The following is a 72,089-nucleotide window of genomic DNA, read 5'->3' as shown; positions in this document are numbered from 1 at the left end:
GCACATAGCCATCTATACACAGCGGGAGGTCACACGTAGCCATCTATACACAGCAGGAGACCGCACGGTGCCATCAATACACAGCAGGAGGCCACACGTAGTCTTATATACACAGCAGGAGGCCGAATGTAGCCATCTATAAACAGCGGGAGGCCGCACGTAGCCTTCTATACACAGCAGGAGGCCGTATGGTGCCATCTATACACAGCAGGAGGCCGCACATAGCCATCTATACACAGAGGGAGGCCGCACATAGCCATCTATACACAGCAGGAGGCCGCACGTAGCCATCTATACACAGCAGGAGGCCGCACGTAGCCATCTATACACAGCAGGAGGCCGCACGTAGCCATCTTTACACAGCAGGAGGCCGCTCGTAGCCATCTATACACAGCAGGAGGCCGCACGTAGCCATCTATAAACAGCAGGAGGCCGCACGGCACCATCTATACACAGCAGGAAGCAGCACGTAGCCATCTATACACAGCAGGAGGCCGCACATACCAATCTATACACAGCGGGAGGCCGCACATAGCCATCTATGCACAGCAGGAGGCCGCACGTAGCCATCTATACACAGCAGGAGGCCGCACGGCGCCATCTATACACAGCAGGAGGCCGCACGTAGCCATCTTTACACAGCAGGAGGCCGCACGTAGCCATCTATAAACAGCAGGAGGCCGTACGTAGCCATCTATACACAGCAGGAGGCCGCACGGCACCATCTATACACAGCAGGAATCAGCACGTAGCCATCTATACACAGCAGGAGGCCGAACATAGCCATCTATACACAGCGGGAGGCCGCACATAGCCATCTATACACAGCAGGAGGCCGCACGTAGCCATCTATACACAGTGGGAAGCCGCACATAGCCATCTATACACAGCGGGAGGTCACACGTAGCCATCTATACACAGCAGGAGACCGCACGGTGCCATCAATACACAGCAGGAGGCCACACGTAGTCTTACATACACAGCAGGAGGCCGCATGTAGCCATCTATAAACAGCGGGAGGCCGCACGTAGCCTTCTATACAAAGCGGGAGGCCGCATGGTGCCATCTATACACAGCAGGAGGCCGCACATAGCCATCTATACACAGAGGGAGGCCGCACATAGCCATCTATACACAGCAGGAGGCCGCACGTAGCCATCTATACACAGCAGGAGGCCGCACGTAGCCATCTATACACAGCAGGAGGCCGCACGCAGCAATCTTTACACAGCAGTAGGCCGCACGTAGCCATCTATACACAGCAGGAGGCCGCACGTAGCCATCTATACACAGCAGGAGGCCGCACGGCACCATCTATACACAGCAGGAAGCAGCACGTAGCCATCTATACACAGCAGGAGGCCGCACATAGCTATCTATACACAGCGGGAGGCCGCACATAGCCATCTATGCACAGCAGGAGGCCGCACGTAGCCATCTATACACAGCAGGAGGCCGCACGTAGCTATCTATACACAGCAGGAGGCCGCACGTAGCCATCTTTACACAGCAGGAGGCCGCACGTAGCCATCTATACACAGCAGGAGGCCATACGTAGCCATCAATACACAGCAGGAGGCCGCACGGCACCATCTATACACAGCAGGAAGCAGCACGTAGCCATCTATACACAGCAGGAGGCCGCACATAGCCATCTATACACAGCGGGAGGCCGCAGATAGCCATCTATACACAGCAGGAGGCCGCACGTAGCCATCTATACACAGCGGGAGGCCGCACGTAGCCATCTATACACAGCAGGAGGCCGCACGGCACCATCTATACACAGCAGGAAGCCGCACGTAGCCATCTTTAAACAGCAGGAGGCCGCACGTAGCCATCTATACACAGCAGGGGGCCATACATAGGCATCTATACACAGCAGGAGGCCGCACGTAGCCATCTATACACAGCAGGAGGCCGCACGGCACCATCTATACACAGCAGGAAGCCGCACGCAGCCATCTATACACAGCAGGAGGCCGCACATAGCCATCTATACACAGCGGGAGGCCGCACATAGCCATCTATACACAGCAGTAGGCCGCACGTAGCCATCTATACACAACAGGAGGCCGCACGGCACCATCTATACACAGCAGGAAGCAGCACGTAGCCATCTATACACAGCAGGAGGCCGCACATAGCCATCTATACACAGCGGGAGGCCGCACATAGCCATCTATACACAGCAGGAGGCCACACGTAACCATCTATAACCATCTATACACAGTAGGAGGCCGCACGTAACTATCTATACACAGTAGGAGGCCACACGTAGCCATCTTTACACAGCAGGAGGCCGCACGTAGCCATCTATGCACAACAGGAGGCCGCACGTAGCCATCAATGCACAGCAGGTGGCCGCACGGCACCATCTATACACAGCAGGAAGCAGCACGTAGCCATCTTTACACTGCAGGAGGCCGCACGTAGCCATCTATACACAGCAGGAGGCCGCACGTAGCCATCTATACACAGCGGGAGGCCGCACATAGCCATCTATATACAGCAGGAGGCCGCACGTAGCCATCTATACACAGCAGGAAGCCGCACGGCACAATCTATACACAGCAGGAAGCCGCACGTAGCCATCTATAAACAGCAGGAGGCCGCACGTAGCCATCTATACACAGCAGGGGGCCGCACGGCACCATCTATACACAGCAGGAGGCCGCACGTAGCGATCTATACACAGCAGGAGGCTGCACGGCGCCATCTATAAACAGCAGGAGGCCGCACGGCACCATCTATACACAGCAGGAAGTCGCACGTAGCCATCTATACACAGCAGGAGGCCGCACATAGCCATCTATACACAGCGGGAGGCCGCACGTAGCCATCTATACACAGCAGGAGGCCACACGTAGCCATCTATACACAGCAGGAGGCCGCACGGCACCATCTATACACAGCAGGAAGCCGCACGTAGCCATCTATAAACAGCAGGAGGCCGCATGTAGCCATCTATACACAGCAGGGGGCCGCACATAGCCATCTATACACAGCAGGGGGCCGCACATAGCCATCTATACACAGCAGGAGGCCGCACGTAGCCATCTATACACAGCAGGCGGCCGCACGTAGCCATCTATACACAGCAGGAGGCTGCACGTAGCCATCTATACACAGCAGGAGGCCGCACGTAGCCATCTTTACACAGCAGGAGGCCGCACGTAGCCATCTATACACAGCAGGAGGCTGCACGTAGCCATCTATACACAGCAGGAGGCCGCATGGCACCATCTATACACAGCAGGAAGCAGCACGTAGCCATCTATACACAGCAGGAGGACGCACATAGCCATCTATACACAGCGGGAGGCCGCACGTAGCCATCTATACACAGCAGGAGGCCGCACGTAGCCATCTATACACAGCAGGAGGCCGCACGTAGCTATCTATACACAGCAGGAGGCCGCACGTAGCCATGTTTACACAGCAGGAGGCCGCACATAGCCATCTATACACAGCAGGAGGCCGCACGTAGCCATCTATACACAGCAGGAGGCCGCACGGCACCATCTATACATAGCAGGAAGCAGCACGTAGCCATCTATAAACAGCAGGAGGCCACACATAGCCTTCTATACACAGCGGGAGGCCCCACATAGCCATCTATACACAGCAGGAGGCCGCACGTAGCCATCTATACACAGCAGGAGGCCGCACGGCACCATCTATACACAGCAGGAAGCTGCACGTAGCCATCTATAAACAGCAGGAGGCCGCACGTAGCCATCTATACACAGCAGGGGGCCACACATAGGCATCTATACACAGCAGGAGGCCTCACGTAGCCATCTATACACAGCAGGAGGCTGCACGGCGCCATCTATACACAGCAGGAGGCCACACGGCACCATCTATACACAGCAGGAAGCCACACGTAGCCATCTATACACAGCAGGAGGCCACACATAGCCATCTATACACAGCGGGAGGCCGCCCATAGCCATCTATACACAGCAGAAGGCCACACATAGCCATCTATACACAGCAGGAGGCCGCATGGCACCATCTATACACAGCAGGAAGCCGCACGTAGCCATCTATAAACAGCAGGAGGCCGCACATAGCCATCTATTCACAGCAGGGGGCGGCACATAGCCATCTATACACAGCAGGAGGCCGCAAGTAGCCATCTATACACAGCAGGTGGCCGCACGTAGCCATCTATACACAGCAGGAGGCTGCACGGCGCCATCTATACACAGCAGGAGGCTGCACGGCGCCATCTATACACAGCGTGAGGCCGCACGCAGTCACGCACACATACAAACATATACAGACATATACATACATGCATAAACACATTTGAAACACAAAAATACATATTAACAGACATCACACAATGATATCTGCCTGCACACACACTCTCACTCAATTACTCACTCACACACACACTCTCACACACTCTCTTACACACACACACTCACACACACACACACACTCACCATCCCCCGGCTCGGCTCCAGTCCTCCAGCTCCTCTTAGGTTCAGCAGTGCAGCACGTGCACAGGGCCGGGTCTCCTAGCTGTGATGTGGCCGGGCCAGCACACAGGGAAGTTAGCAGGTGCAGTGCTGGCCCGAAGAAGATGTCGCGGCCGTGCGCCGCTGCTGGGGGAGCGGTCCGGGGGCCCCCCGCCTCTGACTGCCAGTATGTGCCGCAGTGCCACACATATTATAATGAGGGCAATCTGGCCATGGACCCCCCAGAGCCCCGGGCCCCCTGGAGCCCCGGGACCCCGGGCGGTAGCCCAGATTGCCCTCATTATAATCCACCTATGTGTACAGTATATATGTATTTGCATGCTAGCCATGCGTGCAGATACATATATATCTATATATTGGCCCCACTTCTCCAAATGTGTTTAGGCCCAATCCCCATCCCCACTGATATAATTCACAGTGTGTTTACTGCTGTTGGAGGAGGATTAAATAGAATGTCCAGCCATGTGCTAAAACAGGTTTTGCTAGTATGGTTGGACATGATCAAAGACCTTAGCCAGTGGGTGGGGGAAGATACATCATTTCCTGTCACATGAAGCTGGACACTTGCTGGACTTAAAACCCCAGAGCCCTAGCTCTCTTTTCTCTTTGACTCTTGGAGACGATGGACACAACAACACATGGCTGAGTATCTCTCTTCCCCTGTAACTTCTTTACTTACTAGGCCCTGCATACCCTGTACTAACCCCGCTAGAGATTGATATCCTTCTATCTGTATATATAGGGAAAGTTAGTGATAGGTAGGTGGACAGATATTGCATGAGTGATTAGGAATCTTGGGTGGAATATTATTAAGTAATTGTGGGTTGAATGGGTGGTATTGTTGTGATTTTACTGGATTAGTGTTGTAGCATCAATATATGTGTATATATATATTTATAGTCGCCAGCTTGGGTATAAATATATATGTATGTAATAGACTGTAGACTTATGTGCGTGTAATAAACATTCTTTACTGATACATGGTTTTGTCTCCATCAGTGTATAGTATAAGGCACAGATAATCTTAAGACAAAGCTTAGTGGATATTAATTATTGATAGTCAAGTTTGATGTTAATAGCTAATATCGGACCTCAATAGAGGTGTAGAAGAGTTCCCCCATTAATGACTGATATTTTTGGAGGGAACTTGTACTTTTACACTATATCATCCACCACCTCGTCTTCCGCTTCCGCACCCTGTTCCTCCTCCTGATTTTCTGGCAATTGTGTCTCATCATCATCATCATCATCCACCTCTTGCGACAGTAATTACACTTTCCCACCGTCGCCTTCGTGTGACCGTGGCTGCTCCAATATTTGGGCATTGCTACATGCATTCTCCTCTTGACTCACTTGAAGCTGGCCGGGTGAGAGGCTTGAATCTACAAATGGAAAAGTGAACAGCTCTTCTGAGTGTCTAAGTGTGGGATCAGTTGTCTCCGGGCACTCGGCCTTTTGGGAGGAAGGAGGATCAAGGTGAGGAATATGCTATCCACACTCACGGCTACTGAGACTTGACCATGTGGAAGACAGGGAGGTGGTGGTGGCAAAATGACTGGAAGCATTTTCTGCTATCCAACCAACAACCTTTTGACACTGCTCTGTGTTCAATAGTGGTGTTCTGTGGTCCCCTAGTAATTGGGAGAGGAAGGTCAAGTGACAAGATGTGGGTGTTTGTTTTGGCCCAATTTAAGCTTGCCAACGGCCACATCCTCAGCCTCGGCCACTGCATGCACCATCACCATCACGTCCACTTTACCCGTCCCTTGCCATGCACCTTGCCCATTTTTAATGGAGGACAATACTTTCCACGTTCTTGAGAAATGGCTGATTTTGGAACGCAGTTATATGTGATATGTCTGACAGAGAACCACAATTTTAAAGAGCAGGCCTGCGATTTGTTAATACTATTCTTCACAGACACCTAGTGTGAATAGCTTGACCGACACACTGTAAATGAAAATGGAAGAAATGTCTGATTTTGTAACACTCTTATAGGTGATATGTCTGAAAGAGAACCACAGTTTTAAATAGTAGGCCTGTAATTTACTAATATTATTCTACACAAAGACCTAGTGTGAATAGCTTCACCGACACACTGCAAACGGAATGAAAATAGAAGAAATGCATGATTTTTAAACAGTCTTATAGGTGATATGTCTGACAGAGAACCACAGGTTTAAATAGTAGGCCTGTAATTTACTAATATTATTCTACACAGAAAACTAGTGTGAATAGCTTCACAGGCACACTGCAACGGAATGAAAATGGAAGAAATGTATGATTTTTGAACAGTCTTATAGGTGATATGTCTGACAGAGAACCATGGTTTAAATAGTAGGCCTGTAATTTACTATTATAATTCTACACGGAGACCTAGTGTGAATAGCTTCGCCTACACACTGCAACGAAATGAAAATGGAAGAAATGTATGATTTTTGAACAGTCTTATAGATCAGAGGTCCCCAACCGCCGGTCCGCGGACCAGGACCGGGCCGTTGGGGTTTTTAAGCCGGTCCGCGGGGAGAGGGGGCCCCTCCAGCCTCCAGCAGGGCCGCCATCAGGGCATGACTGCCCTGACTCCAGTATGGGGCCCGGCCGGTAGGAGCCCCCTCGGAGCCCCCTCTTGTGCGTCTCTCTCCTCATGGGGCCCCCGGCCGCATGCTAAGTGCCGGGTCCGGGACATCTTAGCGCTGCGCTGCTGCGGCAGCACCTTCATGATTCCCCTGACTTCCGGTCATGTGACGGCGCCGTCACATGGCCGGAAGTCAGGAGAACCTGGTGTCAGCGATTTGGACGAGCGCCAGGATTCTGCAGGGATCGCATGGGGGTAAGTATAACAAGTTTTATTTTTTTTCAAATACAATTAACTAGGAGTGGGGGGAATGGGAGATGCACATGGGGGGAGGGGAGAGATGAGAGATGCACATGGGGGAGGGGAGAAATGAGAGATCCACATGGGGGGGAGGGGAGAGATGAGAGATGCACATGGGGGAGGGGAGAGATGAGAGATCCACATGGGGGGAGGGGAGAGATGAGAGATGCACATGGGGGAGGGGAGAGATGAGAGATCCACATGGGGGGGAGGGGAGAGATGAGAGATGCACATGGGGGAGGGGAGAGATGAGAGATCCACAATGGGGGGGAGGGGAGAGATGAGAGATGCACATGGGAGGGAGGGGAGAGATGAGAGATGCACATGGGAGGGAGGGGAGAGATGAGAGATGCACGGGGGGGTGAGAGATGCACGGGGGGGTGAGAGATGCACGGGGGGATGAGAGATGCACGGGGGGTGGATGAGAGATGCAGGGGGGGGTGAGAGATGCACGGGGGGGATGAGAGATGCACGGGGGTGGATGAGAGATGCACGGGGGGGTGAGAGATGCACGGGGGAGTGAGAGATGCACGGGGGGGATGAGAGATGCACGGAGGGGATGAGAGATGCACGGAGGGGATGAGAGATGCACGGGGGGTGGATGAGAGATGCACGGAGGGGGGTGAGAGATGCACGGAGGGGGATGAGAGATGCACGGAGGGGGATGAGAGATGCACGGGGGTGAGCTGCACATGGGGGGGTGAGAGATGCACATGGGGGGGTTATGTTTACATAACTTTGTTGCCTTATGAAGGGCGGGGGGGCCCCCAAAAATTTCTTGCACAGGGGCCCACTACAGTCTGTGTCCGCCCCTGGGATGAAGTAAATGCAGCTGAACAGCAGCTGTCAGGACAGCTGCCCTGTCCTGCTGCAGGGCGTGATGGGGCCTCAGTGATGCGGCTCCTGGCACAGCACATTATGTGGGGCTCCTGGCATAGCTCCTGGCGGGGACCTGGTCTACACTATATGATAAGTATGCACTAAACTCCAAATCCCTCCATTACCCCGCCCCCATATGACCAAAGCCCCACCCACCCCACCCCCTCCTTGCTGGGTCATGGAAAAATGATCTTGCTTCAAGCCGGTCCCTGGTGCAAAAAAGGTTGGGGACCACTGTTATAGATAAAATGCCTGACAGAAAACCACGGTTTTAAATAGTAGGCCTGTAATTTACTAATAGAATTCTACACAGAGACCTAGTGTGAATAGCTTCACCGACACACTCCAACAGAATGGAAAAGGAGGCCAATATTTTCCACGTTCAGTTCAAATTTCTGGATTTTTATCGCTGAAATATGGAACAGATCTGACTTTATTCTGCAGTGAGAACAAGCAAATGGAGCAGAAAAATGGTGTACTCTGGATTGCTTTTTAAGCAAATAACCAGGATTAAGATAAAAAAACAATTGCCCTGGCCCCGGATATCTGGGGCTACATCTACAAATATCTGTAATTATTACAGCAGCAGCAGACAGGACGTTCAGTGGACCCTCTTGTGCTGTATCATACACTGCAGTCTGACACATACACTGTCTGCCTGCCAAGTACTGATTATATGCAGCTGGATTAGTCCTCAGAAGGACTGTTAGTTTAAATGGATATATATATATGTTGTGGAATACCTATACTAACAGGATATCCAATGGACCCTCTTGTGCTGTATCATGCACTGCAGTCTGCCACATACACTGCCTGCCTAACTCCTGCTATCACCACTGAATATATGCAGCTGGATTAGTCCTCAGAAGGACTGTTAGTTCAGATGGATATATATATGTTGTGGAAGACCTAAACTAATTATAAACAAGCAAATCTCTCCCTGACGCAGCAGCAGCTCTCCCTACTCTGCCTCATTCCGGGGTAGACTGTGACGAGCATGGCGGCGCCAGGTCTTATATAGATCTGATGATGCTGTGCGGCCAGCCAATCGCTGTAATGACCACAACCAATATGGCTACGGCATTACAGAGTATGGCAGACAATCCCTACATGTTCATTGGCTCTCTAAAGAGCGCCAAACATGCAGGGAGGGGACCCGAGTTCCCGCCCAAGCAGCAAGGATATACTTGCCAGGCTTGTCGAGCACAGTGATACTTGGGCGAGCACCGAGCAGTGGCGAGCACGTTCGATCATCACTAGTGCCAAAACATCCCCATCTTTATCCAGTCTGGGCACTTCATTTTGAAAAGAGGAATAATGATATTCTACATTCAATCCATTTTCCAGTTGTGTGCTCTAGTATGGCAGATACATTGACTTGCTAATTATTTGTCAGGAAGATGTTTCTGCTATACTAGAGTTTTTCCACTATCTGAATGTCAATAATAATAATAATAATATCTCAAATTTATGTGAAAAACGGTCCATGTCTTTCTCAGTGTGCTGCGACCATTTTTGCGCTATGTGTCAGTTTTAACAATACTTGCTGCATCTGTTTTTCTTGCATGAAAAAAAACAACTTCTTAGCTTCTGCTACTCATTAAACAATAAAATATGGACAGCACATGGATGAAATCCATGTGCTATACATGTTTTTGATAGTCTGCAAGATGGCAGCCAGACAGGTCCTCGAGGGGAGATATGTGTCATTGAGGTGGTTAGCCACAGTGATGTAAGCCCAGAAAAGCAGACTCCATCTTGTATGATGCGGCGAGAGTTAAAAAGGCATAACAAGGGCCAGGTTGTGGCCTATATAAGGAAGTTCATGATTGATTGTCTGTGTGTGCAAGGTGAAAAGACCTTGTTTGTGTGGCTCAGTTTCAGCTAGATTCTGAGTGAAGAAATGACATCTAAATGGGTAAGCCAATGCTACATATGTCCTGCTTATTTTCTCGTTTGCGTCTGTTATACCTTTTGTGCCCAAAAGAGGCTGTTTTTTTAATCTGGATGGTATATGGATATTTAATAAACCGCACATTTGTTTTGAACCAAAGAACCGGATCCTTGTGTGAGCACCAGAGTGTACCAGAGAGCTGATCTCCTATAGGCCATTAACTTGCATTGCTGAGATTGATCCACAGTACAGATTAAAGTAGAACACATCTTTATTTTTATTTATTTATTTCCAGTTAGTCTGCAAAGAAAAGACACATATGTAATGCACATTCGTTGTAATGGTTCTGTGACATATCCACAAAAATAAAGGACAGCTCACGTACCAAAAAAAACAAACGTGTGAAAGAGTCCTAAGGAGGGTGTAGACCGTGTACCAGGGAGGTCTCTCTCAGGATACAGCGGGCCAAGGACAAAGGATACTAGCAGACAATTTGTTAGGGAACTCCTTTTTACTAAGAACAGAAACTGGGTTGCCCCGGCAATGCAAGAAAGGAATACAAATAAACTTCACACACACCTAGCTCAGAACGGCTAGGACCCCTGCACTGTATAACTGACAGGACCAGGATATACTAACAGATGAACTATAATTTACCTAACCAAGGGTTCCACCTAATGCGGTAACCGAGTGTTACCCAGGGCAATGATGTAATCAGATGGGTGCACGAGGCGGCCCCTGCAGTGGTTGCAGCGCAAAAGTTCACAAACTTAACAACACTCTACGTTTACAATACTGTTATTCTATCTGTACACAAGCTCATCACAGGGGGAAGTCTCTAGCGAAGGTTCACCCAGAACTGCAAGAAAACAATGTCACTAAATGAGGACCTGTGTTTGGCACCAAACTCTTCCTGCTATTTGCATGCATGTGTGTCACCCTGGCCTGGATGCCACAAATATAATAAAGCTGTGTCTGAGAGCAAGGGGGAGGTTCTCTAGTCAGGGGAACATTAGCATGCAATACCTCCTGTCTCAGGCCAGTAGGGGGAGCAGGCTGCCCCTATAAAAGCTGGAACTGGGGGCAGGGTTAGGAGAGAACTGGACGACCTGTCTCAGGACTGAGAGGTGTCCCAGAGCAGAGAGGGACAGTTGTATGCACCCTAAGAGGACGTGTGGCAGTAGGAGAGCCACAAGCCTGGGACAAGAGGTGAAGTACGCCTGTCCTGGCAGACAAAGAGACTACTCTACCAGTCTTTGGTGTCTGAGGCTGTGAGGATTCCAAGTTCTACAGCAGATAACCAGTCCACAGGGGACTGTATGTTCCTTGGCCTAAGAAGTCCGGAGGTTCCGCCACACCAGAAGGGACCAGCAGAGCCGTACCTGGCCGGGAGTAGAAAGGAACCCACGTTGCAAACCATACGGGCGAGAAGACATGGCGAGCTCGGGACCGTGGGCTGTTACCCTACCAGGAGGAGATAGCCAGAAGGAGCGCAGAGAGCACGCTAGGCCTACACCCTCACCCTGACCTGGGCCAATTTCCCAATTGCTCTCAGACATCCAGGTCCCCTCCTAGCCGGGACTGTTTGTGGGTCAGTTCACCTGTTCTAGTAAAGACCCTGGACTGCAACCTGTTGTCTGTGTGCTCCCTGCTCCTCCAGCACTAACGGTACTGGGACGCCCTACACCATCACCCCCATCTTCTATTATACTGCCCTGGGGCCGCACTCTTCCCGTGGGGAGTCACACTATCCCAGCTGCATACATCATCAGCCCCAGCGGTCTACCTGGCAGCGGCGGTCCGCACTGACCACAATCCACGGGTGGTGTAGTCGGACACACCAACAGCGCGTCGCAGACTACCACTAGTCTGACCACCCTGAGCCACGGAACCGGATAGCCACTACTACCCCCATCGTTCCCCTATTGCCCGGATCAGAGTGCCCCACGGCCCAGGGGGCGAGTCACATGCATGCATCGGGATCCCTGGGGTGCGGCCTGAGCTCAGGACATACCGGCCGTTAACTGTTCTCTGAAGAAGCTCTCTGATCATCCGATCAGGCACTTAGCTGGGAGACCAAAGAGAGGATCTGGAGTTGTCACAGAAGTGCAGTTTCAGGCTGGCAGATGGGCCTTCATGTCACATAGATACCTTGGGGGGAATCCAACTCTGCATCCAAACGTAGTCATCCCCCGAAAGTGATTCATTCTTTCTGGCAGGAGTCACAGGCAAAGCTTCACCTTTGCTCAAAGTTCTGTTCCGCTCCAAGCACACTGCACACACAGAGCTTTATGGAGGCAGCACCAGAATCTGCAGCCACTCCTCACTACTCGCTTTCACTGAGTAAAACACCATCAAGTTCACCAGAGTCACTATCAGAGGCAACAGAGACCTCTTGTGGCTGGAGGTTGATACCGCAGCAGTGTCCACACATCTCCCTCTCACAAAGGGATTGTTTGACAAAATCTAGACCCGGTGGCTTAAGTTGAAAGACATTGCTATGTAATTTGTGTGTAATTGAGATCATTATCAACTTTGTTATCAACAGTATCCTTGTGAATTGTGGCTAACTGCAATTCCCACCATTTCCTGAGAATGAAGGTCTCAAGTTCTCTATCTGAATGAAGTGGTGGCTAAGTATGCACACCACCGGGAAGTAGTAGTGTGGACAATGAAGGGAGTGTATATTCCAAGCTGACAATGAATTAAGGCTTGCAAGAGATGTCAAAAGCAATAAAAAAGGATTTTGGGGGTATGTCAAAAGTAAAAGAAAAGTCAAAGATGCTATAGGATTTTTACAGGATGAAAATGGAGAAATGGTAAGAGAGGATGTTGAGAAGGCCGAACTTTTTAATTCCTATTTTGCATCTGTTTTCTCTCAGAAAGAAAATGTAACATCAACTGATCTTCACTGTCCTTTTAAAGGAATAGAGGAATCCAAGTTATCTGTAAACAGAAAGATTGTGAGCGAATATTTAGCTAACATAAATGAGTTCAAGTCTCCAGGTCCAGATGAATTACACCCCAGAGTACTGAAGGAGATCGTAGAAGAAATTTTAGAACCACTCTCCATAATCTTTGAAAATTCTTGGAGAACAGGAGAAGTCCCAGAAGACTGGAGAAGAGCAAATGTTGTTCCTATCTTCAAAAAGGGGAAGAAGGTGGACCCAGGGAACTATAGGCCGGTGAGTCTGACTTCTATACCAGGAAAGATCTTTGAACAAATGATTAAACAACATGTATGTAAGTACATGGATAAGAATGAAGTGATTAACCAGAGTCAGCATGGGTTTGTAACTAACAAGTCATGTCAGACTAACTTAATTTCCTTCTATGACAGAATCACTGACTGGGTGGATCAGGGAAATGCTGTAGATATAGTATATCTTGACTTCAGAAAAGCATTTGACAAAGTATCTCACACCATCCTTATTGAAAAAATGACCAAGTATGCAATGGACCAGGCAACTGTTAGATGGATTCATAACTGGCTTAGTGATCGGACTCAAAGGGTGGTTGTAAATGGCTTCACATCCAGATGGATGAATGTCTCAAGTGGGGTACCACAGGGCTCCGTCCTGGGACCTGTATTGTTCAACATCTTTATCAATGATTTAGATGAAGGAATTGAGGGTAAACTGATTAAATTTGCTGATGACACAAAGCTAGGAGGGATAGCTAATACTAGAGAAGAGAGAGAGAGGATTCAAAAAGACCTAAATAAACTGGAGCAGTGGGCAGCAACCAACAGAATGGTTTTTAACAGGGAAAAATGCAAAGTACTACATCTGGGCAATAAAAATGAAAAAAGCATATACAGAATGGGAGGAATAGAGCTAAGCAACAGTACATGTGAAAAAGACTTAGGTATACTAATAGATCATAGACTGAACATGAGTCAACAGTGTGATGCAGCAGCAAAAAAGGCAAATACAATTCTGGGATGTATTAACAGAAGCATACAGTCTAGATCACGTGAAGTCATTATCGGTCTTTACTCCTCTTTGGTCAGACCTCATCTGGAATACTGTGTACAGTTTTGGGCACCACATTTTAAAAAAGACTTAGACAAACTGGAGCAAGTTCAGAGAAGAGCGACCAGAATGGTGACTGGTCTGCAAACCATGTCCTATGAGGAACGGTTGCAAGATTTGGGAATGTTTAGCTTGCAAAAAAGAAGACTGAGAGGAGACTTAATAGCTGTCTACAAATATGTCAAGGGCTGTCACATTGTAGAAGGATCATCTTTATTCTCATTTGCACAAGGAAAGACTAGAAGCAATGGGATGAAACTAAATGGGAGGAGACACAGATTAGATATTAGAAAAAACTTTTTGACAGTTAGGGTGATTAATGAGTGGAACAGGCTGCCACGAGAGGTGGTGAGTTCCCCTTCAATGGACGTCTTCAAACAGAGGCTGGACAGACATCTGTCTGAGATGATCTAGTGAATCCTGCTTTGAGCAGGGGGTTGGACCAGATGACCCAGGAGGTCCCTTCCAACTCTACCATTCTATGATTCTATGATTCTATGAGGGATACAAGATCCTCTCTTTGGTATGGTAGAAGGTGCCATAGCTTCCAGCAATTCAGTGTTTATCAACAGATAGGTGTCAAATGTTGTGGCCAACCTTATTTTGGTCTGTACTTTTATTGGAATTGTGCACAAAGTCATAATCACCACTGTAGCCTGGCACACTGGTAATGCACAGTAACACAATACATTCCTTACTCTTTTGTGCACTCATTCTTCATTATTTTTATTTATTTACTTATTTACTGACAACATATTCCACAGCGCTTTCCTGACATCAGTCTGACGCGGATGGTATAACTTATTTTCCTAAGTCACAAAATGGGAAGTTTATTTTTGGGCTCTTTAGCAATCCAATTTCTTTCTTCCATTCCAAATAGTGTATAAATTATCATCAGGAAGTGAAGGCACAGTTTAATTGTGCATGACTGGCTTATTCCCATAGTTTATTACAAAAAGGCTTTCTTGTTTGAATTGCAGATAAAGGAGGTAATAAATATTTCAGGATAAACAAGTGGCACAAACCAGATCTAAAATTTATGAACATCCACTTGGGATAGTTGCAAGTTTTTAAACTTGAAGATAAAAATATCAGCCTTTGTATTTAAAGTAACATGGAAATACCACCCAGATATTTTCATGTTGATGTTCATTAAAATCCCAGTTCATCGTTGGTATTGCAGCCTGGGGAAAAACAGCCATCTGGGTTAGAAAAAAATTTGCATAGTTTTGTGAGCCTTAAAAAGCTGTTTTTCGCAGACTGGAGATAAATATTGCAGGAGAGATTTCGTTGACTGCAATAACATGACATAGATTTAGTATACCTTATTAATGACTATTTACGCTATAGGTTCCAGATAATCTTTTGTAATAATTTTAGTCCAGTTGGCATTCTTTTCCACAGAGCTAAACAAAGTAATTTAGTTATTCACAATGAAAAAAGTCATTTATTCATGTAGTAACAATTCACTGATCTTCTCATTGTATATTACATTCATAAGCACAACTTTAATAGTATGTTATATTCTTATATTCTGAAAGGTATTACTAATAAAAGGTGTCTCAACTCTCATTTAGTATTAGAAATAAAATGATGTTTTCTTATTTGCAAGAAATAGCTTAGCCCAATGTGGATCACCATTCTAGCTCAAACATAAGAGTTCCAAGTGGGGATATTCCTCTTTGATTTCATTGTGCCCTAATAAACATATAAACAAGAAATATCTTTATGACAAACCCTTTAAAATTGCTTTAAGCAAATACAATTTTCACCAGATTCTGATCTTTCCTTAGCTTTAACACTGCAAAAACTCTTACTGTTGCTTTGATTTATTCTCGTCTGTACTACTGCAACTGTTTGCAAATCGGTTTCCCTCTTACAAAAAAATCTATCCAATCTATTCTGAATGCATCAGCCAGGATCATATTTCTGTACTACACTGCTACACTGATTCCTCAACTCTGTGCCAGTTATTGCACTGGTTACCGATCTGCTACAGAATACAAGATAAACTTATTACTCTCATTCACTAAGTGCTTCACAGTAGTGTTGAGCCACCCCCGTAGTGTTCGAGTTCGGTTCGGTTCGTCGAACACCCGTGTGTTTGCCGAACTGTTCGTCGAACTGTTCGTCGAACACCTTCGAACACCGTTAAAATCAATGGCAGGCAAACAAAAACACATAGAAACACATAGAAAACACCTTCAAAGGTGTCCAAAAGCTGACAAACTGCTCAGAAGACACAACTAACACATGGAAAAGTGACAAGTACATATAGTCATGCGAAAAGAAAAGAGGTGGAGGAGTAAAAGGAGGGGGAGACACAGATATAGGCATGTCATGCCCTTCTAAAATCCAAAAAGTGAGAAGCCGACACGTTCAGTCCGCTCCTGCCCGTGCCACCTCCGTGTCGCCGGGTTTGTGCCAGAGCCGCGGTGAACCCTGACGGCCAGCCCCCCTCTCCCAATACTGGTGCCTGTCCGCTGGTGGGTCGAGCGAGCCCCCCTGTGGTGGAGGCAGCTCTAAGCTTTTTAATTTAAATTGTCTCTCTAATTTGAATAAATACAATTTAAATCCATTTACAAGGATCTATTGGAGGGCAAGTCTCATGCCAGCAGCCGCGTAATTCCAGCTCCAGTAGCGTCCACTAAAGCTGCTGCAGTTGAAAAGCTTTTATAAGGATCGAGCTCGGCTGTCCACCGCAAGGCATCCTACTGCCAGTCCGAGCCCCTATGACTTGGGGTGCCTCCTGATGCTCTTCACTGAGTATCCCGTGGTCCCGAAGCATTTCCTTTGAAAAAATGAAGTGTCCAAACTACAGGTGGTGTAGCTTGCTTAACAGCCGGGATAATCCGCTGACTAGCAGACACTGCTACTAGGCACAAAGTATTTCCTGGGCTAGATGCAGTTAAAAATTTGTAATTAGATACTCTCGTTGGATGCTGAGAAAGCATTCCATAGAGTCTCCTGGCACGCCATATATGATTCTCTTAAAAAGCTTGGGGTAGGGGTCTAGGGGACCCTTTTATAGCCAAAATCACGGCCCTGTATCGCAATACGTCACCTAGGCTGAAGATAAATGGAACTGTAGCACCCTGAGGGCTCGGTTGCTACAGAGGTATTGCACCTCACCCAGAGGTGTGATATCTCACTCTCAGGTAAGGATGTAGTGTGGATCAGGACCCGACACCTGCATGCATTACACCACATTGCCGTGGGGCAGGGCGACCAATATGCCCCTGAGATGGGCACGACAGTCCCTGTCCCTGGCTGGAGTGGGGGGAGGGAACACTGAGGAAGGGGAACCCTGTAGTGCAGGAGCAGGGAGGAAGCAGTTCCTGGGTGCATTGAGAAGGGAGTATAAAAGGTGGGCACCATCTTAGTTCAGTACAGAGAAGTCTGAGCAGAAGTGGCAGGGAGCAGGGGCTCTGCATGAGCTCTGCTCCGGAGGCGGGCCTAGTAACAGAGGCCCAGGCCTGGAAGAGGGAGAAGGAAGGAAGAGGAGCGGAGAAGGCTCCAGGAACGAGGAACGAAGGGATCTCAGGGGTGCGGACGGGCGAGTCGCCACCGCACGCCCGAATCCACCTGCGTGGAGGGGTCAGGCCAAAGGGGGAGACCGGTCCCCGAAACTAGTGGAGGCAGGAAACGACCCTCAGCTAGAAACAGGAGGCTGTGACATTTTATGTGGCGCAGCCCCTCGCTACACCCGCTAGGAAGGCACCACATAGGGTCAGGGAAACTGGCGCCAAGTTTACCAAGAGGAGGCCCGAGGCAGCCGGACAGAAGGGTTGGTAAGAAAGGCCAGACAAAGGACACACAAAGGGGGTCCTGTGAAGCACTCCAAAGTTATCTGGGAGTTGTCTGAGCCCCTCACCTGGTGAGCACAGTACGACGTGGGCAGCCGTTACCTGCAGACGTGGTCTGGATAATAAGAACTGTGAGTAAAGGCCCTGGACTGCATCACTGACTCCATGTCATTACTGCTGCTGCCCTGCACCATCACCCCCATCCTCCGCATACACTGCCCTGAGGCTATACTCCTCTGCTGCACCCACAACACCAGCCTCAGCGGTCTGCCCTGGAGCGGCGGTTCACTCTGACCGCAATCCACGGGTGGCGTAGTCGGACATTTAAACATCAAAACCACATAAATAGTTCCGCCACTGGTTTGACCGCCCTGAGCCACGGAACCGGGTTGCCGCCACGGAGACTACAACCACCAGCATCCACCAAAAAGGGTCCGGCTCCGGGTGTCCCAAGGCCCAGGGGGCGCGTCAGAACATTTTCATCACCTTTCACAATCACCAATGGGACAAGGCAGGGATGTTCTCTGTCCCCTCTCTTATACATCCTAGTGACGGAGCACCTGCTCTCATCAATTCGCCATAACCCCAATATTAGGTGGATTGAGGTGGGAGGCACCGAGTACAAGTGCTCTCTATTTGCTGATGATGTCCTAGTATATATCACTCAATCACATATATCCATCCATGCTGTTATGGCTGAAATAGATCACTTTGTTACATGGTCAAATTTTAAAATCAATGCAGCGAAGTCTGAGGCCCTCGATGTCTCCCTCCCCAAATCCATATAGGATTCCATCCAGTCCAACTTTCCCTTTGCCTGGCCCTCACAGGGTATGAAATACTTAGGAATTCCTATTCATAGAGACCTCTCCCATCTATGTTATCTTAATTTTGGGCCCTTTATTGAACAACTCCATACAGACCACGGTTGGCAAGTTAGAACTGTAAGATTCACTACGTGAACCACTGGTGTTTTGTGGAAAAGCACATGTACACTGTGTTCCAAATTATTATGCAAAAAGTGTTTAGGAGTGATAAGGGAAGAATTTGTTTGTTTGTCAGTTAAACTCATTGATGGTGATGTGTGTCAGGGCTCTTTATATCACTGTAAGCAATTGCAGACACCTGTGCTAATTAGTTTGGCAGGTGTGTCCAATGAAAGGCAAGACTACTTAAGAAGGCTGTCTCACATTATTAAGCAGCCTACATTTTCTGCCAAAATGGGAAAGAAAAAGGATGTGTCGGCTGCTGAGAAGCAACAAATTGTGGAGTGTTTAGGTCAAGGCATGACTACAATCAACATTGTGCGATGATCAGGATGAAGTGTCTTGGCAATCAAGAAGTATGTAGCTGATTCACAGTACACACGTGTGCGTGCTGATAAGGGCAAATTGAGGACTCTTTCCTATAGGCAATTACGTCAGGTTGAAAGAGCAGCGGCAAAAAAGCCTTGTCATAGCAGCAGACAAGTTTTTGAAGCTGCTTGTGCCTCCAACGTCCCCCGAACAACAAGATGCAGGGTCCTTCAGAGGTTTGCAGCTGTGCATACGCCATCCTGTCGACCTCCTCTATCCACTTCACACAAGCAGAAACGGCTCCAGTGGGCCAAACATTACATGAAGACTGATTTCAAAACTGTTTTGTTCACGGATGAGTGCCGTGCAGCGCTCGATGGTCCAGATGGATGGAGTGGAGGATGGCTGGTTGATGGACACCCCACGCAAACACGGCTACAGCGCCAACAAGGAGGAGGTGGAGTAATGTTTTGGGCTGGAATCATGGGGAGAGAGATTGTCGGCCCCTTTAGGATCCCTGAAGGCGCTAAAGATGAACTCCATAATGTATGTGGATTTTCTCAAACAGCACTTCCTGCCATGGTTCAAGAAGAAGAACCGTGTATTTCACAGCAAGATAATTTTTCTGCATGATAATGCACCATCTCATGCTGCACATAAAACATCTGCATCTCTGGCTGATATGGGCATAAAAGGGGACAAACTTATGGTGTGACCCCCATGCTCCCCTGACCTCTACCCCATTCAGAACCTTTGGAGCATCATTAAAAGGAGTGTCTATGATGGCGGGAGGCAGTTCACATCTAAGCAACAGCTCTGGGAGGGTATTCTGTCCTCATGCAAAACAATTGAAGCAGAAACCATCCAAAACCTAACAAATTCAATGGACGAGAGAGTTCAGAAGCTCCTTTCGAACAAGGGGTCCTATGTGAAAATGTAACATCACCTAGAATAAAGTTTTGAGTTGAAAACTGTTTGATTTCAGTTTCTAACAACCTGCTAATGCTTATAATTTCAAAAATGACCATTTTTTTGGTCCTTATTAAAATGAAAAGGTTGATCGAAAAGTTTGGGAGATCTAAGAGTGTGGCAACCCAGTAGTCATGATTACTTCGAATTCTGACAATATGAGGGTCATGCTGCAGGTAGTGCAGCAAGAAGGCACTTATGTGTCTTGCGCATCTCGGAGCCCCAAAATTATTTTCCGGGCTAGATGCAGCTAAAAATTATTATTAATTTTAAATCTGGTGAAGCTTTATTATAGATGGCCTAATAGGATCAGTGCTGCACACTGCTACAAAGCCCAAATTATTTTCCAGTCAAGATACAGATAAACATGATTAGTAATTTTAAATCTGGTGGAGCTTATTATAGATGGCCTAATAGAATCAGTGCTGCACACTGCTACAAAGCCCAAATTATTTTCCAGCCAAGATACAGATAAACATGATTAGTAATTTGAAAGCTTAAAACGGTTGGTAGGGTGATTTTAACCAATCATCAAGCTTTTACTCTCCCCAGGATGACACAGGGGTAGAAAAGTCGTTTCGGATCCATGATTTGTTCATCTTTATGAACGTGAGTCTGTCTACATTATCAGTGGAGAGCTGCGTGCGCATATCTGTCAGCACACCACCAGCAGCGCTGAACACACGTTCAGACAGAACGCTGGCTGCGGGGCATGACAAGATCTCCAAGGCGTAAGTGGCTAGCTCCGGCCATTTATCCAGATTGGAAGCCCAAAAAGAGCAAGGGTCCAGTGACACAGTCGTGGCTTCAATGTTTACTTGGAGATACTCCTGTACCATCGTCTCTAGGCGTTGACTATGTGACAGACTTCTTGTCTCCTGTGGCCTTGCAAAGGATGGGCTAAAAAAGTGGTGAAATGATTCCGCAAAATTGATGTTACCAGCAGATACTGTGGTTCTGTTACGGTTTGAGTGCTGAACACTTGACGGTCCCACGGTTGGCAAGTTGGAACTGTGAGATTCACTACGTGCACCACTGGTATTTTGTGGAAAAGCACATGTAAGATTCTGCAACAGTCTCTGCTGATACTCCTGCATGCGTGCATCCCTTTCTATGGCAGTAATAATTTCTGCAAATTTACTTTTGTACCGGGGATCTAACAGTGTGGCAACCCAGTAGTCAGGATTATTTCTAATTCTCACAATTCGAGGGTCATGTTGCAGGTAGTGCAGCAAGAAGGCACTCATGTGTGTTGCGCATCCAGGAGCACCAAGTCCCTGTTGTGTTGGTGGCGAGGTAACAATCATGCTTCCTTCCTCTGTCCTCTCCCCCCAACCTCGCACAACAGAAATGTGATCAAGGTCTCCCTCATCTGATGAGTCTTCCATCAGTTCGTCCTCCACTTCTTCCTGGGCTCCTGCACCTTCCTCACTAGTTTGGCTGCTACCATGCGCCCTGGTAAAACCATCTCCTCCACCCTCACATGCCTGCCGCCTTGGTGCTGCCGACCTTCTGGACCTTGCAGATGTTAGCCCTTCCGCATACAACTCCTCCTCCTCTACTTCCTCCACCTCCTCTTGTGCCACCACCTGACTCCGAATTCTGTTTAACATGTGCTCCAGCATGTAAATCACCGGAATAGTCATGCTGATAATGTCATCGTCAGCACTAAACATCTTCGTCGCCATTTCAAAACTGTGCAGAAGGGTGCATAGGTCCCTGATCTGAGACCACTCCTCCAGCGTGATTTGCCCCACCTCTGGATCTCGCTGGCCCAGGCTATACGTCAGAACGTATTGCACCAGGGCTTGTCGGTGCTGCCACAGTCTCTGCAACATGTGCAGAGTTGAATTCCACCGGGTAGGCACATCGCATTTTAGCCGGTGAAGTGGCAGGCCCGACGACTTCTGTAGAGATGTAAGTCGCTGAGCTGCGGGATGCGAACGGCGAAAGTGAGCACACAGCGACCGTGCCCTCTGCAGAAGGCCATCTAGTCTGGGATAGTGGGCTAAAAATTGCTGGACAACCAGGTTCAACACGTGAGCCATACAAGGCACGTGTGTGACATTGCCCCGGCGAAGGGCCGCACCCAGGTTTGCAGCATTGTCGCACACGGCCTTCCCTGGTTTCAGGTCCAGTGGAGACAACCATTCATGAAATTGGTTCTCCAGAGCTGACCACAACTCCTCAGCTGTGTGACTCACATTTCCCAGACATTTCAATGTAAAAACCGCCTGATGACGTTGAGCCCTACTGCCAGCATAGTAAGGAGGTGTGCAGGATCCCTTCTGCGCATTTAGAAAGCTTGTGGCATGACCAGACAGGCTTTGGGTGCAGGTGGAAGACCGAGAGGAGGTTGAGGAGGCAGAAGCAGTGGAGGAACTTTGACATAAAGAGGATTGACGCACAACTCGTGGGGACGGCAAGACTTGGACAGCAGCCCCTTGTCCTGCTGTCACCATAGTTACCCAGTGCCCAGTCAGCGACATGTAACGCCCCTGTCCATGCCTACTCGTCCAAGTGTCTGTGGTGAAATGCACCCTGTCACACACAGAGTTTCTCAAAGAAGCGGTGATGTTGTGTGCGACATGCTGGTGGAGCGCAGGCACACCTTTCTTTGAGAAGTAGTGCCGACTGGGCATCTGGTACTGGGGCACTGCGACGGACATAAGGTCTCGAAAATCCTCTGTGTCCACCAGGCGGAAAGGCAGCATTTCTGTAGCCAAGAACTTGCAGATGGTGAAATTCAACCTCTTAGCTTTCTCATGGCTAGGAGGAAATGGTCTTTTACTTGTCCACATCTGAGGGACCGAGGGCTGGCTATTGTGCTTAGACGGGGTTGATAAGGGTGTCCCCGGCAAACTGCCAGTCTGTGAGGAAGATGCAGGCGGACATGTTAGGTTGCCTTGATCCAAAGGTGGTGCTATCGATGTCGGACAGCGCTCAACACCAGCTGGTGTTACCACCTCCAAAGAAAATGATGACCTGCCAATCACGCTGGCTGTTGCGGGTAAAGAGGTGGCAGGTCTGCGCCCCAAAACAGTCACAGAGGATGAAGAGGCCGCGGATGCACAAGATATGGCAGACGGTGGTTGGCCCGGCCGGCTAGGCCGCATTGTAGCACACTGAGCTTCCCACTGCAACTTATGCTTCATGTCCATGTGCCGGTTCAAGCATGAAGTACTCAAACTATGTATTTTTTGGCCTCTACTTAGCTTTTGCTGACAAATGTTACAGATAACACGAGTTGGGTCATCTTTATCGATCTGAAAAAATGCCCAGGCTATGCAAGGCTTAGCACCCATGCGACCTGAAGAGCCACCACGACTTGTGGTGAGAGGCAGAGTTGTGTTTGAGGATGCAGTTGTTGACGTGCTTCCAGTACTACGTCTCCGTCCAGGAAGGCGCAACCTGACCTCGTCATCACTAGCATCTTCCTCCACCTCCTCTGTTGACCTCATCTCTTGGCTGACTGTGGTTTGACAGTAAGTGGGATCTCCAACCTCATCATCATCACCCTGTGCGTTATCACACCCGTCGTCCTCAGAGCCAACCTGTTCCTGCCCTGACAAAAAACTAAAGTTGTCGCTCCAATCAGGTATTTGAGTCTTATCATCGTCTTCCTCATTGTCTCCACCAACAGGAGTTACAGTTTGGGAATGAGGGTCTACATTATGGTCAGAACCTTCTGCGTCTGGTCCTGGATCCGACTCATAAAGATTCTGGGCATCAGTGCAGATCATTTCCTCGTCTGGATTCACAGAAGCGCTGGAGTCGACCTCTGATTCCCAGGCTATAGTATGAGTAAACAGCTCTGCAGACTCAACCATCTGTTCTACCTCATACTCAGACGGGCAGCTGGAGATTTGGGAGCTGTGAGGAAGCAAGTGCGATTGGGGTGACACCTTTGAGGACTGGAGTATTTGTGATGTTGAAGTTGATGTGGAGGAGAGCCCACTTAAAGGAGCACTTGATATCCGTTGAAGCACCTGCTGTTTTTGTGCCTCATCTGGAATTTGTAGCGATTGGCGTGGCCGTAAGAAAGGGATCTTATCACATTGTCCGCTAAAAGAAGTAGACATTTTAGTTTGGCTGGAAGATGGTCTTTCTTCTGCAGATGTTACTGTTGCTTTAACACCTACCCCACGGACACAACCTTTTTTCCCCTTCCCAACACGCCTATTCCCCTTTCCACCAGCAGCAGGCCTTTTTCCACTCATTTTGGTGGTTAACTAATTAACAACTCTGGAGTTGTTTGCACAAAAAAACAATGGATGGGAACCGAGCAGAGCTGAGTGGCCAAACTGTGGTATTAGGCCAAAACTATTGGCTGGGTTAGATGCAGAAAAAAATTATATTCAATTTGCAACCTGATGGAGGTCAGTATAGATGGACTAATAGAGAAAGTCCCACACACTGCAAGAAGGCCAAATATTTTTTCAGAGCTAGATGCAGAAAAAAATATATTCAGTTTGCAACCTGATGGAGGTCTGTATAGATGGATTAATAGAACAAGTCCCACACACAGCTAGAAGCCCAATATTTTTTCAGAGCTAGATGCAGAAAAAAATATATTCAGTTTGCAACCTGATGGAGGTCTGTATAGATGGATTAATAGAACAAGTCCCACACACAGCTAGAAGCCCAATATTTTTTCAGAGGTAGATGCAGAAAAAAATATATTCAGTTTGCAACCTGATGGAGGTCAGTATAGATGGACTAATACAACAAGTCCCACACACAGCTAGAAGCCCAATATTTTTTCAGAGGTAGATGCAGAAAAAAATATATTCAGTTTGCAACCTGATGGAGGTCTGTATAGATGGATTAATAGAACAAGTCCCACACACAGCTAGAAGCCCAATATTTTTTCAGAGGTAGATGCAGAAAAAAATATATTCAGTTTGCAACCTGATGGAGGTCAGTATAGATGGACTAATACAACAAGTCCCACACACAGCTAGAAGCCCAATATTTTTTCAGAGGTAGATGCAGAAAAAAATATATTCAGTTTGCAACCTGATGGAGGTCTGTATAGATGGATTAATAGAACAAGTCCCACACACAGCTAGAAGCCCAATATTTTTTCAGAGGTAGATGCAGAAAAAAATATATTCAGTTTGCAACCTGATGGAGGTCAGTATAGATAGACTAATACAACAAGTCCCACACACAGCTAGAAGCCCAATATTTTTTCAGAGGTAGATGCAGAAAAAAATATATTCAGTTTGCAACCTGATGGAGGTCTGTATAGATGGATTAATAGAACAAGTCCCACACACAGCTAGAAGCCCAATATTTTTTCAGAGGTAGATGCAGAAAAAAATATATTCAGTTTGCAACCTGATGGAGGTCAGTATAGATGGACTAATACAACAAGTCCCACACACAGCTAGAAGCCCAATATTTTTTCAGAGGTAGATGCAGAAAAAAATATATTCAGTTTGCAACCTGATGGAGGTCTGTATAGATGGATTAATAGAACAAGTCCCACACACAGCTAGAAGCCCAATATTTTTTCAGAGGTAGATGCAGAAAAAATTATATTCAGTTTGCAACCTGATGGAGGTCAGTATAGATGGACTAATACAACAAGTCCCACACACAGCTAGAAGCCCAATATTTTTTCAGAGGTAGATGCAGAAAAAAATATATTCAGTTTGCAACCTGATGGAGGTCTGTATAGATGGATTAATAGAACAAGTCCCACACACAGCTAGAAGCCCAATATTTTTTCAGAGGTAGATGAAGAAAAAAATATATGCAGTTTGCAACCTGATGGAGGTCAGTATAGATGGACTAATACAACAAGTCCCACACACAGCTAGAAGCCCAATATTTTTTCAGAGCTAGATGCAGAAAAAAATTATATTCAATTTGCAACCTGATGGAGGTCAGTATAGATGGTCTAATAGAATGATGCTATGCCCAAAAGATTTTACTTCACTAGGTGCAGTAAAAAAATTGGTATTCTATACACAGGTGGTATATCTTGCAACACAGATAGGCTACTCCACTGACTAACACACTCTGCAATAGGCCAAAAAGGATTAGCTTTGCTAGATTCAGCCAAATGCTGTGAAAAAAACTTGCACAGCACTGGCACAGACCTGCCTGGCAAAAACTGATAGGAACTGATGTAACCTAGTCTTGAAAAGGACTCCAATTACAATTAGTCTTTACTCCCACAATCTATCTATTTAAGAGCACAGACCTGCCTGATAAAAGTCGTAGGAAATGCTGTAACCTAGTCCTTAAAAGGACTGCAATCACAACTATTCCCTACTCCCAAGCTATCTGTAGATTTGTGCGAAAATTGGCTTGAAATTAACAAGGTATAGTGCACACAGCAACAGCGGTGCCGTCTAACACGCAGCTGCAGCAGTGAGAAAATGGTGGCGACGGGGAAAATGGCTTGGTCTTATAGGGCAAGGACATGTGACATACACTGCCAATGACACATGCCCTTGCTTGTGTGAAAAAAAGCACTTCGCTCCGTGTGTGCGCTGCTGATAGGCTGACAGATTGCACCTCCCCACTGTAAATGCGGGAAAGAGAAAAAAAAAATGGAGATCTTCATTGTTCCTGCAGAGATCCATCCCCTGCCCCTCCCCCCACCCCGCTGTACACTCAAACTGCGTATTAACATTAATTTTCATCATTACTGAGAAAAAATCCAGTTATGATTTTGGTGCACGAACAGTTATCGAACATAACCTCGAACAGCCGAATTTTTCTCAAATTGTTCGTGTTCGCCGAACGGCTCGAACACCGTCCAAAACAGCTCGAATTTGAGATTGGCGAACAGTTCGAGTAGAACAACGCTCATCTCTACTCCACAGTTCTGCACAGTCCTACATCTGTTCCCTTATCTCTCTCTGTCTATCACCCTCCCTGTTCACTCTGTGCTATAAATAATCTAAGATTCAGGATGTACTGTAGAGGGAAAGAAAGTGCACATAATAAAGTAACCCTATTAGAGAAGAAAAAAATTTCAATTAATGGTATTGCTCACCTAGGAGGATATGGGGCACCTCCTTAAAAATAATAGTCGTTGCTGCCTTGGAGATCGCTCCCCGATAAAATTCACCAGTTGGGAAAAAATATATATAAAAATAGGCTGCACAGTGGGGTTAACAGTTTTTGCTATAGTAGTGAAAACGTTTTTTTTAACAACGCGTTTCAACACTGGACTGGCGTCTTTTTCAAGTTAAAAAAAAGTGACATTTGCTTTTTTCCTTCTGTTTCTCTTTCCTAAATTTTCTTCAGAAATTTGGTCCCTTGTATCACCTGTTCCCACATCCCCAATGCAAGTAATAACATTTTGTATTTGAACATATGCAGATATTTGCTGATGAACGGCTCATGCAGCTTTATTTGAATATCTCTAGTTATTATATTGATGGCTGGACCATACACTACTATTAAAGCTTTTTTTATGTTTTGTGTCACCCCTATTGCCTGATAGATTGTAAACTTGTGAACAGCGCCCTTACTCCTCCTGTAACTGATGAATGTGTTACTCGAATTGTGATGCCACAATAGATCATCTAATAGAAGCACAATTGTGATATCAGAGCAACCTTACCTATTGATAAACTTTTTTTCACAATTACTCATTTTGTTCTTTATTTGTAATGCACTAGAAAGCATCAGCAGCAAGCTACAGGAAAAAATTGCATTAGGGGAAACGTCTAATATCACTCTTGACTGAATGAGCTGGTGACGCGCCCCCTGGGCCATATTCTTTAGGGGAATACCCGGAGCCGGATCAGATGGGGGTTGTAGTCTTCCGAGTGGCTGTGACCCGGTCCGTGCCCAGGGTGTCAAGCTCAGAGTATGTGGCAGTCCTACAGATGTTATAAAGTTCTTAATGTCGACTACGCCACCCGTTGTATTGCGGTCACTACGGCCGCCGCTGCAGCAGGGTCCGCTGAGGCTGATGGTGTTGGTGCAGCTTTTGGTAGTATAACCCCCAACGGGTGGGGTATAGCCTCAGGGGGTCAGGTGCAGAGGATGGGGGTTGTGGTGGTGCAGCATAGATATTAAGTGAAGACAGAGTTGGGTTGTGCAGTTTAGGGTATTTACTCACTGCTGATGTTCCGGTCACTCCAGCTTCAAGTGACCACCCGAGCCGTGCTGCGTCCACCAGGTCCTGGATTCAGCAAACCCCCAAACAAGTCCGGAGCGTGACCCTGAGCTCTCCTTCTGTCCTTTCCTCTGGCCGTCCCCACTAGTGATCCACCTAGGTCCAGCTCCCTCGGGCCTTCTGTTGGGAGACCCTTGGCCTTGGGTTCCCTGACCCTCCACGTGGTTTGCCTTCGGGGTGGATGTGGTGGGTGGCCGTGGCAGATCCTGCCCACGGCCTCCGGTCTCTGGCTAGGGTGTGCTTTTGCCCCCACCAGTTTGGGATCCGGTACCCTATTGCCGACTCTTCACCCGGGGATTGAATTTGGGTTCTCAGAGTCCTTGCTTTTTCCCTCTCTGGGTCTTTCCTTCTCTTCTCCACTCTCTCTCTGCAGGCTCATCTGGACCTCTGCTTCTTACTGACTCTGACAGACTGACCCTGATCTAAGATGGTGCCCACCTTATATACTCCCTCTATGTGTGAGCTCAGGTGACCAGCACCCAATGAGCTCCTATCTTTACCCAGGCTGCTCCCCCTATCTGCCCCTACACTACTTGGGATGTACCACCCCCCTCCCACTCCAGCCAGGAACAGACTCGGTCGTACCTGCACATTTCTAAGTGGGAGTACCGTTGGTCTGTTCCTCGGAAATGGGATGTGTGTAGTGCATGTGTAGCACCCTGAGGATTCGGCTGCTACAGGGGTATTGCACCTCAACCCAGAGGTGTGATATTCCACTCCCGGGTAAGGAAGGAGTGTGGAAAGTGTGGAACTGAGCTCAGATAGACTGCATGCACTACATACATCCCATTCCAGAGGAGCAGGCCGACGGTACTCCCACTTAGAAATGTGCAGGTACAACCGAGCCTGTTCCTGGCTGGAGTGGGAGGGGGGTGGAACATCCCATGTAGTGTAGGGGCAGATAGGGGGAGCAGTCTGGGTAGTGATAGGAGCTCATTGGGTGCTGGTCACCTGAGCTCACACATAGAGGGATATATAAGGAGGGCACCAACTTAGATCAGGGTCAGACGCTGAGAACAAGTCAGTTGGAGAGGAGAGAGAAGGAAACAGCAGCCCTGGAGAGAGAGAGAGTGGAGCAGAGAAAGACCCAGAGGGGGAAGACTGAAGGGACCCAAGAACCCAAATTAGAGCACCGGGTGAGGAGTCAGCATCAGGGTACCGGAACCCAAGCTGGTGGGGGCAAAAACAATCCCCAGCCAGAGACCGGAGACCGTGGGCAGTGTCTGTCACGGTCACCCACCACATTCACCCCGAAGGCACACCACATGCAGGGTCAGGGAACCCAGGGCCAAGGGTGTCCCAAAAGAAGGCCCGAGGGAGCTGGACTTAGGTGAATCCCTGGTGGGGACGGCTGAAGAAAGGACAGAGGGAGAGCTCAGGGCCACGCTCCGGACTTGTTTGGGGGTTGGCTGGATCCAGGACCTGGTGGACGCAGCACGGCTCGGGTGGTCACTAGCAGCTGGAGTGACCGGAACATCAGCAGTAAGTAAACACCCTTAACTGCACAACCCGAGTCTGTCTTCATTGCCGGCTGCATCGCACCACCACAACCCCCATCCTCTGCGCCTGTCCCCTCTGAGGCTATACCCCTCCCGTTGGGGGTTATCCCACCAAGCTGCGCATCCACCATCAGCCTCAGCGGACCCTGCAGCAGCGGCGGCCACAGTGACCGCATCACAACGGGTGGCGTAGTCGACACAAAAGAACTTTAGTAACATCTGTAAAGCTGCCACATAACACTTAGCTTGACGCCCTGGGCACGGGACCGGGTCACAGCCGCTCGGAGACTACAACCCCCCATCTGATCCGGTGCCGGGTATTCCCCTCAAAAAGGAATATGTCCCAGGGGGCGCGTCAACTTTGGCGTAGTCGGCAGGATTACGTGCCCGCAACACCCGGGTACTGCGTGCCTGAAGAAAAGTGCAAGTTTACCTCAGAAAGAAGTCTCCCGCCGGTTCCGGAGGGTCCACGCCATCGGACTCCATCACCAGTCGTTTCCCGCCGATTGTCCGCCATTTCCAGCTTGTTCCCGCCATCTGCCGAGTTTCCCGCCACTGGGAAGCGATTCCCGCCAAAACCGCAGATTTCCCGCCTTGGAAGAGCAGCGGACGCCATTATGGGCGTGCCAAAGGAGGGCAGGAGGCCACCTCCCATCGTGGGCCAGGACAGAAAATGGCGCCAAAAGTGGAAACCGCCCCCACCAACAGAGACTGTGATGCTGGAGGTGTCTGTCAGCGTGAAAGAACTACCCCTGGAGCTGACAGTCACCGAGTTGCCCCGGGACCGCCCTCGAGGTGGGAGGAGACGAAAGAGAAGAGAAAAGATGGGTGTCGCTTGGAGCAGTGTGGAGCGAGCGCACCCGGAGGCAAGAGGTCTAACAAGGAGTAGCGGAGGAGCTCACCCGGAGATGGAAAGAAAGCAGAACAGCACCGGCCCGCTGGCCAGGAGTCTGCTAGAGACCGAGGAAGGAGGGCAGAGCAGCACCGGCCCGCTGGCCAGGAGCCTGCCGGAAGCCGAGCAGAGCAGCACCGACCCGATGGTCAGGAGCCTGCTAGAGTCCACAACCCCGCTAGGTCTAGCGGAGATCCTAGCGCAGCTCCCCCGAGACCGGGAGTGTGCACAAACTGCCCTGGAGGGCCTCGCAAGGAGGATGGCCCGGGTACAGCGCGAGATACTGGCGGAGTGGGGCCGGGAGATGACCCAGCAAGCAAAGACCAGTCAACGGAGCACGCTACCCTGGAAGAGGAAGCAGACCGCCTCTGAGGATGGCGCGGGAGGACCCAAGGCCGGAGACGGCGCCGAGGAGGGAGCCGAACGCATGGAGGCAGGTAAAGGGGACGCTTATACCCCAAGCCGAGAAACCGCCCACCTGCCCCAGCTCCCCGTCGCAGAGCCCGAAAGTCCCCCTGCTGTGCCCGTAGCCGCCAGGTCACCGCCATGGACTAGGCCCCGACCGGAAGCCGCCGCAGCGACCCCTGTGACGTCACGCGCCTCGACCCGGAGCGTGACAAAGCAGGAATTACCACCAGCCTGGTCGCAAGGCCTAGTACCCCCGGGCGCCGCACCACCAACAGCGCCCCCTACCTCCGCGGAGCCTCCGGCCTGGCCGCAAGGCCAGGTAGCCCAGGGCGCCGCCGTCCTAACGGTGCCCTTCACCTTCCAGGTGCCCCAGGCCTGGCCGCAAGGCCTGGGCAACCCGGGCGCCACCACCACCGCGCCCGCGCCCGCAATACCAAGGGTGCCACACCTGGGGGAGGACCTCTTCGGCCAGCTCACATGGCCGGACGGGCGGCCCTTCATCTGGCCCGAAGGATACCCTGAGCTGGAGCGGCAGCAAAGACTAGGGCCCTTGTGTGAGCCCCTAATCCCGGCTCCGAAGCCCGTGGCTCGGGTCTCGCCTCCTCTAGCAGAAGCCCAATTCGTGTGGGACCCCACGGGAGAAGATTTGATGGGGTTCACCGGAGAAACTCGGGCAGCCGCAGCTGAACGTACAGAGTGTTGCCGTCAACAGCTGGCAGAGTTTAAGAGAGAACGGGAGGAGAGGCGGGTCAGAGAACAACAGGCCCAAATCCAGAGCGCGGAGCAGAAGAGCCGGACTAGGAGGAACCCCCGTGCAGCGCATTGTCCCCGCACCATCGGGACAGTGATAAAGTTCAACCCGCAGCATGGGTGGGGCTTTATTCGGGACCGTAACAACCGCGGTGACGTTTTTGTGACCCGCAGAGACGTCGAGTCCCACCTGCCGGAAGGTCACAAAGGCCGTGACCTCTACGTCGGAGACGAGGTCACTTTCACCCGGCACAAGTGTGCCAAAGGACCTTACGCCCTCCACGTACACCGCTTGACGGAGGAGGAGTTGCGGTACGGAGAGGAGGAGCCAGAGGACCCGGACGGGTCTGAAGAAACACCATATCAAGAAAGAGCAGGAGGAAGACGCCGTTGAGTGCGGCCGAGAAGTGATGTAAATAGTTACCCAATCGGGGTATAAAGGAACTGAAACTGGAACTGTTGCTGCTGCTAAAATAGTCCCCGTTGGGACCAGTGAACTGTTTTACCCGTTAACCCCTTCATCCTACAGGCTGAGGACTGTGAGCAGCCATTCCCTTTCCTCTACCTGGCCGAGGACTGAGAGCGGCCAACTTCCAACTTCCCCTGTATATAGTTGCGCGTCCTAAAGCGCCCCCTACCGGTTTTATAGAAAACCAGTTTTTCTAAGAGACTGTCGCACTTTTCCCGGACACACGTTGCACAGTGTCCGGAGGAGGAACCAGAGACAAGAGAAGTCTACGAGAATGTTTATATAAAAAGTTTTATATATATATAATGTTTATATGTTTTATATGTTCATATAAAAATTTTGTATGTTTTGGTGTTTTATGTCTTACAGCCCGAGGACGTGCTGTGATTTACCAGGGGGGAATGTAGCACCCTGAGGATTCGGCTGCTACAGGGGTATTGCACCTCAACCCAGAGGTGTGATATTCCACTCCCGGGTAAGGAAGGAGTGTGGAACTGAGCTCAGATAGACTGCATGCACTACATACATCCCATTCCAGAGGAGCAGGCCGACGGTACTCCCACTTAGAAATGTGCAGGTACAACCGAGCCTGTTCCTGGCTGGAGTGGGAGGGGGGTGGAACATCCCATGTAGTGTAGGGGCAGATAGGGGGAGCAGTCTGGGTAGTGATAGGAGCTCATTGGGTGCTGGTCACCTGAGCTCACACATAGAGGGATATATAAGGAGGGCACCAACTTAGATCAGGGTCAGACGCTGAGAACAAGTCAGTTGGAGAGGAGAGAGAAGGAAACAGCAGCCCTGGAGAGAGAGAGAGTGGAGCAGAGAAAGACCCAGAGGGGGAAGACTGAAGGGACCCAAGAACCCAAATTAGAGCACCGGGTGAGGAGTCAGCATCAGGGTACCGGAACCCAAGCTGGTGGGGGCAAAAACAATCCCCAGCCAGAGACCGGAGACCGTGGGCAGTGTCTGTCACGGTCACCCACCACATTCACCCCGAAGGCACACCACATGCAGGGTCAGGGAACCCAGGGCCAAGGGTGTCCCAAAAGAAGGCCCGAGGGAGCTGGACTTAGGTGAATCCCTGGTGGGGACGGCTGAAGAAAGGACAGAGGGAGAGCTCAGGGCCACGCTCCGGACTTGTTTGGGGGTTGGCTGGATCCAGGACCTGGTGGACGCAGCACGGCTCGGGTGGTCACTAGCAGCTGGAGTGACCGGAACATCAGCAGTAAGTAAACACCCTTAACTGCACAACCCGAGTCTGTCTTCATTGCCGGCTGCATCGCACCACCACAACCCCCATCCTCTGCGCCTGTCCCCTCTGAGGCTATACCCCTCCCGTTGGGGGTTATCCCACCAAGCTGCGCATCCACCATCAGCCTCAGCGGACCCTGCAGCAGCGGCGGCCACAGTGACCGCATCACAACGGGTGGCGTAGTCGACACAAAAGAACTTTAGTAACATCTGTAAAGCTGCCACATAACACTTAGCTTGACGCCCTGGGCACGGGACCGGGTCACAGCCGCTCGGAGACTACAACCCCCCATCTGATCCGGTGCCGGGTATTCCCCTCAAAAAGGAATATGTCCCAGGGGGCGCGTCACATGCAGCTTTCTGAGCTCAGTTCCACACTCCATCCTTACCCGGGAGTGGAATATCACACCTCTGGTTTGAGGTGCAATACCCCTGTAGCAGCCGAATCCTCAGGGTGCTACATTCCCCCCTGGTAAATCACAGCACGTCCTCGGGCTGTAAGACATAAAAACACCAAAACATACAATTTTTTTTCATAAACAACATAATACAAACATATAAAACATCACATATATTATCAGCAATAAACTTTCCATATAAACATTCTTTCTTCTTTTTCTGGTTCCTCCTCTGGACACTGTGCAACGTGTGTCCGGGAAAAGTGCGACAGTCTCTTAGAAAAATGGTTTTCCTATAAAACCGGTAGGGGGCGCTTTTAGGAAGCGCAACTATTTACAAGGGAATATGGCCGCTCTCAGTCCTCGGCCAGGTAATGGGAATAGGGATGACCGCTCTCAGTCCTCGGTCAGAGGGATTAAGGGAAATACGGGTAACAGTTCAATTCTCTGGTCCCAACGGGGACTATATTAGCAACAGTTCACTGTGCCCCGACGGGCAACTATATACAGCTTGTACTCTGCTGTACTTAACGACGACGTCCTCCTGCTCTTTCTTTGTGGTTAACTTTAGTTTCAGACCCGTCCGGGTCCTCTTGTTCTTCCTCCTCACACCGCAGCTCTTCCTCCGTCAGGCGATGCACATGGAGGGCGTAGGGCCCTTTGGCACACTTGTGCCGGGTAAAGGTGACCTCGTCCCCGATGTAAAGGTCACGACCTCTGTGTCCCTCCGGTAGGTGGGACTCAACGTCTCTCCTGGTCACGAAGACGTCACCTGGGGTGCGGTGATCTCGGATGAAGCCCCACCCATGCTGCATGTTAAACTTGATCACAGTCCCGGTGGTGCGGGGACTATGCGCTGCACGGGGGTCTCTCCTGGCCCGGCTCTTCTGCTCCGCGCTCCTTATTTGAGCTTGCTGTTCCCGGACCCGCCTCTCTCTCCGCTCCCTCTCAAAGACCTCGAGTTGTTGGCGGCAGCACTCAGCACGCTCCGCTGCAGCTGCCCGAGTCTCCTGAGTGAACCCCATGAGGTCTTCTCCGGTGGGGTCCCACTCAAACTGGGTCTCTTCTAGCGGGGGCGAGATCCTCTTTACGGGCTTTGGAGCCGGGATCAGGGGTGCACACATGGCCCCAGCCTTCCTCTGCCGTTCCAGTTCATGATATTCCTGGGGCCAGATGAAAGGCTGCCCATCCGGGCACGTGTGTTGGGTAAACAGGTCCTCTCCCAGATGCGGCACTCTTGGTCTTATGGGCGCGGTGGTGTTAGCGCCCGGGTTGCCCGGGCCTTGCGGCCAGGCCTGGGGTATCTGGAAGATGAAGTGCACCGTAAGGACGGCGGCGCCCTGGGCTACTTGGCCCTGCGACCAGGCCGGGGGCTCCGCGGAGGTAGGGGGCGCTGTTGGTATTGCGGCGCCCGGGGGTACTAGGCCTTGCGACCAGGCTGGTGGTACTTCCTGCTTGGTCACGCTCGGGGTCGAGGCGTGTGACGTCACAGGGGTCGCGGCTCCCATTTGAGGCCTAGTCTGCGGCGGTGACGTTGCAGCGACGGGCACGGCAGGATAGACTTCGGGCTCTGCGACGGGGAGCTGGGGCAGGTACGCGGTTTCCCGGTTTGGGGTATAGACGTCCCCTTTACCTGCCTCCACTCGTTCGGCTCCCTTCTCGGCGCCGTCTCCGGCCTTGAGTCCTCCCGCGCCATCCTCAGAGGCGGTCTGTCTCCTCGTCTTGGGTGGCGTGCTCCGCTGACGGGTCTCGGTCTGCTGGGCCATCTCCCGGCTCCACTCCGCCAACGTCTCTCGCTGCACCCGGGCCATCCTCCTTGCGAGGCCCTCCAGAGCGGTCTGCGCACACTCCCGATCTCGGGGGAGCTGTGCTAGGACCTCTACTAGGCCTAGTGGAGTCGTTGCTTCCAGCAGGCTCCTGACCAACGGGTCGGTGCTGCTCTGCTCTCCTCCTGTTGTCTCCAGCAGGCTCCTGGCCAGCGGGCCGGTGCTGCTCTGCTCTCCCTCCTCTGTTTCTAGCAGGCTCCTGGCCAACGGGCCGGTGCTGCTCTGCTTTCTCGCCATCTCCGGGTAAGCTCCTCCGATACTCTTCTCCAGGCTTCCTGCCTCCGGGTGCGCTCGCTCCAGACTGCTCCAGGCGACACCCATCTTTGCTCTCTCCTTCTCAGTCCTCCCACATCGAGGGCGGTCCCGGGGCCACTTGGTGATTGTCAGCTCCAGGGGCAGTTCTTTCACGCTGACAGACACCTCTAGCATCACAGTCTCTGTTGGTGGGGGCGGTTTCCACTTTTGGCGCCATTTTCGGTCCTGGCCCACGATGGGAGGCGGCCTCTTGCCATCCTCTGGCACGCCCATAATGGCGTCCGCTCTGACAAGGCGGGAAACCTTTGGAAATGGCGGGAATCGTCTCCCAGTGGCGGGAAACTCTGCAGATGGCGGGAAAAAGCTGTTAATGGCGGACAACCGGCTGGAATCGACCTGTGATGGAGTCCGATGGCGGGGACCCTCCGGAACCGGCAGGAGACTTCTTTTTGAGGTAAACTCGTTCTTTTCTTCAGGCACGCAGTACCCGGGTGTTGCGGGCACGTAATCCTGCCGACTACGCCAAAGTTGACGCGCCCCCTGGGCCATATTCTTTAGGGGAATACCCGGAGCCGGATCAGATGGGGGTTGTAGTCTTCCGAGTGGCTGTGACCCGGTCCGTGCCCAGGGTGTCAAGCTCAGAGTATGTGGCAGTCCTACAGATGTTATAAAGTTCTTAATGTCGACTACGCCACCCGTTGTATTGCGGTCACTACGGCCGCCGCTGCAGCAGGGTCCGCTGAGGCTGATGGTGTTGGTGCAGCTTTTGGTAGTATAACCCCCAACGGGTGGGGTATAGCCTCAGGGGGTCAGGTGCAGAGGATGGGGGTTGTGGTGGTGCAGCATAGATATTAAGTGAAGACAGAGTCGGGTTGTGCAGTTTAGGGTATTTACTCACTGCTGATGTTCCGGTCACTCCAGCTTCAAGTGACCACCCGAGCCGTGCTGCGTCCACCAGGTCCTGGATTCAGCAAACCCCCAAACAAGTCCGGAGCGTGACCCTGAGCTCTCCTTCTGTCCTTTCCTCTGGCCGTCCCCACTAGTGATCCACCTAGGTCCAGCTCCCTCGGGCCTTCTGTTGGGAGACCCTTGGCCTTGGGTTCCCTGACCCTCCACGTGGTTTGCCTTCGGGGTGGATGTGGTGGGTGGCCGTGGCAGATCCTGCCCACGGCCTCCGGTCTCTGGCTAGGGTGTGCTTTTGCCCCCACCAGTTTGGGATCCGGTACCCTATTGCCGACTCTTCACCCGGGGATTGAATTTGGGTTCTCAGAGTCCTTGCTTTTTCCCTCTCTGGGTCTTTCCTTCTCTGCTCCACTCTCTCTCTGCAGGCTCATCTGGACCTCTGCTTCTTACTGACTCTGACAGACTGACCCTGATCTAAGATGGTGCCCACCTTATATACTCCCTCTATGTGTGAGCTCAGGTGACCAGCACCCAATGAGCTCCTATCTTTACCCAGGCTGCTCCCCCTATCTGCCCCTACACTACTTGGGATGTACCACCCCCCTCCCACTCCAGCCAGGAACAGACTCGGTCGTACCTGCACATTTCTAAGTGGGAGTACCGTTGGTCTGTTCCTCGGAAATGGGATGTGTGTAGTGCATGCAGCTTTCTGAGCTCAGTTCCACACTCCATCCTTACCCGGGAGTGGAATATCACACCTCTGGTTTGAGGTGCAATACCCCTGTAGCAGCCGAATCCTCAGGGTGCTACACTTGGAAAACCACAACTTTTGGCCAGAATGGTATGATGAAAATTACTGTGGCCTGGTCTTGCCAGATATTCATCATCACCCTTCGTATCAAGGAAACAGAGGCCAGGCTAGACCTCCAATGTAGGGCCAGAGGATTTACTATAAAAAAATCAGAGGACAGGACAAAGGAGCCAGTATTCCCCATTAAAAAGGAAATAATAATCAATATAATTCATATAAAAAGTATACATTTTATTTGAAATACAATAAAAAGAATTTTACTAGCATAGTACAATATATATAGATAATTACTAGGTGAAGACACAGAAGAATGTGACAGCACAGGCAGGAACTGTGTACAGCATATGCGACTAAAAGCAGCACAACTATGCAAGTCAAAAATGTACGATCGGTTAACTTCTAGCATGACTTCCAGCATGACTGGAGTTAGAATTCAATTTATCCCATATGATAAGATGAGGTAACACCCATATGTAAGGGTACTGATTTAAAAGGATGACAAAAATAGCGGGAATCCTCAGGACAAAGTATCAACTCAAATTATAGAGAAATCTCCAAGTGGAGATCAAAGTGACATTGTGCATATAAAATGATCCACCATAAAGATGGAATCAGTGATAAACACACAATGTAGTTTAAACTGCTCACCCATTAGCTGATGGATCTGCCACATGCATGAGATTGCCCCAACTTTAAAGGGGTATTCCCATCTTCAAGATCCTATCCCAATATGTAGTAGGTGTAATAATAGTAATATTAGCAAATATCTCCGATTAGAAATTTAGTATATTTTTTCTGATTCCCTATTTCACTTACCTCATGTGCAGGTATAGCAGGACCTTAGGTATCCATGGTTACGTCCACTGATAAAGTCACAGTTGCTGCTAGCTAGCTAGCTGCTAGTGGTCGTAACCATGGATACCTACAGTCCTGCGATGTCCTGTACATGAGGTAAGAGATCGAGAATCAAAAATACTATACTACATTTCTAATTGAAGATATTTGCGAATATTAATATTATTACACCTACTACATATTGGGATGGGATCTTGGAGATGGGAATACCCCTTTAAAGAGAGCTGGGACCACAGTCTCAAACATTCCCATTTTTAACGCACTATGCCGTCATGGATTAAAATCTTGCAGGGCATGCAAGCTCCCCCTGCTCATGCCAGCACATGTCCAGGCCAAGTTGAAGTTAGCCAATGACCATCTGGATGATCCAGAGGAGGCATGGGAGAAGGTCATGTGGTAAAATTAGACCAAAAACACCGTCCCAAGCGTGAAGCATGGTGGGGGAAACATCATACTTTGTGGATGCTTTTCTGCCAAGGGGACAGGATGACTGCACCATATTGAATGAAAGATAGATGGAGTCATGTATTGCGAGATTTTGGCCAACAACCTCCTTTCCTCAGTAAGAGCATTGAAGACGGATCGTGGCTGGGTCTTCCAGTATGACAATGACCCGAAAGACACAGCCAGGGCAACCAAGGAGTGACTCTGTAAGAAGCATTTCAAGGTCCTGGAGGGGCCTAACCAGTACCCAGACCTGAACCCAATAGAAAATCTTTGGAGGTAGTTGAAACTCAATGTTTCCCGGCCACAGCCCTGAAACCTGAAAGATGTGGAGAAGATCTGTATGGAGGAGTAGGCCAAAATCCCTGCTGTAGTGTGTGCAAACTTGGTCAAGAACTACAGGAGATGTCTGACCTCTGTAATTGCAAACAAAGGTTTCTGTACCAAATATAAAGTTCTGCTTTTCTATTGTATCAAATACTTATTTCATGCAATAAAATGCAAAATAATTATGTAAAAATCATACAATGAGATTTTATGGATTTTTTTTAAGATTCTGTCTCTCAAAGTTGAAGTGTACCTGCGATAAAAATTACAGACCTTTCCATTCTTTGTAGGTGGGAAAACATGCAAAATAGGCAGTGTATCAAATACTTATTTTCCCCACTGTATATAATTAAAAAATTTTTAGTGATCTACAGTGGCCACCCCCAGGGGCTTTTTACCTTTTTTTTTTACATTACAACCTGTGTTTAAATATTTTTGTAATCCGATTTGTGTGTGATGCATCAGCACTAGTGATGAGCGAGCATGAAAGCTCTTGCTCTGTACTTGCCCAAGCATCTCACTGCTCGAGATGCTTGGCACTCAAAAGTGCTTCCCAGGTGCTCGGGCAGGAGCTCGAGTCCCTGCCCCACATGTTTGGTGATGTTTTAACAGCGAATAAACATGCGGATATTGCCTGCCACTCACTGTAATGCCGCAGTCATGTCGGTTGTGGCATTACATTGATTGGCTGGCCGCATAGCGTCATTGAGTCTATATGAGACCCAGTGACCCTATCCTCATCACAGTCTACCCTTCAGTCAGGCAGAGTAGGGAGAGATGCTGCTGAGCTAGGGAGAGAATTGGCAGATTTTTAGTGAGGTATTAGGTATTCCACAGCTATATAAACACATCTGAACTAACAGTCCTTCCAAGGACTAATCCAGTTGTATGTATTATTAATCCTGGTGATAGCAGGAGTTAGGCAGGCAGAGTTTGTGGAGAGTGTATGAGCAGAATAAAGTCCATTGCACATTCTGTCTGCTCTACTGCTGTTACAGATATCCATGATATCAGGGCTAAAACATTTTTGCTCTTAATCCTGATTATTTACTTAAAAATCAATACAGCACACCATTTTACTGCTCACACTTTTCACACTTGGTCACTGACCAATAGCAAATCTGTGAACAAAGTTGTCTGAGTATTACGCCATTTTTTCGGACTTACAATAAAACATACAAAAACGAAGCTAAAATGGAAGAAATGTTAAGAAACATTCTTTGTAGGGTCACGACTTGCATATAAGGCCAAATTAAAAAAAGGTATGGACTGTAGAACAAATTAATGAAACCAGAATGAACACTCATCTCGAGCTGATGATACTACCTAGCAGCACCTGTCCCTATTGTAAATGCATCGAACAACGGTATCAATAGGGAATAGAACAGATTCATATTTTTTTCAGCAGCACCAGCAGCACGCAGTATAAGGCAATAATACCTGCCTGGATCGGTGTAATATGCTGTCCATACTGCGATAGCTCACTTGTAAACAAATTTTAGATAAGACAGGTAATATTCTAGAATATGGAAGCTATTTGAATTGTCCTTCCCATTATTAAGGAGTGGATCTCCTATACTATTATTGTGTATGCAGCAATTTCAAGGGCTGCCAAAAACTAGGAAGCTCGCCAATGTAACCTCTTAATCCTTGCAAGCTTCATCACAATGTTCACGAGGTAGACAGCAGTGGTGGTCGGTCCCCTAGACAATGAGCCAACTCCTTCATGATAATAGAGGCCAACATCTCCTTAGCTTGCTGGTAATTTTCTGTGGGAATGAGCTTGTCTCCAACCAGCCAGGAATATCCAGTGAATGGCATGCCATGGTTTGGTATTAGCACCCAGTACCAGAAGCGAAGCCATCCACAATTTCCATATCCCAGGAATTGTATTTGGTAGATTGGCTGCACAAACATTAGTTTCTCACAAAGGAACTGAAGACAATGAGTGGCAAGTTTCTCCAGCATGACCTGTTTGTTAGATATCAGAGGGAGAACAGAATTGGGCTTTGCCAAGGTGCCAGATTGCATCTTAAGTCTTATAGATTGCTGGAGCCAGTCCACAGTAAAAAAAAACAGCCATAGAGTGTCCGGGAACCTTCATACAGACTTTTTTTAGCCAGGGCTGCTTCTCGTGAGAGTTGTATTTCACCACAGCCATATTCTTTAGGTCGGTGAAAGGATTGGCATAGAGGGAAACTGAATCTACTCCGGCTTTCATTTCTCCCAGGGAGTCTTAAAATGCAGCTTGTTACATAAGCAATGGCAGCCCATCCAACATCAGCTCACACTTCTCGGTGCTTCGACACACAAAGATCTTTACACCTTGAATTTCATGACTACAGAGTTGGGCAATGGTCTGATCTGCAATGCATTTTGGGATATAACGTGCATAAGCAAAGTCACGGATTAGGCCACTGCAGGTGATCATTAAGCGAAACTCATACAGCTTTCCCACAGACTGAAAGAGGGGTATCAATGCATCTTCATATATCTCCTGAGGAATATTGCCAATAAAAATTTCAGAACCATGTGGAGCAGCTTCTACAACCCAACCTGGAGAGGGGCCACCATATTTCCTTTTCCATTCTCTTGCACCAGTGATACATTAGAGCTCCTCATCCACTTGATGAGTCCAGCTTTATTTTTCCTGTTCAGAGTTGAGCCATATCTGAGGCTCGCAGGCTGCACTGGCTGCTCCCTTCTGCTCCATGGTTCCTCTCCTGCAGTGTCTATGTCTCTTTGGATAAAGCCATGCTACCAAGTTGATGGTCTGCAGAGAGTCTGATCTTTGATACTCTTTGTAAAGTCTCTTTCAATTCTCTTTCTCTAATCTCCTGCTACAGAGGCATATTTTCCTTACATAGTTCAATTGTCCTTTGAAGTACACATCCACAGGTCAAGGATTAGGGAGGGTATTATTCCACAGGGCTCAGGTCTTATTGTTTGAGCCTTTAATCAATTTACATAGTTGGTATAGCAGAGGGCTCTTGTGAATAAACATCTTTCTGGTTTTAGTACAATATGCAATTAGCATAGTAACAAACATCATTGTTTCAGAACCAAGAGAAGACAACAATCAGGGTTATACAAATACTGGTCTGTCCTTCTTGACAAACCACAGAAATACACAAACACATTCACAAGTCAACACAATAGTGTATTTCTCTTGGCTTAACAAATGTAATCATCTGGCTGATTTAGGTTATAAGCTGTTTAGTCATAGTAATGGAGGGCCACACTTAAAAATTTATATTCTAGAATTAAGGAGTGGTGGCCATGCACTAAGTGGATAGGCTGAAAAACATTGACCCCTGGGGGGTATACATATATATTATATATGACGTTAGAGGTAGGCCTCTAAAAATACTTCCTATGCGCATAATAAACACCCTTAAAAAAATTATATGGGCGTTGCATGATGGTCACCCTGGTGATATGGTGGTGGAAGAGAAGGAGGAGGGCGACATAAAATAGAAGAAATCCTAAAGTGTTTACCCATGTCTGGGTGTGAAGGGCTGCATGGGAATAGACCCTTAAAAAAGTAAACACTGGATTTGAGTTTATGTTTCGCTGCAATCATCTGGCGGTGTTGAGAAGTCTGGCCAAATTCAGCCCTTGTTCATTTTGATAAGTCAGCCTGTCAGCATTTTCAGTTGACAGGCGGATGTGCCTATCAGTTTTATCAGTTTTAATGCCCCGGCGAAACTAAAAACCATCTCTGACAAAACGCTAGTGGCCAGGACGTCCGTGGTGTAGAGAGACAGTTCATGCCAAGAGTCCAGCTTGGATACCCAACAGTTGTAACTAATCATGGAGGACGCTGGTACGGTCACCAAGCATCTTCCAAAACTTTTCCCTCCATGCCAGAGTACTTCGCATATCAGGGCCTGTGCGCTGGGAGGGTCTGAGAAAACTGTCCCAGACCTTTGACAGTGTTCCCCTGCCTCTGCTGCATCTGGTTTGTGTCTCCCTCGCCTGTATTCCTTGGCTGTCCAATGAACTGTGACCTCTGCTGCCAGGGTTGTCAGTTGGGAATTTTTTTAATAATTCCTCAACAAGGGCCAGTATCTGAATCTCTCCAAAACTGAGCTCCTTGTGTTTCCTCCCTCTACTAACCTACCTATACCTGACTTTTCAATTTCCTTAGATGGTCTTGGAGTCATATTTGACACACAACTTTCCTTTATTCTCCATGCACAATAATTCACTCGCTCATGTCACCTGCACCTTAAAAACATCTCCAGAATCTGACCTTTTCTCACCTATGATACTGTAAAACTCCTATTGTCACTCTTATTCACTACTGCAACTCTCTTCTAATCGGTCTCCCTCTAAACAAGCTGTCTCCTCTCCAATCCATTCTGAATGCAGCAGCCAGGGTCATATTTCTATCAAGCCACTTCACCGACGCCTCTACCCTGTGCCAGTCATTGCACTGGTTACCCATTCACTACAGAATACAATACAAACTCATCTCTCTCACCCACAAAGCTCTCCACAGTTCTGCACTGCCCTATATTTCATCCCTCATTTCTGTCTATCACCCTTCCCATGCCCTCGATTCTGCAACTGATCTAAGACTAACATCCTCCTTAATCCGAACCTCACACCTCCATCTCCTAGACTTCTCTCATGCCGCACAAGTTTTCTGGAATGCACTACCCCAAACGATGCGACTTATATCTAGCCCCCATGTTTTTAAACGTGCTTTAAAAATACATCTGTTTAGACAAGCCTATCACCTCAACTCACAAACCCAACTCTCCCCTGTTCCCTCCTAAATGTTAATCTTAATCTGCTCCTGCCTATTCTGGTAGACTCCATACTATATAAGGAAGGAGTCACTGACTGTTGTGGCCCCTCCCCGGGCTGTGGCGATTGGTGACCCCACTTCGCTGCCCCTTACTGACCAGTGATCCTGAAGTCCCCGGAAGGGTCCAATAGAGCGGAAGGGACGGCTGCTACAAGCCGTCCCATGGATACATAAACACCAGGACATCCCACCTTCCTCCCTTTCTTTGTTGGTCCCGGAGCCGAAAGTTATGGACAATCCTGGATCTGGTCAAATTGCTGAGGCCCTCCGGGCTGGGTTTGCACAGGGGGGCGAGCGCTGGTTACAGGCCCTAATGTCTGGGCTCAGCTCTCATCCCCCTGGCCCCAGCTTTAAATCCCCAGATCACCCTGCCCCAGGTCCTCAACCTCTCATGGTTGCTCCATCTTGCTCCCCAGACCCAGTCCCCTCGCCCCTTGGGCCCACTTACCCACACTAGCAGTAGAAATTACTAGAGATGAGCGTTGTTCGACTCGAACTGTTCGCCAATCTCAAATTTGAGCTGTTTTGGGCGGTGTTCAAGCCGTTCGGCGAACACGAACGATTTGAAAAAAATTCGGCTGTTCGAGGTTATGTTCGATAACTGTTCGTGCACCAAAATCATAACTGGATTTTTTCTCAGTAATGATTAAAATTAATGTTAATACGCAGTTTGATTGTACAGCGGGGCGGGGGGAGGGGCAGGGGATGGATCTCTGCAGGAATAATGAAGATCTCCATTTTTTTTTTCTCTTTCCCGCATTTACAGTGGGGAGGTGCAATCTGTCAGCCTATCAGCAGCGCACACACGGAGCGAAGTGCTTTTTTTCACACAAGCAAGGGCATGTGTCATTGGCAGTGTATGTCACATGTCCTTGCCCTATAAGACCCAGCCATTTTCCCCGTCGCCACCATTTTCTCACTGCTGCAGCTGCGTGTTAGATATCACCGCTGTTGCTGTGTGCGCTATATCTTGTTAATTTCAAGCCAATTTTCGCACAAATCTACAGATAGCTTGGGAGTAGGGAATAGTTGTGATTGCAGTCCTTTCAAGGACTAGGTTACAGCATTTCCTATGACTTTTATCAGGCAGGTCCGTGCTCTTAAATAGATAGGTTGTGGGAGTAAAGACTAATTGTAATTGCAGTCCTTTTCAGGACTAAGTTACATGGTTCCTATCAGTTTTTGCCAGGCAGGTCTGTGCCAGTGCTGTGCAAGTTTTTTTCACAGCATTTGGCTAAATCTAGCAAAGCTAATCCTTTTTGGACTATAGCAGAGTGTGTTAGTCAGTGGAGCAGCCTATCTGTGTTGCAAGCTACACCACCTGTGTATAGAATACCAATTTTTTTACTGCACCTAGTGAAGTAAAACCTTTTGGGCATAGCATCATTCTATTAGTCCATCTATACTGACCTCCATCACTCTGCAAATTGAATATAATTTTTTCTGCATCTAGCTCTGAAAAAATATTTGGCCTTCTAGCAGTGTGTGGGACTTGTTCTATTAGTCCATCTATACTGACCTCCATCAGGTTGCAAATTGAATATAATTTTTTTCTGCATCTAGCTCTGAAAAAATATTTGGGCTTCTAGCAGTGTGTGGGACTTGTTCTATTAGCCCATCTATACTGACCTCCATCAGGTTGCAAACTGAATATAATTTTTTTCTGCATCTAGCTCTGAAAAAATATTTGGCCTTCTAGCAGTGTGTGGGACTTGTTCTATTAGTCCATCTATACTGACCTCCATCAGGTTGCAAATTGAATATAATTTTTTTCTGCATCTAGCTCTGAAAAAATATTTGGCCTTCTAGCAGTGTGTGGGACTTGTTCTATTAGTCCATCTATACTGACCTCCATCAGGTTGCAAACTGAATATAATTTTTTTCTGCATCTACCTCTGAAAAAATATTTGGGCTTCTAGCTGTGTGTGGGACTTGTTCTATTAGTCCATCTATACTGACCTCCATCAGGTTGCAAATTGAATATAATTTTTTTCTGCATCTAGCTCTGAAAAAAATATTTGGCCTTCTAGCAGTGCGTGGGACTTGTTCTATTACTCCATCTATACTGACCTCCATCGGGTTGCAAATTGAATATAATTTTTTTCTGCATCTAGCTCTGAAAAAATATTTGGCCTTCTAGCAGTGTGTGGGACTTGTTCTATTAGTCCATCTATACAGACCTCTATCAGGTTGCAAATTGAATATAATTTTTTTCTGCATCTAGCTCTGAAAAAAATATTTGGCCTTCTAGCAGTGTGTGGGACTTGTTCTATTAGTCCATCTATACTGACCTCCATCAGGTTGCAAATTGAATATAATTTTTTTCTGCATCTAGCTCTGAAAAAATATTTGGCCTTCTAGCAGTGTGTGGACTTGTTCTATTAGTCCATCTATACTGACCTCCATCAGGTTGCAAATTGAATATAATATTTTTCTGCATCTAGCTCTGAAAAAAATATTTGGCCTTCTAGCAGTGTGTGGGACTTGTTCTATTAGTCCATCTATACTGACCTCCATCAATTTGCAAATTGAATATAATTTTTTTCTGCATCTAGCTCTGAAAAAATATTTGGCCTTCTAGCAGTGTGTGGGACTTGTTCTATTAGTCCATCTATACTGACCTCCATCAGGTTGCAAATTGAATACAATTTTTTTCTGCATCTAGTTCTGAAAAATTATATGGCCTTCTAGCAGTGTGTGGGACTTGTTCTATTAGTCCATCTATACTGACCTCCATCAGGTTGCAAATTGAATATAATTTTTTGTGTCCATGGAGTAGGTGTTAAAGCAACAGTAACATCTGCAGAAGAAAGACCATCTTCCAGCCAAACTAAAATGTCTACTTCTTTTAGCGGACAATATGATAAGATCCCTTTCTTACGGCCACGCCAATCGCTACAAATTCCAGATGAGGCAAAAAAACAGCAGGTGCTTCAACGGATATCAAGTGTTCCTTTAAGTGGGCTCTCCTCCACATTAACTTCAACATCACAAATACTCCAGTCCTCAAAGGTGTCACCCCAATCGCACTTGCTTCCTCACAGCTCCCAAATCTCCAGCTGCCCGTCTGAGTATGAGGTAGAACAGATGGTTGAGTCTGCAGAGCTGTTTACTCATACTATAGCCTGGGAATCAGAGGTCGACTCCAGCCCTTCTGTGAATCCAGACGAGGAAATGATCTGCACTGATGCCCAGAATCTTTATGAGTCGGATCCAGGACCAGACGCAGAAGGTTCTGACCATAATGTAGACCCTCATTCCCAAACTGTAACTCCTGTTGGTGGAGACAATGAGGAAGACGATGATGAGACTCAAATACCTGATTGGAGCGACAACTTTAGTTTTTTGTCAGGGCAGGAACAGGTTGGCTCTGAGGACGACGGGTGTGATAACGCACAGGGTGATGATGATGAGGTTGGAGATCCCACTTACTGTCAACCCACAGTCAGCCAAGAGATGAGGTCAGCAGAGGAGGTGGAGGAGGATGCTAGTGACGACGAGGTCAGGTTGCGCCTTCCTGGACAGAGACGTAGTACTGGAAGCACGTCAACAACTGCATCCTCAAACACAACTCTGCCTCTCACCACAAGTCGTGGTGGCTCTTCAGGTCGCATGGGTGCTAAGCCTTGCATAGCCTGGGCATTTTTTCCGATCGATAAAGATGACCCAACTCGTGTTATCTGTAACATTTTTCAGCAAAAGCTAAGTAGAGGCCAAAAAATACATAGTTTGAGTACTTCATGCATGAACCGGCACATGGACATGAAGCATAAGTTGCAGTGGGAAGCTCACTGTGCTACAATGCGGCCTAGCCGGCCGGACCAGCCACCATCTGCCATATCTTGTGCATCCGCGGCCTCTTTATCCTCTGTGACTGGGGGGACAGCAGTCACACCTGTTTTGGGGCGCAGACCTGCCACCTCTTTACCCGCAACAGCCAGCGTGATTGGCAGGTCATCATTTTCTTTGGAGGTGGTAACACCAGCTGGTGTTGAGCGCTGTCCGACATCGATAGCACCACCTTTGGATCAAGGCAACCTAACATGTCCGCCTGCATCTTCCTCACAGACCGGCAGTTTGCCGGGGACACCCTTATCAACCCCGTCTAAGCACAATAGCCAGCCCTCGGTCCCTCAGATGTGGACAAGTAAAAGACCATTTCCTCCTAGCCATGAGAAAGCTAAGAGGTTGAATTTCACCATCTGTAAGCTCTTGGCTACAGAAATGCTGCCTTTCCGCCTGGTGGACACAGAGGATTTTCGAGACCTTATGTCCGTCGCAGTGCCCCAGTACCTGATGCCCAGTCGGCACTACTTCTCAAAGAAAGGTGTGCCTGCGCTCCACCAGCATGTCGCACACAATATCACCGCTTCTTTGAGAAACTCTGTGTGTGACAGGGTGCATTTCACCACAGACACTTGGACGAGTAGGCATGGACAGGGGCGTTACATGTCGCTGACTGGGCACTGGGTAACTATGGTGACAGCAGGACAAGGGGCTGCTGTCCAAGTCTTGCCGTCCCCACGAGTTGTGCGTCAATCCTCTTTATCTCAAAGTTCCTCCACTGCTTCTGCCTCCTCAACCTCCTCTCGGTCCTCAACCTGCACCCAAAGCCTGTCTGGTCATGCCACAAGCTTTCTAACTGCGCAGAAGGGATCCTGCACACCTCCTTACTATGCTGGCAGTAGGGCTCAACGTCATCAGGCGGTTTTTACTTTGAAATGTCTGGGAAATGTGAGTCACACAGCTGAGGAGTTGTGGTCAGCTCTGGAGAACCAATTTCATGAATGGTTGTCTCCACTGGACCTGAAACCAGGGAAGGCCGTGTGTGACAATGGTGCAAACCTGGGTGCGGCCCTTCGCCGGGGCAATGTCACACACTTGCCTTGTATGGCTCACGTGTGAATTTTTAGCCCACTATCCCGGACTAGATGGCCTTCTGCAGAGGGCACGGTCGCTGTGTGCTCACTTCCGCCGTTTGCATCCCGCAGCTCAGCGACTTACATCTCTACAGAAGTCGTTGGGCCTGCCACTTCACCGGCTAAAATGCGATGTGCCTACCCGGTGGAATTCAACTCTGCACATGTTGCAGCGACTCTGGCAGCACCGACGAGCCCTGGTGCAATACGTTCTGACGTATAGCCTGGGCCAACGAGATCCAGTGGTGGGGCAAATCACGCTGGAGGAGTGGTCTCAGATCAGGGACCTATGCACCCTTCTGCACAGTTTTGAAATGGCGACGAAGATGTTTAGTGCTGACGATGCCATTATCAGCATGACTATTCCGGTGATTTACATGCTGGAGCACATGTTAAACAGAATTCGGAGTCAGGTGGTGGCACAAGAGGAGGTGGAGGAAGTAGAGGAGGAGGAGTTGTATGCGGAAGGGCTAACATCTGCAAGGTCCAGACGGTCGGCAGCACCAAGGCGGCAGGCATGTGAGGGTGGGGGAGATGGTTTTACCAGGGCACATGGTAGCAGCCAAACTAGTGAGGAAGGTGCAGGAGCCCAGGAAGAAGTGGAGGACGAACTGATGGAAGACTCATCAGTAGTGTTGAGCGATACCTTCCGATATCAGGAAATATCGGATCGGATTGGATCGGGCCGATACCCAAAAAGTATCGGATATCGCCGATTCCGATACCGGAAACCAATGCAAGTCTATGGGACACAAATATCGGAATGAAAATAAACCCTTTCTTTCCTTGTAGGTTAATTCTACATGAAGGAAAACAACTAAGAATAATGTAGAATGACATGAAAAGCCGGCAATTCATCAGCGGCATTCACCGGTACCCGACAATTTACAACAGAAAGAATAGAGCTTCACACATAGATTAGATAGATAGAAACATGTCAGTCACATATATAATAAGTACAGTGACAGTGTTGCTTACTGTACTTGTCATTTAGTGTAAAGGATTTATTAAAAAAAATAATAGTGTTTTCATGCACCGTGTCTTTAAAATAGCCGGCCGGCAATTCAGCAGCGGTACCCGACAATTTATAACAGACAGAATAGAGCTTCACACATAGATTAGATAGATAGAAACATGTCAGCCACATATATAAGAAGTACAGTGACAGTGTTGCTTACTGTACTTGTCATTTAGTGTAAAGGATTTATTTAAAAAAATAATAGTGTTTTCATGTACCGTCTCTTTAAAAAAGCCGGCCGGCAATTCAGCATCTGTACCCGACAATTTAGAATAGAAGGAATAGAGAATCACACATAGATTAGATAGATAGAAACATGTCAGTCACATATATATGAAGTACAGTGATAGTGTTGCTTACTGTACTTGTCATTTAGTGTAAAGGATTTATTAAAAAAAATATTATTGTTTTCATGCACCGTCTCTTTAAAAAAAGCCGGCCGGCAATTCAGCATCTGTACCCGACAATTTAGAACAGACAGAATAGAGCTTCACACATAGATTAGATAGATAGAAACATGTCAGTCACATATATATGAAGTACAGTGACAGTGTTGCTTACTGTACTTGTCATTTAGTGTAAAGGATTTATTTAAAAAAATAATAGTGTTTTCATGCACCGTCTCTTTAAGAAAGCCGGCCGGCAATTCAGCATCTGTACCCGACAATTTATAACAGAAAGAATAGAGGATCACACATAGATTAGATAGATAGAAACATGTCAGTCACATATATATGAAGTACAGTGACAGTGTTGATTACTGTACTTGTCATTTAGTGTTAAAATAAAGGATTTATTTAAAAAAAAAATGGCGTGGGGTTCCCCTTAATTTTAGGCTCTAGCGGAGGTTAAGCAGACAGCTGGGGCAAATGTTTGAAGCCTGGGAAGGGGGTAATACCCACGGAGCTTCCCAGGCTACTAATATCAGCCCCCAGCTGAATACCTAGCCTTTACTAGCTATTAAAATGGGGGAACCCCCCCAAAAAAAATAACGTGGGGTCCCCCCTAATTTAATAGCTAGCACAGGCTAGGCAGACAGCTGGGGGCTGATATTAATAGCCCAGGAAGGGTGCCATGAATATTGGCCCCCTCCCAGGCTAGAAACACCAGCCGTCAGCCGCCCCAGAAATGGCGCATCCATAGGATGCGCCAATTCTGGCACTTAGCCTCGCTCTTCCACGCTGCCCTGGTGCGGTGGCAGGGGGTAATAGGGTTGGGGTTGATGTCAGCTTATAATGCCAGCTGACATCAAGCCCAGGTTAGTAATGGAGAGGCGTCTATAAGACACCCCCATTACTAACCCCATAGTCAAAGTTAAAAAAAACACAAACACCCAGAATAAAGTCCTTTAATTGAAATAAAGACACAATTCTTTATTGTTCTAAATTAAACCATACTTACCGTCACGCCCATTCCAGCTGAAGCCAACGATCTCCTGCAATAAAAGTAAAATAATAAAGCAACCTCATCCTTACCTTTCCATGGTTCCCACGACAGCTTCAGCTCTGCTACATCGAGATGACAGGCTGGACAGCAGCAGAACGCTGCCATCCAGCCTGTCATCCCGCAGACACTGAGAAGCGCAGGCATGCTTGCGCTCCTCAGTGTCTCTCTGTGACGTCATCCAGATGAGCCGAGTTCATGTCCAATGAACTCAGCTCACCTCATCCACGTCACTGACAGCGTGGGAAAATTCTCACGCTGAAGCGCTGAGTGCAGGAGAATTTTCCCACGCTGTCAGTGACGTACATGAGGTGAGCTGAGTTCATTGGACATGATCTCGGCTCATCTGGATGACGTCACAGCCAGACACTGAGGAGTGGAAGTATGCCTGCGCTTCTCAGTGTCTGCGGGATGACAGGATGGATGGCAGCGTTCTGCTGCGGTCCAGCCTGTCATCTCGATGTAGCAGAGCTGAAGCTGTCGTGGGAGCCATGGAGAGGTAAGGATGAGGTTGCTTTATTATTTTACTTTTATTGCAGGAGATCGTTGGCTTCAGCTGGAATGGGCGTGATGGTAAGTATGGTTTAATTTAGAACAATAAAGAATTGTGTGTTTATTTCAATTAAAGGACTTTTTTCTGGGTGTTGTGTTTTTTTAAATACTTTACTAGAAATTCATGGTGGTCATGTCTAATATTGGCGTGACCCCATGAATTTCGGGCTTAGGGCCAGCTGATAATGCCAAGCTGGCCTTAACCCCTTTATTACCCAGTGAGCCACCGCACCAGGGCCCTGGATGAGTTGGGTACAGCGCCAGAAGATGGCGCTTCTATGAACGCGCCATTTTCTGGGGCGGCTGCGGACTGCAATTTGCAGCGGGGGTGGCCCAGAAAGCTTGGGTCTCCCTGCGCTGCGGATTCCAGCCCCCAGCTGCCTAGTTGTATCTGGCTGGGCACAAAAATAGGGCGAAGCCCCACGCATTTTTTTTTTTAATTATTTCATGAAATTCATGGAATAATTAAGAAAAAAAGGGCTTCCCTATATTGTTGTGTCCAACCAGGTACAAATAGGCAGCTGGTGGTTGGGGGCAGCCCGTTCCTGCCTGCTGTACCTGGCTGGACACAAATATAGGGCGAAGCCCCACATAATTTTTTTTTAATTGTTTCATGAATTTCCTGAAATAATTAAAAAAAAATTGACGTGGGGCTTCACACTATATTTGTGTCCAGCCAGGTACAGCAGGCAGGAATGGGCTGCCCCCAACCACCAGCTGCCTATTTGTACCTGGTTGGACACAACAATATAGGGAAGCCCTTTTTTTCTTAATTATTCCATGAATTTCATGAAATAATTAAAAAAAAAAAAACGTGGAGCTTCTCCCTATTTTTGTGTCCAGCCAGGTACAACTAGGCAGCTGGGGGATGGAATCTGCAGCGCAGGGAGGCCCAAGCTTTCTGCCCCCCCCCCCCCGCTGAAAATTGCAGTCCGCGGCCGCCCCGGAAAATGGCGCGTTCATAGAAGCTGGATGCTGTACCTGGCTGGCATACAAAAATATGGCGAAGCCCACGTCAAAAGTTTTGGGAAAAATTTATTAAAAAATAAATAATAATTTAGGGACTGCATCTTTATTAAGTCCTCAAATGTCATTTAGTGTTAAAATAAAGGATTTATTTAAAAAAAAAATGGCGTGGGATCCCCCATAATTTTAGTCTCTAGCGGAGGTTAAGCAGACGGCTGGGGCAGATGTTTGAAGCCTGGGAAGGGGGTAAAACCCACGGAGCTTCCCAGGCTACTAATATCAGCCCCCAGCTGAATACCTAGCCTTTACTAGCTATTAAAATGGGGGACCCCCCCAAAAAAAATGACGTGGGGTCCCCCCTATTTTAATAGCTAGCAAAGGCTAGGCAGACAGCTGGGGGCTGATATTAATAGCTCAGGAAGGGTGCCATGAATATTGGCCCCCTCCCAGGCTAGAAACACCAGCCGTCAGCCGCCCCAGAAATGGCGCATCCATAGGATGCGCCAATTCTGGCACTTAGCCTCGCTCTTCCACGCTGCCCTGGTGCGGTGGCAGGGGGTAATAGTGGTGGGGTTCATGTCAGCGCCAGCTGCCATGAAGCCCAGGTTAGTAATGATGGCCGTCTATATGACACCCCCATTACTAACCTACAAAGTGTTAAAAAGAAAAAACACACTACACCCAGAAAAAAATAATTTATTTGAAATAAAACACCATTTTATTTAATTCTTAGTTTACTAAAAAAATAATAGTTACCTGTCCACGTTCCTGCGCTGATCTCCCATGCACAGCTGTCACATCTGGAGATGGTGACAGCTGTGCATGGCTGCTGTAAGGTCACGCTGCCGGGAACACGTCCGCTCCCGGCAGCGGGAGCCACTGACTGAGGTCACCGGAGTGCATTCAGGCAGCGCAGCTCCGGAGACCTCCTTTACGGCACTGCTGTACCGTGGGAATTTCTCACGATACAGCAGTGCCGTAAAGGAGCTAACCGGAGCAGCGCTGCCTGAACTCCGGTGAACCCTTACGGCCCCGTCATTCTAGCGGCGGCAGCGGTTCAGAGCGGTCACATTCTATGTGGCTGCTCTGAACTGGAGATCTTCGTGGGACACTCGTGGACTGCTACGGAGGGGTAAGGATAAGGTTGTGGTTTATTATTTTATATTTTATTACAGGAGATCGATGGCTTCGGGGAATTAGGTGTCTAGGTGAGTATAGGTGTAGTTTTTTATTTTTTACTTTATTTTAGGTGGCGATCGGCGGGGACAGGTAATGTATGAACTAATTTCTTTTAGGCAACCACTGGCCACCAATGACATGTATTTAACATTTATTGGGGACACAGTAGGGCAATTTAAATAGCAGGATCAGGCTGATGGGAACTACTGCTCCCATCGAGCTGATCCTGCTGGCACGAGTGGACGGGGGACAGACATAGGCCGATGGGAGTAGTAGTGTCACATCGGCCTATGTCTGCCTGCACGCACAGACATCGCACAAACATCGCGCACACACCCCGCACACACACACACCCCGCACACACACACACCCCGCACACACTAATCATGACGGGTCTGGGAGGAGTGGCTGACCTGTGCGGCCGTGGGAAAGTTGATGTGAGTTCATGCAGTCAAGCATGAACTCACATGAACCCACTGAGGGCAACGCGGCGACTTCAAATGAACAGCTGATCGGCATCACCTGATACCTCAGCTGTTCATTTGAAATAACCGGCGGGAAAGCGCAGCACAGAACGGGATAGCCGGCGGTGAAGTCTTTTCACTGCCGGCTTCCCCGCCTGGGTCCTTCGCTCCTTGGTGCTGTGCTCCCCGCCCGGTCCTAATTTAAGATTGGGATTGGAGGTGGCGAGGGGAGCGGAGGATCGGGGTGGGAGGCTGCGGGGAAGCAGTATGGGGCTGCGTGATTGTTTAAAAGCCGGCGGCTTTTTACCGCGCGCCGGCTTTTAAACAATCAGGAGAATTCTCCCACGCTGGGATGGCATTCTGATGACAAGCTGGATCGCAGCTGAGCGCTGCCATCCAGCTTGTCATCCTTCACAGACACTGCAGAGCGCAGGCATTATGGGAACTTCCGATTACGGTATTCGATATTATAAAAGTATCGGAATTAAGTATCGGAATTCCGATACAGTGAATATCGGCCGATACCCGATATTTCAGTATCGGAATGCTCAACACTACTCATCAGAGAAGGGAGACCTTGATCACATTTCTGTTTTGCGAGGTTGGGGGGAGAGGACAGAGGAAGGAAGCATGATTGTTACCTCGCCACCAACACAACAGGGACTTGGTGCTCCTGGATGCGCAACACACATGAGTGCCTTCTTGCTGCACTACCTGCAACATGACCCTCGAATTGTGAGAATTAGAAATAATTCTGACTACTGGGTTGCCACACTGTTAGATCCCCGGTACAAAAGTAAATTTGCAGAAATTATTCCTGCCATAGAAAGGGATGCACGCATGCAGGAGTATCAGCAGAGACTGTTGCAGAATCTTACATGTGCTTTTCCACAAAATACCAGTGGTGCACGTAGTGAATCTCACAGTTCCAACTTGCCAACCGTGGGACCGTCGAGTGTTCAGCACTCAAACCGTAACAGAAACACAGTATCTGCTGGTAACATCAATTTTGCGGAATCATTTCACCTCTTTTTTAGCCCATCCTTTGCAAGGCCACAGAAGACAAGAAGTCTGACACATAGTCAACGCCTAGAGACGATGGTACAGGAGTATCTCCAAGTAAACATTAAAGCCATGACTGTGTCACTGGACCCTTGCTCTTTTTGGGCTTCCAATCTGGATAAATGGCCGGAGCTAGCCACTTACGCCTTGGAGATCTTGTCATGCCCCGCAGCCAGCGTTCTGTCTTAACGTGTGTTCAGCGCTGCTGGTGGTGTGCTGACAGATAAGCGCGCGCCGCTCTCCACTGATAATGTAGACAGACTCACGTTCATAAAGATGAACAAATCATGGATCCGAAACGACTTTTCTACCCCTGTGTCATCCTGGGGATAGTAAAAGCTTGATGATTGGTTAAAATCACCTCACCAACCGTTTTAAGCTTTCAAATTACTAATCATGTTTATCTGTATCTTGGCTGGAAAGTAATTTGGGCTTTGTAGCAGTGTGCAGCACTGATTCTATTAGGCCATCTATAATAAGCTCCACCAGATTTAAAATTACTAATCATGTTTATCTGTACCTTGGCTGGAAAATAATTTGGGCTTTGTAGCAGTGTGCAGCACTGATTCTATTAGGCCATCTATACTAAGCTCCACCAGATTTAAAATTAATAATAATTTTTAGCTGCATCTAGCCCGGAAAATAATTTTGGGGCTCCGAGATGCGCAAGACACATAAGTGCCTTCTTGCTGCACTACCTGCAACATGACCCTCAGATTGTCAGAATTCGAAGTAATCCTGACTACTGGGTTGCCACACTCTTAGATCCCCCAAACTTTTCGATCAACCTTTTCATTTTAATAAAGACCAAAAAAATGGTCATTTTTGAAATTATAAGCATTAGCAGGTTATTAGAAACTGAAATCAAACAGTTTTCAACTCAAAACTTTATTCTAGGTGATGTTACATTTTCACATAGGACCCCTTGTTCGAAAGGAGCTTCTGAACTCTCTCGTCCATTGAATTTGTCAGGTTTTGGATGGTTTCTGCTTCAATTGTTTTGCATGAGGACAGAATACCCTCCCAGAGCTGTTGCTTAGATGTGAACTGCCTCCCGCCATCATAGACACTCCTTTTGATGATGCTCCAGAGGTTCTGAATGGGGTAGAGGTCAGGGGAGCATGGGGGTCACACCATAAGTTTGTCCCCTTTTATGCCCATATCAGCCAGAGATGCAGATGTTTTATGTGCAGCATGAGATGGTGCATTATCATGCATAAAAATGATCTTGCTGTGGAATACACGGTTCTTCTTCTTGAACCATGGCAGGAAGTGCTGTTTGAGAAACTCCACATACATTATGGAGTTCATCTTTACCCCTTCAGGGATCCTTAAGGGGCCGACAATCTCTCTCCCCATGATTCCAGCCCAAAACATTACTCCACCTCTTCCTTGTTGGCGCTGTAGCCGTGTTTGCGTGGGGTGTCCATCAACCAGCCATCCTCCACTCCATCCATCTGGACCATCGAGCGTTGCACGGCACTCATCCGTGAACAAAACAGTTTTGAAATCAGTCTTCATGTAATGTTTGGCCCACTGGAGCCGTTTCTGCTTGTGTGAAGTGGATAGAGGAGGTCGACAGTATGGCGTATGCACAGCTGCAAACCTCTGAAGGACCCTGCATCTTGTTGTTCGGGGGACGTTGGAGGCACCAACAGCTTCAAAAACTTGTCTGCTGCTATGACAAGGCTTTTTTGCCGCTGCTCTTTTAACCTGACGTAATTGCCTGTAGGAAAGAGTCCTCAATTTGCCCTTATCAGCGCGCACACGTGTGTACTGTGAATCAGCTACATACTTCTTGATTGCCAAGACACTTCATCCTGATCATCGCGCAATGTTGATTGTAGTCATGCCTTGACCTAAACACTCCACAATTTGTTGCTTCTCAGCAGCCGACACATCCTTTTTCTTTCCCATTTTGGAAGAAAATGTAGGCTGCTTAATAATGTGGAACAGCCTTCTTAAGTAGTCTTGCCTTTCATTGGACACACCTGCCAAACTAATTAGCACAGGTGTCTGCAATTGTTTACAGTGATATAAAGAGCCCTGACACACATCACCATCAATGAGTTTAACTGACAAACAAACAAATTCTTCCCTTATCACTCCTAAACACTTTTTGCATAATAATTTGGAACACAGTGTACATGTGCTTTTCCACAAAACACCAGTGGTTCACGTAGTGAATCTTACAGTTCTAACTTGCCAACCGTGGTCTGTATAGAGTTGTTCAATAAAGGGCCCAAAATTAAGATAACATAGATGGGAGAGGTTTCTATGAATAGGAATTCCTAAGTATTTGATACCCTGTGAGGGCCAGGCAAAGGGAAAGTTGGACTGGATGGAATCCTGTATGGATTTGGGGAGGGAGACATCGAGGGCCTCATACTTCACTGCATTGATTTTAAAATTTGACCATGTAACAAAGTGATCTATTTCAGCCATAACAGCATGGATGGATATATGTCATTGAGTGATATATACTAGGACATCATCAGCAAATAGAGAGCACTTGTACTCGGTGCCTCCCACCTCAATCCACCTAATATTGGGGTTATGGCGAATTGATGAGAGCAGGTGTTCCGTCACTAGGATGTATAAGAGAGGGGACAGAGGACATCCCTGCCTTGTCCCATTGGTGATTGTGAAAGGTGATGAAAATGTTCTGATGCACCCCCTGGGCCTTGGGACACCCGGAACCGGACCCTTTTTGGTGGATGCTGGTGGTTGTAGTCTCCGTGGCGGCGACCCGGTTCCGTGGCTCAGGGCGGTCAAACCAGTGGCGGAACTATTTATGTGGTTTTGATGTTTAAATGTCCGACTACGCCACCCGTGGATTGCGGTCAGAGTGAACCGCCGCTGCAGGGCAGACCGCTGAGACTGGTGTTGTGGGTGCAGCAGAGCGTAGCATAACTCCCCACGGGAGGAGTATAGCCTCAGGGCAGTGTATGCGCAGGATGGGGGTGATGGTGCAGGGCAGCAGCAGTAACGACACGGAGTCAGTGATGCAGTCCAGGGCCTTTACTCACAGTTCTTATTATCCAGACCATGCCTGCAGGTAACGGCTGCCCAAGTCGTACTGTGCTCACCAGGTGAGGGGCTCAGTGTTATGTTCTGCTACCAGAGCTAAGGAAAGAGAGGAGATCTGTCCCTACGATAGAACTCAGCTGAATCCCTACGATGTAACAGGGAACCTGATCCTGCGATCAGACCTGCTAAAGTCCTAAGCTAGTCTGTACGGAGACCTATAGATGTGGGGAAGGAATCCCTACAAGTACTAAGGACTGGGAGGAAAATGGACACCTCCTAACAGAAATAGTAGCAGACAGACGAACAAACAACATATATAGAACATAGAGGTCCGTAGACCAAGCAAACTAACAGAGTTAGATACAGAGCACAGGCTAGCTAGAAAGTAGATATACAATGAAGTCCAGCCAAGCCAGAAGGGCGGAGCAGGATTAAATAGGCCAACAAGGTCATGTGACCAGCAAAGGAAAAAAAACCTAAGAGCAAGGTTCTAACACTCAGACAACTCCCAGATAACTTTGGAGCGCTTCACAGGACCCCCTTTGTGTGTCCTTTGTCTGGCCTTTCTTACCAACCCTTCTGTCCGACTGCCTCGGGCCTCCTTTTGGTAAACTTGGCGCCAGTTTCCCTGACCCTATGTGGTGCCTTCCTAGCGGGTGTAGCGAGGGTCTATGCCACATAAAATGTCACAGCCTCCGGTTTCTAGCTGAGGGTCGTTTCCTGCCTCCACTAGTTTCGGGGACCGGTCTCCCCCTTTGGCCTGACCCCTCCACGCAGGTGGATTCGGGCGTGCGGTGGTGACTCGCCCGTCCGCACCCCTGGGATCCCTTCGTTCCTCGTTCCTGGAGCCTTCTCCGCTCCTCTTCCTTCCTTCTCCCTCTTCCAGGCCTGGGCCTCTGTTACTAGGCCCGCCTCCGGAGCAGAGCTCATGCAGAGCCCCTGCTCCCTGTCACTTCTGCTCAGACTTCTCTGCACTGAACTAAGATGGTGCCCACCTTTTATACTCCCTTCTCAATGGACCCAGGAACTGCTTCCTCCCTGCTCCTGCACTACAGGGTTCCCCTTCCTCAGTGTTCCCTCCCCCCACTCCAGCCAGGGACAGGGACTGTCGTGCCCATCTCAGGGGCATATTGGTCGCCCTGCCCCACGGCAATGTGGTGTAATTGTTATGATCTGCTACAGGGACTAAGGAAAGACAGGAGAACTGTCCCTACAATAGAACTAAACTAGATCCCTACGATGTAACGGGGAACCTGATCCTGTGATCAGACCCGCTAAAGTCCTCGGCTAGTCTGAACGAAGACCTATAGATGTGAGGGAGGGATCCCTACAAGAACTAGGGACTGGGATAAGTTGGACACCTCCTAGCAGAAATAGTAGCAGTCAAAGACAAACACACAACAAAAAGCATAGAGGTCAGAAGACCTAGCAAAACTAACAGAGAACGGCAACAGAGCACCAAGCTAGCTCAAGAGTAGTAAATACAATGAAGTCCAGCAAGACCAGGAGGGCGGAGCCGGATTAAATAGGCAAAAATGGTCATGTGACCAGCAAACTAAAAAAAACCTAACAGGAGAGTTCTAACAGTACCCCCTCTTCTAAGAGGATCCTCCGGATCCCCTAGGCCCAGGCTTACCAGGAAACCTCCTGTGAAACGCTCTGACAAGTCTGGAAGCAGAAACATCATCCGCCCTCACCCATGAGTTATCCTCAGGTCCGAAACCCTTCCAAGCGACGAGATACTGCAAACTCCCTCTATACCGTCTAGAATTTAGGATGCGGGAAATTTCATATTCCCCGTCCTCCACCACCGGAGGAACAGTGGCAGAGGCGTCACCATCAGACACATCAGCTTTTTTCAACAGAGAAACATGAAACACCGGGTAAATCTTCCAGGACGTAGGAACCTCCAACCTAACAGCAGATTGGTTAACTATCTGAAGCACCTTAAAGGGCCCTACGAACTTGGGACCCAATTTTTTAGAAGGAATCCTCAATCGCAGATTCTTAGAGGACAACCAAACCATGTCACCAACAGCAAAAAAAACCTCTTGCCGTTTCCTATCAAAGTACCTCTTAGATTTTTTGTTAGCCTCCTGAAGATTACCACGCACATCCGTCCAAACTCTCTCCAAATCACCAGAAAAGCTCTCCTCGTCAGGCACAGCCGAAACCAATTTGGAGAAAGACCCAAAAGATGGATGTCTCCCAGAACAACAAAAAAAAGGCGAACACCCAGCAGAAGAGGATGTATGGTTGTTAAGAGCAAACTCAGCAAGTGGCAGAAACTCAGACCACCCCTCTTGATTGTCTGCCACAAAACAACGCAAGAACTGCTCAACATCCTGGTTCTTCCTTTCTGTCTGGCCATTAGACTCAGGATGATATCCAGATGAAAACGACAAATGAACTCCCAACCTGTCACAAAAGGCACGCCAAAAACGAGCCACGAACTGAGGTCCCCTATCAGAAACAATGTCAGTAGGAACACCATGTAGTCTGACAATTTCCTTGACAAAGACCTTAGCGAGTGTCTTAGCGCAAGGCAGTTTGATGAAGGGAACCAAGTGACACATCTTGCTAAAACGGTCCACGACCACCCAGATGACCATGAAACCTTCAGAGGGGGGAAGGTCAGTAATAAAGTCCATAGCCAGATGTGTCCAAGGTGCACTAGGAACCTCCAGAGGGCAAAGCAACCCCGCAGCAGGAGCATGCGAAGACTTGGATCTAGCACACAAAGTACATTGGCGCACCCACTTAATGACTTCCTTCTGCCATCCAGGCCACCAAAAACTGCGACCCACAAGTCTCTTGGTCTCAGAAATTCCTGGATGACCTGCCAACCGAGACTCATGACACTCAACAAACAAATCTCTCCTAAAGGTCCTAGGCACAAACAACCTCCCATGGGGAGTGTTAGATGGGGCATTCTCCTGAGTTTTAAGAATCTCATCTTCCAAAACGGAGTCCAAAGCAGCAATCACAACACCTTCTTGTAAAATGCTCTCCTCTTCCTCCTCAACACCGACCATGGGAGAAAAGCTGCGAGACAAAGCATCCGCTTTAACATTCTTGGTACCCGGGATGTAAGTAACGGAAAAATTAAACCGCGAGAAAAAAAGTGCCCACCTAGCCTGACGGGCATTCAAGCGCTTGGCAGCATCAAGATAGATCAGATTTTTATGATCAGTGAAAACCTGAATAGGAAATTCAGCACCTTCCAAGAGGTGACACCAGTGTTCAAATGCGAGTTTAATCGCCAGCAATTCCCGATTACCAATATCGTAATTAAGTTCAGTCTCAGAAAATTTTTTTGAAAAAAAGGCACAGGGATGTACTCCATCCTTGTTTTCCTGAGACAACACCGCACCGACCCCCACCAAAGAAGCATCAACCTCAACCAAAAACGGCTTAGTCACATCAGGCTGCATAAGGATGGGAGCAGAGGTGAACCTCTCCTTTAGAAACACAAAAGCTTCAATGGCCTCAGAAGTCCACTGAACCGCATTAGCACCTTTCCTGGTGAGATCGGTCAGCAGTTTGACAATAATAGAAAAATTTTTAATGAATTTTCTGTAATAAATGGCGAAACCCAAAAACCTCTGTATCGATTTCAAACCAATAGGCCTAGGCCATTCCTGCACAGCTTGAACTTTAACCGGGTCCATCTCAAAACTTTCACTGGAGATAATGTAGCCCAAAAAACTAATTCTCTTTACAGCGAACTCACATTTCTCCAGCTTAGCAAAAAGCGAATTGTCCATTAATAACTGTAATACCTCATGTACGCTCCGCCAATGAGACTCCAGATCAGGCGAATAAATCAGAATGTCATCCAAATACACAACCACATTTTTGCCGATTAAAGGTCTAAGGATGTCATTAATAAGATTCTGAAAAAATGCTGGAGCATTGGTAAGACCAAAAGGCATAACCAGATTCTCAAAATGACCCACAGGAGTGTTAAAAGCAGTCTTCCATTCATCACCCTCCTTCATGCGCAACAGATTGTATGCCCCCCGGAGATCAATTTTAGAGAACCACTTGGCCCCCACTAACTGGTTAAATAAATCAGGAATCAATGGCAGTGGGTAAGGATTGCGTACAGTAATTTTATTAATCTCACGAAAGTCCAGACAAGGATGTAAACCGCCATCTTTTTTTTTTACAAAAAAAAATCCAACAGCCACAGGAGACTTGGAAGGCCTAATGTGACCGGCGGCCAAGCTTGTCTGTATGTATTCCTCCAAAGCCTTTCTCTCAGGAATAGTAAGAGTAAATAAATGACTTTTAGGAAGAGTCGCTCCAGGGACAAATTCAATGGTACAATCATAGTCTCTATGGGGAGGCAAAATTTGTGACTCCTCCTCAGAAAAAACTCTCCAAAAATCCTGAATAGGTACAGGCAATTCCCCTTTATCCACAGCAGCAATACGTCCGTTGCAACACTTGTCATAACACTTAGGGCTCCAGGACTTAATTTCATTGGTAGACCAATCCAGTACAGGATTGTGCAATTTTAACCAGGGTAACCCCAATATTACTGGAGAAGGCAAATTATCCAATACCACCAAATCGAAATTTTCTTGGTGAATGCCATTAATATTGGGCGGAAATTCACAGACCTTATGAGTAACACTCTTCAAGGGAGAGCCATCAACAGAAACCACAGCAATAGGGGATGACAAAGTTTTAGGTTCTAATCTAAGTTTTTCCAAGAATCCCCCATCAATCACATTCAGAGTAGAACCACAATCCACAAATACCCGAAATTCAATTAATTCATCCTGAGCAGCAGTAGTGGCAGATAGGAATACTCCCTTAGAATTTAAACAGGCAATACGGGCATAACTGACCATTTTTTTTTCTTTCTTCAAACGAAGCACACAGTTCTTAATAAAATGACCAGAATTTCCGCAATAGAAGCACAAGCCTTCAGAAAGCCTGCGATCTTTTTCCTGAGAGCGGGGTGGCATCGCCCCAATCTCCATCGGCTCTCCATTGTCAGCACAGACCCTCTCAAGACTCGGAGCTGACATAGCAGAGGATTTGCTCTCATTAACCCTTGCACGCTGTCTCCTGTCCACCCGTATAGCTAATTGCATAGCCTCCTGCAAGTTTCCAGGTGTGGGATAAGCAATCAGTAAATCCTTAACCCTTTCACCTAGCCCTGCAAGAAACAAGCTTTTCAAAGCTGAATCGTTCCACCCCACCTGGGCAGACCACCGACGGAAGTGAGAACAATATTTTTCCACATTATCTGATCCCTGCCTCAAGCGTCTCAATTCAGACTCAGCAGATGAGACACGATCAGGATCATCATACAACAAACCCAAAGCAGAAAAAAAACTATCCACTCATCTAAAGCATGGATCACTAGGTTGGAGAGAGAAGGCCCATCCCTGAGGATCTTTGCGCAAAAGTGACATTATGAACCCTATGCGCTGTGATTCATAACCAGAGGATCCGGGTCTCAAACGAAAATACAATAAACAAGCATTTTTAAAAGAAAAAATATCTTGTTGTTCGCCAAAAAATAAATCAGGCAGACGTACCTTTGGTTCCACAAAATGTGCTCCAGAACAGCTACTCACGTGTTGTTGGAGCTTGGCCACCTCCAGAGAGAGTCCCTGCAAGCGTTGAGCCAAATCTTGCACCGAGACCATGATGGAAAACTGGAGGTCTTTCCTTAGAGAAAATTTTATTTTTTCTTTTAGGACTGGACTTACTGTTATGATCTGCTACAGGGACTAAGGAAAGACAGGAGAACTGTCCCTACAATAGAACTAAACTAGATCCCTACGATGTAACGGGGAACCTGATCCTGCGATCAGACCCGCTAAAGTCCTCGGCTAGTCTGAACGAAGACCTATAGATGTGAGGGAGGGATCCCTACAAGAACTAGGGACTGGGATAAGTTGGACACCTCCTAGCAGAAATAGTAGCAGTCAAAGACAAACACACAACAAAAAGCATAGAGGTCAGAAGACCTAGCAAAACTAACAGAGAACGGCAACAGAGCACCAAGCTAGCTCAAGAGTAGTAAATACAATGAAGTCTAGCAAGACCAGGAGGGCGGAGCCGGATTAAATAGGCAAAAATGGTCATGTGACCAGCAAGCTAAAAAAAACCTAACAGGAGAGTTCTAACAGTAATGCATGCAGGTGTCGCGTCCTGATCCACACTCCATCCTTACCTGAGAGTGAGATATCACACCTCTGGGTGAGGTGCAATACATCTGTAGCAACCGAGCCCTCAGGGTGCTACAGTTCCATTTATCTTCAGCCTAGGTGACGTATTGCGATACAGGGCCGTAATTTTGGCTATAAAAGGGTAACCTAGACCCCTACCCCAAGCTTTTTAAGAGAATCATATATGGCGTGCCAGGAGACTCTATGGAATGCTTTCTCAGCATCCGAGAGTATCTAATTACAAATTTTTAACTGCATCTAGCCCAGGAAATACTTTGTGTGCCTAGTAGCAGTGTCTGCTAGTCAGCGGATTATCCCGGCTGTTAAGCAAGCTACACCAGGGTTCACCGCGGCTCTGGCACAAACCCGGCAACACGGAGGTGGCACGGGCAGGAGCGGACTGGCCGTGTCGGCTTCTCACTTTTTGGATTTTAGAAGGGCATGACATGGCATGACATGCCTATATCTGTGTCTCCCCCTCCTTTTACTCCTCCACCTCTTTTCTTTTCGCATGACTATATGTACTTGTCACTTTTCCATGTGTTAGTTGTGTCTTCTGAGCAGTTTGTCAGCTTTTGGACACCTTTGAAGGTGTTTTCTATGTGTTTCTATGTGTTTTTGTTTGCCTGCCATTGGTTTTAACGGTGTTCGAAGGTGTTCGACGAACAGTTCGGCGAACACACTGGTGTTCGACGAACCGAACCGAACTCGAACTCTACGGGGGTTGCTCAACACTAGTACAGAGACCTATTATATCCATTGGAGTGCATTGCAGTCACAAACTCACCTGCGGCTGCAATGCAGGAATGAAGGTGAGAACTGACCTGGTCAGGCTATCTGTCTATGGCAGATTAGTAAAACCCGGCAGGGCCTTCATTTCTTGGAGAAGGCTACAGGAAGGCAGTGGGGTGCTCTTGCCACAGGTCCTTTAAAAACCCTGCATTAAGAATTAGTGTTGTTCTGTGTTGGGACCTGCTAGGAACATAGCAGGAAAGCTTGGTGGGCCTGTGTGTAGCTGAACCTACACCTGGGAAGGCTCTGCACCTGTCAGGCTCTGAGTGGCTCGGCACGGCCGTTGCCCATGGCAACCGTTGTTATGGACTGATGTTAACCCGACTGTGAACTGGAGGACTTTCTGTTTTACCCATGAGTGCTGAATAAAAGCTGCTTATGTTGGACTTGCTTGGGTCACTGCCTCAGTTACTGCACGGTGTGAACACCACCGCCTTACACCCTATATTTACATATAGACTGTCAGCTTGCGAGCAGGGCCCACACACTCCTCCTGTAACTGTTGAAATGTGATACATTGCATTGTTTGTATTGTCTGTATATGTCCCTACTTAATTGTAAAGCGCTGCGGAATATGTTGGCGCTATATGAATAAAAATTATTATTATTAAGTGTGACCAACCAGTAATTACTGTTTCCCAAAATGCATACAACGCGAGGGTCACGGTAAAGGCAGTGAAACATAAAGTCAGTCATGTGTGCCAGACTGCCAACAGCCAAGACTTCCCTGTCCTCACCAAGAGGATGAATATCCATGTTCTCCTCCTCATCCTCCTCCTCATTATCATCCAATCCGCCCTGAGATGAGACGAGGCTGGGCCGTGTAACATCACCCTGTATAGTTCCTTGCTCTGCCTGCAATGACTCCTCTTGAATTGTGAGCAGCGAGTGGTTGAGTAGACAGAGAAATGGGATTTTGACGCTAATTATGGCGTTTTCGCCACTCACCATCTTGGTGGAGTCCTCAAGTTTTGGAGGACAGCACAGATGTCAGACATCCATGCGCACTATAATAATAATAATGTGGTTCAGACTCATGGCTAATGAGACTGGACCGTGTGAAAGATAGGGTGGTGGTGTTGGTGGTTGCAAACTGACTGGAAGCATTATCTATTTATCTGATATTCAACAACAACCTTTTCACACTGGTCTGGCTTCAACAGGGGTATTCCGTGGCCCCCTAGAAACCATAATGGGTGCTACAAATGCCATAATTCTGTGTCCTGTCGATATGTCCAGATAGGTTCCAGTTTCATGAGCAAGAAAATGTCACCAGAAAAAAATCTGATATAATTTGCAGGCCTATTACTGACCCCATTAGAAATACATAAAATGGGGCTATAACCGCGCATGTGTAACAAACATTGCTCATTCACGCAAAAGATAGCATAACCAGGTTACCCCCCCTACATAAACAAAGAGGGGCAACTACATTTAGACCCTAGATCCGTCCCAGGTATAAATACTGATTCCCAGATCCAATTATCTTGGAATACAACTAAAATCTAACCCACTTCCCTCTCTTTTATTCAAGGATTGATCACTACTTCAACCTAGATTCTCCAGAATTGACCTCTACGTGACCCAACTACTAACCACTGCTAATATCAACGCGATCCAAAACAGGACTCCGCCCCTGGAATCAGGACCATCCTCTACACCCCCTCCTCGCACCTTATTTATTATCTACTATTTTATTCCTTATTGTATGCCATTTTATCTTAATAAAATATTTTTTAATTCTACCACTTCCCACCCCTTCCTTTACTCTACTAGCCCAGCGGAAATTACCTTATTCAATTTTTCTATTTGATATCTCTATCAGATAATATTTGGGCACTTTGTGGCTATTGCCCCAATTTGCAGCAGGACAATTAGACCATCTACCATCGCCACTGCATCCCTTATTGAAGGTATACTCATCTTTCATTAATTGTCGAACTCAGGGTGCAATTTACAAGGCTACTTGTGCCTGCGGCCTTGAGTATGTGGGCAAGACCATTCGAGAGTTTAGACACCGTATAGGCGAACATATGTTGGTGATGTTGAACACCAAAGGGACACTCCACTTGCTAGATATAAGAACCTGTATCATAACGGAGACATGAAACTGATTAAATTCATGGGGATTGATCATATTCCTAGGCCCCAGAGAGGTGGAAACTGGGACAGACTGATATTACAGGCCAAGACCAAGTGGATCTTTTATCTTAATACAGTGGTACCATCAGGATTAAATGAGCAATGTACATATAATTGCTTTATTTAAGGTCTATGTCCTCCTGGTTGCCCTCCATATGGAAATCCTGTATCTGGTATTCAATACTGGCTAACATCGTATAATTATGTTTCTGTCTTAGACTCTGTACCGCCAGAGACAATCCTATTACTCTGTACATATATGACATTCTTGTGCCAACATTCAGTACACCTTTATATATTGCTAATATAGTGTGAACCCCTTAATCATTGTGGTGTAGATATTATAACAATACACCATTATTTGTGTCCCCTCTTTGTTTATATAGGGCGGGTAACCTGGTTATGCTACCTTTTGCGTGAATGAGCCATGCTTGTTACACATGCGTTGTTATTGCCCCTTTTATGTATTTCTAATGGGGTCAGTAATTGGCCTGCATTTCTGTGACACCGGTCTGAATCAGGACAATGTACAAATGGTCCTGTATTTGTGTCCGCGCACCGCCCCCAGCAACACTGTCTTCAGGGCTCTTTTAACTGAGATGCTGCAATCAGCGCTGTGAATGACTGACCAGCGATGACGTAGCTGAAAGCAAAGCCTCTGGAAATGTCGTCACCGGAAGTGACGTCTGGTGCGTTCTACAGGAATGGCATGCGTTTCGCACGCTGCCGCGCTCTTTCTACCGAATATGACATCATCGGAAATGCTACCGCCGGAAGTGGCTTGCGTTCCACAAGGTGAGCGTGCATTCCATACACTGCCGCATGGCACTGTCCGGCGGGTCATTTCCTTATATACACCCAGCTGAAGGGTCTCACACTATTGGCCATTACAGTGGACCTATATCCACCTGGCCATTTATATTTGAATATCAGTAGCATATATAATGTTAGAACTCTCCTGTTAGGTTTTTTCTATCTTGCTGGTCTCATGACCTTGTTTGCCTATTTAATCCTGCTCCGCCCTCCTGGCCTTGCTGGACTTCATTGTAATTTCTACTCTTAAGTTAGCCTGGTGCTTAGTTACCTTTCTCAGTCAGTTTAGCTTGGTCTTCAGACCTTTATGTTCTTTGTTGTGTGTTTGTCTTTTATTGCTACAATTTCTGCTAGGAGGTGCCCAACTTTATCCCAGTCCCTATTTCTTGTAGGGATCCCTCCCTTACATCTATAGGTCTTCGTACAGACTAGCCGAGGACTTTAGCGGGTCTGATCGCAGGATCAGGTTCCCCATTACATCGTAGGGATCTAGCTTAGTTCTATTGTAGGGACAGATCTCCTTTCTTTCCTTAGTGCTTGTAGCAGATCATAACAGTAAGTCCAGCCCAAAAATATCTCTAAGGAAAGACTTCCAGTTTCCATCATGGTGTCGGTTCAGGATTTGGCTCAACGCCTGCAGGGACTCTCTCTGGAGGTGGCCGAGCTCCAACAACACGTGAGTAGCTGTTCTGGAGCACATTTTGTGGAGCCTAAGGTATGTTTGCCTGATTTATTCTTTGGTGATCAACAGGAATTTTTTTCCTTTAAAAATGCTTGTTTATTGTATTTTCGTTTGAGACCCAGATCCTCTGGTGATGAATCACAGCGCATAGGGTTCATAATGTCACTTTTGCGCAAAGAACCTCAGGGATTGGCCTTTTCTCTCCAACCTAGTGATCCATGCTTTAGATCAGTGGATAGTTTTTTTCTGCTTTGGGTTTGTTGTATGATGATCCTGATCGTGTCTCATCAGGTGAGACTGAATTAAGACATTTGATGTAGGGATCAGGTAATGTGGAAAAATATTGTTCTCACTTCCGTCGGTGGTCTGCACAGGTGGGGTGAAATGATTCAGCTTTGAAAAGTTTGTTTCTTGCGGGGCTAGGTGAAAGGGTTAAGGATTTGCTGATTGCTTGTCCCACACCTGGAAACTTGCAGGAGGCTATGCAATTAGCTATACGGGTGGACAGGAGACTGCGTGCAAGGGTTAATGAAAGTAAATCCTCTGCCATGTCAGTTCCGAGTCTTGAGAGGGTCTGTACTGACATTGGAGAGCCGATGGAGATTGGGGCGATGGCACCCCGCTCTCAGGAAAAAGACCGCAGATCTTCTGAAGGTTTGTGCTTTTATTGCAGGAAATCTGACCATTTTATTAAGAACTGTGTGCTTCGTATGAGCAAAGGAAAAAAAAGGTCAGTTACGCCCGTATTGCCTGTTTAAATTCTAAGGGGGTATTTCTTTCTGCTACTACTGCTGCTCAGGAATAATTAATTGAATTTCGGATATTTGTGGATTGTGGTTCTACTCTGACTGTGATTGATGGGGGATCCTTGGAAAAACTTAAATTAAAACCCAAACCTTTGTCATCCCCTATTGCTGTGGTTTCTGTCGATGGCTCCCCCTTGAAGAGTGTTACTCACAAGATCTGTGAATTTCCCCTCACTATTAATGGTATTCACCAAGAAAATTTGGATTTGCTGGTATTAAATAATTTGCCTTCTCCGGTAATTTTGGGGTTACCCTGGTTAAAATTGCACAATCCTGTACTGGATTGGTCTACCAATGAAATTAAGTCCTGGAGTCCTAAGTGTTATGACAAGTGTTGTAGCGGACGTATTGCTGCGGTGAAAAAAGGGGAATTACCTGTACCTATTCAGGATTTTTGGAGAGTTTTTTTCTGAGGAGGAGTCACAAATATTGCCTCCCCATAGAGACTATGATTGTACCATTAAATTTGTCCCTGGAGCGACTCTTCCTAAAAGTCGTTTATTTAATCTTACTATTCCTGAGAGAAAGGCTTTGGAGGAATACATACAGACAAGCTTGGCCGCCGGTCACATTAGGCCTTCCAAGTCTCCTGTGGTTGTTGGATTTTTTTTTGTTAAAAGGCGGTTTACGTCCTTGTCTGGATTTTCGTGAGATTAATAAAATTACTGTACGCAATCCTTACCCACTGCCATTGATTCCTGATTTGTTTAACCAGTTAGTGGGGGCCAAGTGGTTCTCTAAAATTGATCTCCGGGGGGCATACAATTTGTTGCGCATGAAGGAGGGTGATGAATGGAAGACTGCTTTTAACACTCCTGTGGGTCATTTTGAGAACCTGGTTATGCCTTTTGGTCTTACCAATGCTCCAGCATTTTTTCAGAATCGTATTAATGACATCCTTCGACCTTTAATCGGCAAAAATGTGGTTGTGTATTTGGATGACATTTTGATTTATTCGCCTGATCTGGAGTCTCATTGGCGGAGCGTACGTGAGGTATTACAGTTATTAATTGACAATTCGCTTTTTGCTAAGCTGGAGAAATGTGAGTTCGCTTTACAGAGAATTAGTTTTTTGGGCTACATTATCTCCAGCGAGGGCTTTGAGATGGACCCTGTGAAGGTTCAGGCGGTTCAGGAATAGCCTAGGCCTATTGGTTTGAAATCGATACAGAGGTTTTTGAGTTTCGCCAATTATTACAGAAAATTAATTAAAAATTTTTCTATTATTGTCAAACCACTGACAGATCTCACCAGAAAAGGTGCTAATGCGGTTCAGTGGACTACTGAGGCGATTGAAGCTTTTGTGTTTCTAAAGGAGAGGTTCAGCTCTGCTCCCATCGTTATGCAGCCTGATGTGACTAAGCCGTTTTTGGATGAGGTTGATGCTTCTTCGGTGGGGGTCGGTGCGGTGTTGTCTCAGAAAAACAAGGATGGAGTACATCCCTGTGGTTTTTTTTCAAAACAATTTTCTGAGACTGAACTTAATTACGATATTGGTAATCGGGAATTGCTGGCTATTAAACTCGCATTTGAACACTGGCGTCATTTCTTGGAAGGTGCTGAATTTCCTATTCAGGTTTTCACTGATCATAAAAATTTGATCTATCTTGATGCTGCCAAGCGCTTGAATGCCCGTCAGGCTAGGTGGGCACTTTTTTTCTCGCGGTTTAATTTTTCCGTTACTTACATCCCGGGTACCAAGAATGTTAAAGCTGATGCTTTGTCTCGC

Source organism: Phyllobates terribilis, unplaced genomic scaffold, assembly GCF_046119375.1.
Source record: "Phyllobates terribilis strain yellow unplaced genomic scaffold, ASM4611937v1 Scaffold_3__8_contigs__length_932513732, whole genome shotgun sequence".
Taxonomy (NCBI): domain Eukaryota; kingdom Metazoa; phylum Chordata; class Amphibia; order Anura; family Dendrobatidae; genus Phyllobates; species Phyllobates terribilis.
Note: the sequence above shows the minus strand (reverse complement) of the source record.